Here is a 70,920-nt window from a genome sequence, read left to right as displayed (position 1 = left end):
TAAAATTTAACAAAAATAATTTATTCATTAATTTTTTACAAGTTATTTTACATGCCTCGTCCGATGGACTTAATTTCAACCTTAACATAAACTTTTATCAAACACCAACAAAATAAAAATAAAAAAAAAAATATTTTATGTCGAAGTAAACGGAGCCTTAATTTAATTTAAGAGTCATTTATTTTGTTTTAAGTACTAAATTGAATTGTTAAAAATGAAATTGTACCTCCTTAACTAAGTGGCCAATGGTCCAAGAAACGTGCCCTATATTTATGACTTTTTACTAGTAGCGGCAAACCGCCTTTCTACAAGCCCACCTGTTCTCTCACTAGGGAATAGCAAACCGCCTTAGCCCTCTGATTTTTCGCTCTCTTTTTTTCCTCTCTCTATCTATCCCTCTCTCTCTCTATCTTTCCTTCCTAATTAAGCCGGAAGCCGAACGCATCGTTTTCTCAGAATCTTTCACTCCCACGAATCCGAGTCTCTCAATCTCCAATCTCCAACAAACAATTTAGTCTCTCCGGTGAAGAACATACGTATTAGTTTCACAATCAGAATCGCAAATTCACGGTTTCGAGCTCTAAATGGCCTGAGATTTTCCATTGATCAGGTGAGTCAATCGTCGATCACTGATCTACCTACCAGCCTTTATCGTACCTTCCATCGATTGCATTTTCGTCTCTGTTTTGAATTTATCTTGTTTCCGTATTCATACATGTGTTGAGTCGATGGAATTGAGATTATCAGAAACCTGAATGGGATTGACGAGATTGATTTTTTTGGGTGAATGGACCTAGGTTTTTAATCACGAAACCCTAATTTTTCTCAGATTATCTCTTCTGGTGATGATTCTGTGTGTTTTGGATGTATTGACCGTGTTGAATTGACTTGAAGTCAACGTTAAGTCTTCTTGGTATTATCTGTAGTTTATATACAGGCATTTATATATAATATATGTCACATTATAGAGGACACATTTAAATGAAAAACACAGATTGGGATCAAATCATGAGCATGGTGCATGAATGACTGCATACATAATAGCTCCTTGAATTGTATTTGTTCCTATTTGTAAATTGATATTTCAATAGTGCATACATGCTAACCACCAAGCATTAGCTTGAGTGGTATCTCCTCCATATTCTTCACAAGTACTGAATGGGATGAAATGGGTGCTGAGTGTTTCTTACTTGTTACACACTATTTGTATGCATTCCTTTTGTAAGAGGCACCTGCACCTGCTACTTCATGTGCATAATAATCGTTACAATTTGTTTATTAAATCCAAATTTTACTCAATTTTCGAACCAGCACCTTTTACTACCAAGGATAAAATTGAATTTGATGACTTAATTTACCCGAAGATTTCTACTTTTGTAGACTAAAGATGATGATGGCGATGCCAGTGTTGTTTGCACAGCAAGGAGGGGTGAACCATTGCATTGATATTAAAACACAGACGAGCACAGATACCCCAACGGTTCGTTATACAAGAAAGAGAAAATCTGCAGAACTCAATGATAGTGTAAAACATATACTAGAAGGAGAAGAAGGAAAGAAAAATGGAGGGTCATCACCAAAGAACACCAAAACTTCAGTGAAAAAGAAAAGGTCGTGTAGAGATATTAAATGTTCATATGGTAGAACCTCAGAGAAGCATTGGAGTGCCTCAAACAAGAAAAGAACTGTAGAAGATGAATTTACTTCAGGAGAAAGGGAAAGTGATGAAAAGAAAGTGGGGCCATCAGACGGAAAAATAAGCTCAGTTAAGAAGACAATGTCAACTCAGGGAACTGAAAGATCACAAAGCATCAAACCTTCAGGAAAGCATAACTATCCCTCAAATAAGTACATAATTCTTGAAGATGAATCCTCAATGAGTGAAAAGGATGATAATTATGAGAAAAAAGAAGAGGAACTCAGGACATCATCTCCAAGAATAAAAAGTTCAATTAGAAAAAGAAGGGTGACTTCATATACCAAATGCTCTCATGGTAAAGGAGTTTCAAAGAAGCATCAGGGTGTCTTAAGAAAGAGAAGACTTCTTGTTGGATTTTCTTCTGATGAAGAAGAGGAATTTAAAGTCAATATTGCAGGTTCATTATCCAGTACTGGAATAAAAATTTCAACTGAAGAAAGCAAGGTAACACTAGAAGTCGAAGGCCCTGGTAAAAGAATTTCAGAAAGACAACGTGCTGCCTCAAACAAGAGAAGTGTCTTTGATAATGAATTTTATTATTGTGAGTGGGTAGATGATGAAGAAAATATGGATGAAATGGAAATAGAGTCGAGGAGCAGATGCAAAGGTTCAGATGCTGTGAAGATGAAAAGAAGTTTGGAGGACAACGGAGAGAAAATTAATGAATATAAGGATCTGTCTTGCTATCAATCATCTACTTCCTCCTCGAGTTCGAATGCTGTGAAGATGAAAAGAATTTTGGAGGGCAAAGGAGAGAAAATTAATGGCTATAAGGATACATCTTGCTATCATTCATCTACTTCTTCCTCGAGTTCAAATGCTTTGAAGATGAAGGGAAGTTGCAAAGGAGAGAAAATTAATGACTATAAGGATCTGTCTTGCAATCATTCATCTACTTCTTCCTCACCTTCCAATTCTTGTCAATTGGTTTCAGTTTCAAAAAGTGATCACAGATGCATAAAGAAGAATATGAAGGTCAAAATCCCCTCTTTGATTATTTGTCCAATATATGAATTATATCTTTCTTTTCCTTTATCTCTTTTGAAGTAAAGGATTTACTGGTTGACATTATATTATCGCCTTAAGCAGGAAAATGGAGAAGAGTGCTTAAAGTGTCATCAGTGCTGGAGAAATGATAGAAGAATTGTTGTTCCTTGCACCAAGTGCAAAAAACTACTATATTGTATCCAATGTATCAGGCAGTGGTAACTTTTCTACCTATACCCTGGTTTCCTTCTGACCCTTTTTTTTCGTTGGTTTTCTTTTGTTTTCCATACCGTTCCCTTTTTATGATATTCTTTTCTTTTCCTTGGGTAAATAGGTATCCTGACTTGTCAGAAGAAGAAATTGCAGACTTTTGCCCATTTTGCCGAGGAATTTGCAATTGCACCATGTGCTTGCACTCAAGTGGCATGCTTAAGGTTTGATTATATCTTCTCTAGCTATAGTTACGAGGCACTATATATATATATATATATATATATATAAATATATATGATAAGTACCTTAGAAACTCATGTTATAAAAAAGGGGAATTTTTAATCTTCAGATGTCTAAAAGGGATCTCACTGATCGCGAAAAGCTTCAGCATCTTCAGTATTTAATCAACTCGCTTCTTCCATTTCTAAAACAAATTCATGAAGAACAAACTCTCGAAACAGAAAAGGAGTCTGATATTAAAGGTATATGTCTCTCAAATTATAGGTATGAATTCTTGAAACTAATAAATTATATTATTCACTAACAATCTTTTGTTATAGGGGTGGTGTCGTCTCGAATTGAAATAAAAAGGACCATTTGCTGCGCTGATGAGCGTATCTATTGGTAAGTTTATTTATTTGCTTTGGAGTAATTGTGTGAGTTTATATATAATTCTGCTAGAACTTCTTCTTTTGCAATAGCTAGCTAGCTTCTTTTACAATTGCTTACTTCTTCTTTTAACCTTTCTTGCACCTGGAGCAGCAATCACTGTGCAACTTCAATCACTGACCTCCATCGAAGTTGCCCAAATTGCTCTTATGAGCTCTGTCTTAGTTGTTGCCGGGAGCTTCGCAAGGGAGACATTTCAAGAGGTGGCAACAGAGTTGGTTTCAAATATTTGAATAGAGGTTATGATTACATGCATGGAGGAGATCCTCTACCAGAATCTTGTCATCAGGAAACTTCTGAAGATCATAATGAGCTACTAACTGTATGGGTTGCTGAAGGTAATGGAAGTATCACTTGCCCTCCAAAAGAAATGGGTGGATGTGGTAGTTGTGATTTGGAGCTCAGGTGTATACTTCCAGAGGGCTGGATTTCAAATTTGGAAGCAAAAGCAGAACACATATTAAGGAACTATAAACATGACCGAACAATTTCCAGGCCCAATTTTCGCAAAAATGGCACTGGTATGTTACTTAAAGCAGCTTCTAGAAAAGACTCTGCTGACAACTACTTGTATTGGCCGACTTCCAAAGATGTCTTAGAGGAGGAAGGGTTCTTGCGCTTCCAAAACCATTGGGCCAAAGGTGAACCGGTGATTGTTCAACATGTTCTTGAGCAGACATCTGGTTTAAGCTGGGAGCCGATGGTGATTTGGCGTGCATTATGTGAAAACTTGGATTCAAGGATCAGTTCAAAAATGTCAGAAGTGAAGGCCATTGACTGTCTAGCGGGTTGCGAGGTAAACTCTTCCTGTGCTCCATTTTGATACCTCAAAATACATTTCAGTATTTGTAGCATGTTTTGGTTTTGGTTCCATTACACATTTAATAATTCTTGTTAGCAAAAATCCTAGTATCTTTTTTTCATTGGCAAGACACACATTCACACACCTACTTTGTTGTGAGACTCCTTTTATACTTTTACGACCCATTGTTACTCGCTAATTTTTCTTCTGATTTTATTTTGTTATATATTGCGCAGGTTGAGATCAATGCCCGTAGTTTTTTCAAAGGTTATACAGACGGCAGAAGATACGATAATTTCTGGCCTGAGATGCTCAAGCTAAAGGACTGGCCACCATCTGATAAGTTTGAGGATCTCTTGCCACGCCACGCTGATGAGTTTATTAGCGCATTACCTTTCCAGGAATACACAGATCCTAGGTCTGGTTTTCTTAATCTTGCTGTAAAGTTGCCTTCAGATGTTCTTAAACCTGACTTGGGTCCAAAGACATACATTGCGTACGGTACTGCAGAAGAACTTGGAAGGGGGGATTCTGTGACAAAGCTTCATTGCGATATGTCAGATGCGGTATGATTTTAAAAACTATCTAGTACTGTTGCACTTTGGGTAGTAATTAGTAATGAATTGGACCAGCCATTGTTCCTTCCTGATTTGATTTCATTGGTCCAAGTTCATTGTTAGTTCTAATACGAGGGGTTCTTTTTTGTGAAAATCGTCTCTTGATGTGTGAATGACCCGATGTTGGCTTCAAAGTTCAATTATAAACCAACTTCTTGGCAATGCACAAAACTTGGACAATTAAACAAAAATGTGACCATTTTTGTGTTTCCTTTTCTTTTTGTTAATTTGGAGTCCTCAAATATGTTGCATTTCATCTGTATTATGGACCAAATTTCACAAACAGGCGTGCTGGTTTTGTACATAATTCCTGCTTTTGTGTAGGGCTCTTGTTGCATCTTTTTGATATTGAAATCTTCAATATGTTCTCCCCCTTCTACTGGGAACTTATTTTCTTCCAAATTTTGGCTTGTTGCAGGTTAACATTTTGACACACACTGCTGAAGTTGTGTTGGATAAGGTGCAGCATTCTGCAATCAAAATCCTGAAACAGAAACATAGAGCACAAGATGAAAGAGAACGCGTAGATCGAGAGAAACTTGGTAGTGGCATCAATGAAAAAAGAGTAGATGAGCACGAAAGACATTTTACATTTCCTTGTTCTTCACCAGAAGGTGCAATTGAGGAAATGGGTGATGCACTATGGGACATTTTTCGAAGGGAAGACATACCCAAGTTACAAGAATATCTTACAAAGCACTCAAGTGAATTTCGACATACCTTTTGTTGTCCAATAGAACAGGTAGTTTTCTGACAAGTAAATTTTCAGTTCAGCTTATTCAAATGTATTATAGGATCTGAGAAAAATCATTGTTTTTATTAGGTGGTTCATCCAATTCATGACCAATCCTTTTACCTGACTTTGGATCACAAAAGGAAACTCAAGGAGGAATTTGGTTAGTTTTTAAAGATGCATTATTAATTTTTGTTACAAGAATAAAACAACAATTTATGAATTTTTTTATTTTTATTTTTTATGTTATAGGAATTGAACCATGGACTTTTGAGCAACGACTTGGAGAGGCAGTGTTCATTCCTGCTGGATGTCCACATCAAGTCAGAAATTTGAAGGTATTTTTTTTTTTATATTCAAGTCGAGAATGGCATTCATGAACATGGATTTAGATGCGCTCCATTAGTTATTAGTTTTTCTTATTAGTTTTCCTTTCCAAGTCATCATCTAACTAATATCAACATGTCACGGCATCACTTTTATTAGGATTTAATTGCATATAATAACCATAACATAACATAAATGATATTTATGCAGGTCATAACTGTTATTAACATATCACCTCATCACTAGGATTTAATTGTGTACATATAATAACCATAACATAACATAAATGATATTTATGCAGGTCATAACTGTTATTAAAATATCACCTCATCACTTTTGTTAGAATGCCTATGAAAAACGGCCGGTTCAGTTGTGTGAATCCGTACACCACCCGGTAAACCGGTGGGTACAAAATACAGTTCGAACTTGCCGGTATGCACAAAACTGACAAAACAATGGCGTGACCACATCATCGAGAAATTGCATTTCCCATGAACATTATATAGTTTTCTCACAACAATTATTGTTTACATTATATATAGTTTCTTATAAATTTTTTTGTTTTATCTATAAAACCAGTCATGCACCAAAGTCGCAGTAGACTTTGTTTCCCCTGAAAATGTACGAGAGTGCATGAAATTAACTGAAGAGTTCAGAAGGCTACCTAAAGACCACAAGGCCAGAGAAGACAAACTAGAGGTACAACATTACATGCTATTATTTAAAATCAGTTCTGAATATCAATTTCTATGTTTTGATATGGTCAAATAAATAAAAAATATTTTCAACATGGTCAAATAAATAAAAAATATTTTCTCATACAATTTTTATTTTTATTTTTTCACTTTGTGGAATGACAGATAAAGAAAATGATCATTCATGCAATTGACAAAGCAGTTACAGAAATTGAAGGCTCATATGCTCATTGACGATGCCTTTCTCAGAATCTGCAACAAATAATTCACATCAGTCTTGTATTTTTGTTGTTTTACTACTGTGGTCCTTGGATTTTTGTAATTAATGTATAAATGCCAGGGACATTTTGGTAAATCTAGAGCTAGCATTGGTACTTGGGTCTGCCTAAGCCGTTGGCCGATTGAGGATACATTTGGGAGATTTATAAAATATAAATGAAAGAGCCTTTTTTCAGAATCTGAAGCAAATTGTATTTTTGTTGTTTTACTACTGTGGTCCTTGGATTTTTGTAATTAATGTATAAACGCCAGTGACATTTTGGTAAATCTAGAGCTAGCATTGGTATTTGGGTCTGCCAGATAACATTGAGGATACATTTGGGAGATTTATATAATATTATTATATGGAAGAGCCTTCTGGATGAGCTTGTGATTCTAAAATGTGGGCGCGGCTGGAAACGAAACGACCCGCGCTGAGTAGTGCATGCTTGGCCGTACAGCAAGTGCTCAGCTCGAGCTTCCACCCTAGTGTAAAAATGCATCACATTTGACATGGTTGCGACACCCAAGTACATATGCAAAAAACATAAAACAAATTCAATAGTCCTGAAATTATGTAATAATTTTTCTACACACACGACACACCTACGCAAACACACTAATAGACATACACTAATAGACATAAATATTGATTTGCATATCTACTGAATAAGATAATTATACAACTTTAATTAATTATAATTAAATATTAATTTATAATTTAAAAGGATGTGTCAAATATAAAATTATTTTTAAATTATGGACATGGCCACATGTCGGACCAATGTCTTGGAGTGTTTGGGTGTACCAAAAAACAAAAATAATGATTACGACACTTACAGATTTCTTTACTGTTCAACTTTGATTCCAAAAATATGAAACTGTTTATAAATAATTCGATTCCGATTTAGCCGAATCAAATAATAAGATTAAACTATATTAAATTATACACACACACACACACACACACACACACACACACACACACACACACACACTATAATCTGAAGGCCAAAATATCCTATAACGGTCCAATACGAAGGGTGCCCTAGTGTTCATCTACAAAGCATGGACACTTTTATGAATGAGAAGTACCAGTGTCGTGTCCGAGTCGAACACCAACACTGAGTCGAACACCAACACTCGTCCGAATTGAACACCAACCACTGTCCATAAATAAAAATTATCGAACATCGACACTCTTCGAACACGTGTCCATAAATAAAAATTAAATTTTATTAGACCGGCTTCGCCAACACACTTTGTAACATTTCTAGTACAAGTCTACTAGGTAATCTTGAATATAATATAAACACTAAATGAAAATCAAATATTATTAAAAAAAAAAAAAAAAAAAAAAAAAAAAAACACAACACTACGACAAAGTAGTGAAATAATGGTATATATGATATAAAAGTCATTATAATAATAACATAATTTAATATTATAAAAACACTTACTATAAAAATTAGAAATTAATGAAAGTTTTATAATACTATTACTTAATAGATATATATAAATAAAAAATCATATTTATATATACTCGTAGTCGTATCAGTGCTGAACCGTGTCCATGCTACACAGCTGTTAATAAAGTGTCGATATTTGACATCATATGTAAAAATCCATCAACAAACTAAAATCCAACAAAGCAAATTTCATACAACTATAGAAGAATCACCCAACGAGTGCAATACTTACTAGACGATTTCTTTACGATTCGACTTCGGTTCCAAAGGTTCAACTTTGGTTCCAAAAATATAAAACTATTTATAAATAATTCAATTCCAATTTAGTTGAATCGAATAATAGAACAATAAGATTAAACTATATTGAATTACAGACACACACATACACACACTATAATCCAAAGGGTCCAAAATGTCCAATACGAAAGGTGTGTGCCCTAGTGTTCATCTACAAAGTATGGACACTTCTATGAATGAGAAGCACTCGTGTCGTGTTCGCATTGAAAAATAAAAATTCATATTTATATATAACCGTATTAGCGCTGAACGTGTCCATGCTACATAGTTGTTCATAAAGTGTCAAATATGTAAAAATCCATCAACAAACAAAAATGCAACAAATCAAATTTCATACAACTATAGAAGAATCACCCAATGATTACGACACTTACCAGACGATTTCTTTACAGTTCGACTTTGGTTCCAAAAATATGAAACTATTTATAAATAATTCGATTCCAATTTAGCCTGATCGAATAATAGAATAATAAGATTAAACTATGTTGAATTATATATATATATCTCTACTATAATCCGAAGGGTCCAAAATATCCTATAACGGTCCAATAGGAAGGGTGTGTGCCCTAGTGTTCATCTACAAAGCATGAACACTTCTACGAATGAGAAGTACTCGTGTTTTGTCCGAATCGAACACCAACACTCCTCGTCCGAATCGAACACCAACACTGTCCATAAATAAAAATTATGGAATAGACACTCCTCGGACACATGTCCATAAATACAAATTAAATTTTATTATTTTGGACACTTAGGCCTGCCGAAATTGCCGGACAAACACTTTGTCGACACACTTTGTAGCATTTCTAGCACAAATCTACCAGGTAATCTGGAATATAATATAAACACATAAATACATACATATGAATGCTAAGTGAAGAAAAAAAGTCATTATAATAATAACATAATTTAATATTATAAATACGCTTACTATAAAAATTAGAAATAAATTATAATTTTATAATGCTATTACTTAATATATATATATAAATAAAAATTCATATTTATATATAGCAGTATTAGCGCTGAACTGTGTCTATGCTACATAGCTGTTCATAAGGTGTCAAATATCACATATTTGACAGCATATGTAAAAAATCCATCAACAAACTAAAATCTAACAAAGCAAATTTCATACAACAATAGAAGAATCACCCTATGAAAAAAAATTCCCAAATTTTATAGAAGCAAGAGAGGTGGAAGAATAACCAAATTTTTTAGAGGCTGGAAGAGTTACCGGTAGGCATCGTTTGTGAGTTCCGATGTCGCCATCCTTCCATGCCAAGGCTAACGAACACAGAGGATGAGTGGCAAATGAGAGTACATTTTTTGCAAGAAAAGAATCAAATATTTATACATACATAGATTCATATACATACACACAAACAAACAAGACATATATAGATATAGAAAAATTTACAAACCTGCAGTCGTATTTCCTTCATCATCATAAACGCCATTAGGCATTCTTCTCCGTAAGGAGAGACAATCGAGATAAGTAAGACATGTAAGAGCCTACAACATACAAACGGAAAAAAAAAAAAAAAAAAAGGAATTAAGATTTGTATAAATAGAATATTTATAGGTATTAAAAACCAGACTATTATATTATATTATTATAGTTATATTGTATGAATAAAATATTAAACTAAAATAGTCTTGACATAATCCTAATATTTCTTATTGTAGAAATTCTGGTACCAAATTTGTAACGACCCGAACCTGGAGGTCCGAATCGTTAATTGGTTGGTCCTTACTCAAACCCGAGGTCGTTTAAAGGCATCAAAGTCCTATCTAATATCAATGCATAATAAATATAGGTCACATCTCTAACATTAGAGAAAACTCACAATTGCGGGTGGATAAGGCTATGTCGGCCGTCATTTCCTTCCCATGGCCTGAAAAATGTTAATAATAAAATGGGGTGATCCAACCGCTCAGGAAGTGTCTAAGACACACCTCGTACGACCCCGTGAATCCACATAAAGAATAGAGTGTAAGTGAACGGAATCATGCCTCATAGTATGAACAATTACATACTTAAGTTACTCGACTAAGTGTGCAATACATGCTAATGAAATGCCATGCAAAGTCGCTTCCCATTTTCACATTTTCCAAAACAATACCGTTTCACCTTTCAAACCATTAGTGCAATCCGACCCCAAGTTTTTTAACAATTAACTTTAAAAAAAATATATTTTATTCAAAGACTTGTTTTAAAGTATATTTGAGAGACATAAAGATATGAAGTCAATGAGTTTAGAGTATTTTGAAATTAAATCGGCTTTAGATGAACGAATCACCATCAAACTGTGAAACCAATAGAACCAAACCAAACCAAACCAAACCAAACTAAACCGCCCAATTCGGTTTTATAATGTAGTCGGCAAAAGTACAATTTTTAAGCATCCACATAAGTATGGAATTGTTCGGTAAACAATTCCATGTTTTTCGATTTGGGTTTCGATTTGGGGACCAAATCGGTTTTATAATGTAGTTGGCAAAAGTAAAATTTTTAAGCATCCACATAAGTAACAAAGAATCGGACCAACGGTAAACAATTCCATGTTTTTCGATTTGGGACCGGATTGAATGGTACAAAATCGGATCGGATCAAAGTGACGGTTCCATGACTTTTTGTGCACCCCTACCTTTTTCTTTCTTTTTTCTTTTTTCCTTGGGGAGGGGACTCGAATACGGTACACCCGCTTATGGAGGCGAACTAGGGGAGGGGAACTCAGCACACCTGTTCAAGGAGGCAAACTAGGGGGAAGGGGGACTCCAACACGGCACACTCACTCGGGTAGGCAAACCAAGTAAACTAGGGGAGGGGGGACTCTAACATGGCACACTCGCTCGGGTGGGCAAATCGAGCGAACTAGGGGGAAGAGGACTCCAACACGGCACAATCGCTCGGGTAGGCAAACTAGGGGGGGGGGGGGGGGGAGGGTAGGGAGACTCAAAACATGGCACGCCGAGCCGATGCTCGGGGGACAGGAACAAGTAGGTCACGGATAATGCAGGTGTGGTGTGATAGCCTAGTGATAAGGTGTTGGTGCTTGTGGCCATGGCCCAGGTTTATAGTGGTCCCATCCCATATATGTTAGTTGCTTTAACTTAAATAATAATAATAATAATAATTAATCTCATAAATCCAATAATTTAAAAGCAAGGCTAACACATTAATAAAACATAAAAAGAAAATTCAATAGAAAATTCTCAATAACAAGATAGAGCTTTAATAATAGCCCTCAAATCTAAATTTACTTTAATGAAAAATCAATAATTTTAGATTTATAGTGAAAGTACAGGTGTGTAAGATCAAATAAATGGAGCTCATTCATCATAAAAAAAATATATATATAAAAAATTAACCAATCAAACCTTACTTCAAGATAGAGCTTTAATAATAGTCCTTAATCTAAATTTACTTTGATGAAAAATCTATAATTTTAGATTTATAGTGGAAGTAAAGGGTGTGTAAGATCAAAAAAATGGAGATCATTCCTAATTAAAAAATAAAAATATAAAATTAACCAATATTCAAACCTCACTCCAAGTCTCCAAGGTCAATCACATACCTCACATCTTTTTCTTTGAGAAAAGAAAAGAACTTTATATGTTCTACATACTCCAACAAACCTACCAACAAGGACGAACTACTCATATTTACTCTACCAACCACACAGATCTAAACCTCTCTTCACAATATTTGAGAAAGAAATTGAAAGAAAAAATCTCTCTTTCACCACCAACTTTTCCTATCTCCGTTGATGGTTGACACCAACCAACAAAACAAACTTTAGATCCCTATGGATCTCTTTCCCTTGAGACCTCTCTCTCTAAAAAAAAAAAAAAAAAAAAAAAAAAATGGATTTACCTCAAGAGATTTGATGATGATCTACCCTAGCTACTGCTTCTTCTTCTCCATAGCTGCCCAACCTCCATCCCAAAGGAGTCACACACAAAAAGGAATTGTAAGAGAAGATACTTTTATAACCCCAGAAGCACATTAGGGCTTCAGAAGTGGGCAGGTGTAAAGTCAAAACTACCCTTCTTTCTTTTCCCCCAAGAAAAGTGTATCAAGATTCTGGAGTCCTATCTACACTAATTATTGTACTTGACAGCTAAGGTCAACCTAAAAGATTGCCTAATTTGTCTCAATTGAATCAGCAAGTTTCTGAGTTGTCAATTGGTTTGCAATTATCATATTCCATCTTTGCATCACAAATTTGATCAGATTTGAATCTTTCGAGCGGATCAGATCTGAGGGTTATAAAAAGGCCACGTTATCAAGTGATTCACATAACAAAACTACACACGGAAGAGACATTTGTCGACCACAAGAGAACCCTACCTCCTCTATCGTTCGCCATACCAAAGGTATTTTCTCTTTTCTCAAATCTATCTTCATTCGATATTTTAAGGTCACTAAGATTTTGGTTTGACTCAAATATTTTAAATCTGATGGTATATTTGGTGTTTCAAATACCCTAGATCAGGTTTGGGTTTTCTGAGTTATATTTTCTTTGACATTTTCTTCACTAAGCGAGAATCAAGAAGTAGAAGAACAAACATGTTGGGCACAGTGAAAGACTCGAGGTGGTGAGGATTTCTCCAACAAGTCGATTCGAAAAGGGTATGCTGCTGTCAAGCGAGTCGGGATTGTCAGATGTAGTTTCAGGAAAAATAGATAGAGATGCCGGAAGAGAGGATCCAAGTGACAACACCCATGTAACACCATTTACATCAAAGGTATAACACCACCACCTCCACCAAGGATCCTAGTCCCACTACTTTACCACATTTCAAAATAGAAGAATTTATTTCAAAAAGGTAATATTAGGTGTGAATTTTTTTTTATTTTATTTATTTATTTTTAATATATGAAGCAAACATACACTCTTGCTCGGCTCGAAACTCTCTCCACCTCTATCACACTTTTTTGTCTAGGTCTCAAATTCTCTAGTTCTCTTCTTTGAGGATGTAGAAGTTATCCCATTAATCAAGGGTGGAGCCACTTTTTTAAAAATTAAAATATTCGAATCTCCCCTTCGTTAGATTCAATGACTAATTATGTTGATGTCATACAATAAATTAAGTAAAATGTTCATAATACCATCCCTACCATGCCCATAATATTATTTTTAAAAAATAATAATATAATGTTCTTCGTTTCGTCCTCCACTGAAATTTGTAATGAAACCTTCTATAAACAATAGATTGAAAAAGGAAATTGGATTTGATAATCAAGTCTTCTTTTCTGATCTAGGTTAAGATCATCAAATCGAAAAGTTCAATCAAATTAAGAAGAAATTAGTTTCTCTTGTAATTCCTTGGGGGGTGGTGGTGACGTCAACACAGGTTGTGGTGGTGTCGGTGGTTATTCGTTTCTGTTGGTGGTGGTTGTGCGGCGATGGTGGTGGGGCCCGGGCGCGCTATTAGTTTACATCCATTAGATCGTAAGGGATTCAATGCCGACTTTGATGGGGATCAAATGGCTGTTCGTATACCCTTATCTTTGGAGGCTCAAGCGGAGGCCCGTTTACTTATGTTTTCTCAATCTTTTATCTCCCGCTATTGGGGATCCCATTTCCGTACCAACCCAAGATAGGCTGGTTATTGGTTTCTGTTGGTGGTGGTTGTGCGGTGATGGTGGTGGGGCCCTTAGGATATTTTTATTTTTAGGAAAAGTTGAATAAATTCTCAAACCACATGGAGCTTTGTGTAATTATGACAAATCATATGCAATCACAATTAATTTTTTTAATTTTCCGACCTAGAATCACAATTAATATCATAAATATGTACCATTAATAGAGATTTAAAAAAAATTTAGGGGCCAGCTTTAATTGAAAAGAATTATAATTATTTCTTTAATTTTTCTACCTAGAATCACAATTAATAGCTTAAATATCTACCATTAATAAAGATTTCAAAAAAAATTAGGGGGGGCCCGCTTGAATATTTTTACTATAATTAAGATGGCAAAAAAGGCAATCTTTTCAACCTCTGCTTGCTTTCTTGTTGCCAATAAATAAGTCAGAAGTCCGCGGGTTGAATCAAAGCCCTGGTAACCGAACCTCAAGTGTGTGCACTACCTTCGGATGTGCCATTTTGCCTCCCATCCGGCTCACTCCAAAGCAGCTCCCAAAAAAAAAAAAAAAAAAAACAAATAAATAAAAATAAAAATTAGGCTCTAACCATTGTGTATATGTTTTTGTGTAAATATGATATATCATAATAAATTTACACAAAAAATTTGGATTATTTATTTTTACCTAAAAAATATATCACTCAATAACAACCAATCAGTGTTATGCCTGTACCCCACATAATTTTTACAAACCTACTTAATATATGTTTGATTAATTAATGAAATGACCCCACATAATTTTTACAAACTTACTTAATATATGTTTCATTAATTAATGAAATGAGAAAGAGGGAGGGGAAAAGAAATATAATGATGTATGTGTATATTTTACACAAAAAAAATATATTTTAATAGAGATTTCAAAAGACATTGGGGGTCTGTCAGCCATTAATCTACTTCTCCCTTTTGATGGAAAGTTATACCATTGATGTGGAGCTCCTTTGGTGGCACCTGCTTAAGCCCCCGCTCCGAACAATCACCAATGCTTGAATAAAATCACAACCTGTAACATAGAGAAACAAAACTAGCCAAATCCAAACTAATAGCCAAAAAAGTCCATTCACTAACCCTTGAACAACAAGTATCATACACATGATCGTCCATGGTCATTATATACAACCAAAAGTTCTATATACAATCACAAAAAAGGTACAAAAAGTCTCTTTTTAATGAAAAGAGAGTCATAATTTAAAATGAAGAAATTACGGAAAACTTCTATAAGTAAGAAACATATTTGTTTGGTGATGCATGGTGAATATGATCATTTCATATGGCATGATTGTCCGTCGTAATAAATGACATTATGTTTGTTTGGCATGATTCCCAATCCGATGTGGGACAAAAGTGATGTATATTGGTTTGAGTGTTAGCATCACCTAATAATTAAGTTTTTGGCAAAGCATTAGACTTGTTACAATTGGTATCAGACTCAAACTTTGATCACACCAAGTGGAGCCCAAAGAGGTTGTATTTGGTAGACGAGTCAGGCGCCAAGCACCAGGCACAAAGAGGCTGTAGTTGGTATCAAAACCAACAGCGGGCTCAAAGAGGTTGTAGGCGGTAGACATAGGACTTCTGGGCAGGGGGACTTCAGGAGAATGAGGTTGTAGAGGGAAGACTTTTTAAGTATGATATGATTCCAATATGTATGATGGAATCAAATGGATTCCTTCTTCAAGCATTGGATTTCCTCAGGTTCAAAATCACGAGCAATTCCTATTTCAATTCCTGTTGCAGCTACACGCCCTTCCTCGGGCCTATATGGCATAACCGATCAATAGAAATATACCATTCACAATCTCATGCTAAAGAGTGTGGAGATACGAGTCCAAGGCATAATATTGAGAATGCTCATTGGATGAGTAATTCAATAAGAGAGCCTGGAATTGGAATAAGTTCAGTAGCGGATCAGAGACCTTCTTGACCTAACCCTAGGCACTCTAAGAGACTTCTATTTTGAGTCAAGAGATAGATAAATAGACACATCCATGACACTAAAGAAGTGATTGAGTTATTTATACCAAGCTACTTCCGGCTAGATCTAATCTCCTGCCCCTACGGAAAGAAAAAAGAATTTACTTACAAAAGAATTTAACGCTTTTTCTTGTATACTTTATTTTGACTGGGCTTAATAGTCCCATTTGCATGATCTCATTTAAAGATTTTTCTAATTTGATTTAGTGGACCTAATACAAGTTGAACTTGAGGAAAAAACTTATTTCTTTTGATTGCTAATATAATAATAATAATTAATTCTTTATAATTTTTATTTAAAATCCATTATTCTCTCTTTTAGACGTATAAGATGCAAATCTATTATTTTTCTCCTAACTTTAGAAATTTGGTTAATTTTCTATTTACACCCAATTTGGTGTCTATGGACGGGTCCATGGGTCACCCATGAAATGATGGAAGACAATTTCTTCAGATCTAACAACCGCCTATGGCATTGAATGGGACCATTTCTTTTAAGTGAAAAGTTAGTAATACTCTTATATTATATAATAATATATTATTTTGTATTTTATATTCCATTTGTTCCATAATATATATCCACTTTGAGAATTGTGGGTTACATTGTCCATTGAGTTGTCTCAAATTTGTTCTTCCTTTTGTACTCCTTTCTTCCCATAATGCTTGTCCACTTTGGTGCATGGGTTTGCACACATTCCAAATCTCGAACCAAAGTAATAAATGGTCCATAGTGTGTAATTTGCATAAACGTCAATGAGGTCTATAATTTTACCTTATATTATAGTTTATTTTTTAGGGAGGTCTGGCATGGAGGGGGAGAAGGAAGGATGAGGTGAGTCGAATCTAAGCTCCTACACAACAAAGGGGAATGCCTCTATCACCTTGGCTACTATTATAAGGAGGATTTATCTCACATCGGATCCCGATGGGGAAGTAAATGAGTTTATATGTGTTGGGTGCTAGCCCTACCCAACAGATTAACCTTGTGGGTCGGATCGCAAAACACCTAGTCCGTTACAATTGGTATCATAGTCAGATCCAATCATCAATCCAGTGCCATGCCAAATGCTGGCCGGCCCGGAGGAGTCCGGGTGAGCCCCTGTGTAGGTTGGGTGTATCCACATATATGACATTAGTGTAAAGGTGTATCCATGCCAATTAAGACCCAGAGGGGGCACATGCCTCCGACCTAAGCTCCACCAATTACAAATATAAGACAAATTTATTTGTATTTCTATATATTTAGGAAAATTTATACATAATGCCCCCCTAAATTTTTTAATTTCTAAAATTATCTCTTAAATTCCTTTAATTTCCTTATAAAGAAAGCTAATTTTTTCTTCTTCAATTAGGCTCTATTTTTTTTTTTTTTTTTTTCCTTTCAAACTTTTCTCATTTTTCTTTCCTTTTTTTTTTTTTTTTTTTTTTTCACCGCTTCTTAAAGTTTTTTTTTTTTTCCACTTGTATCATGTAGTTTGTTTGTCACAAGGCTTAAATTTTATAAAGTCAAATGCGTGTAATTCAAGGCAAAAACCTACAATTGTATTCAATTAAAATATTACCGAATAATTTTTTAATTTTTAATTTTGGTCAATTATTTATCTTTCTTGTAACACTAATTGATTACTATTACTATTATTATTATTATTATTATTATTATTATTATTATACACCGTGCCCCGAAATCTTGGCTCCGGGTGTATTTATATTCTAGGGGTGTGCAAAAAAGCTGTCAACCCGAAAAACCAAACCCGACCGGACCGGACCGAATCGAGCGATTTGGCTGGTTCCATAGCGATTCAGTTTGGTAACGGTTTTAAAATAATGTAACCATGAATTTTTGGTTTGGTCCCGGATTAGGGTCCTACAGGACCGGATGAGTCGAGACCAAACCGTTATAATGGTATACAAGTATATGTTATATTATTATTATTATTATTATTATACACACACACACATACACACACACCTATATACTACTTTTAACTTTGGAACGGATTTTGACACAACGATCAATTGGGAGCCATTCATTATTATCTGATATTTTTTTTATTTGCTTTTGCTTCTCCCAATGTTTTGATTTTTGAGTGTGTGCCAACATTCCTCCACTATCTCATTGTTTTTCTTTACTCATGCTGCCTCATTCACTTCTTAGTTCTCATCGCCGTGGTATTCAGTTGATCAATTTCTCTCAAGCAACCTTCGAAGTTCGGTCATCGCCGTCGATCTTTTATCGTTGCCATCGGTGACATCCTCTTTATCATACTTTCTCCCCTTCTCTCTCAGTTCCACTTCGCTTATCTCTAAATCTCACGGTGTGTTTGCGCCTCAAGCACAACCAACAACGATAGCAAATCAAGTTTCTTAGTTTTCAATCACGGATTTGTTATCTTTTTCAGTTTCAGCAAGATTCAACCTTATTTTAATTTCTAAGGTTTAACTTTTAGGTCTATTCCACCCATTCCCCCCCCCCCCCCCCCCCCCCCTTTCTTTCTGTCTCTCTATTTTAGTCTTGGATTCGGGAATGTGAATGCTTTTATTGATATTTTTGTTGTATATACAAATCAAAGAGAAAAAAAAAAAAAAAAGGAAATAAAATTCAACTAGAATCATGGAACCCAACCGAACAGTTTTTTCAGAATTTGGGCTAGTTGGTTTCATGGTTCAAATGGTTTGATTCGGTTTTAAATTTTAATCCTCAAAACTAGATCAAATTGGACCATGTGCACCTCTACTGTATTCTTATAAAGACGTACAATACTTACTTCCTACCCCATCAATAAAGATTTCCTTCTTCAACTAAGGTGGCTCAATAAAAAAGCGACATGTGTTTTAAAACTTAAAAGTGGATTGGATCCATCAGAAAGAATATAACCCATCTAAAATTACACAAGGTTCCCCACTCTATCTCTCAGACCCAACACCAAATCCTTCTCTCTATTCCCTCTGTGGCCCTCACCGTCGTCGCCGCCCTATCTTCATTCTCATTGAAGAAGATAATGTTATGTTCTTCATCCACCTCTTCTCTTATGTAATTGCTATATATTACCATATGTAATGATAACTCATGTTTCTCACATAAGATTATTCAACAATTCAAGCACATAGGAGATTTGCAGGTATGGTGCTAGCCTAGAGGTAAGACGTGTATTGTTTAGGGCCTTTGGCCCATGTTCGAAACCCACTAGCATCTTTCCTCTCTCTCTCTCTCTTTAACCTCTAACTTCAGCATCTTTCCCCTCTCCCTTTATCCTCCAACTTTCTAACCCCACAAGCCATTACCTCTAATTTCCATATCATTTTTAGTGCTTCCCATATTCAGAGGTAGGGAGACGTGAACCAAACTGAATAAACCTACGATGTTACATGGTGACAAAAATATTTATATATGTATGCATATATAAAACAAAATCTTGGTGCTTCACAAATTGATTTATGTTTCTATTGCCTAAATAAATAAATAAAAATAGAGCATGAATGTGTTTTACTTGTATGTTTATTTAATTGCTTACGTATAACTTGAGTAGAGTGTTAGGGGAAGAGAATTTGTATCTGGTTGCATGATTATTCTCTTGTGAAAATTGTACAAGGAATGAAACTTGTGTATTATTTTATTTTTTGAAAATAAATTGGTTGCGTGTGTACATGTATAATCGGTTGAAAAAGGAAGGAGTGAGAATCCTCGGTTGAAATAATTATTTTGAAATTTAGTTGGGGTCAGCGATCTGCCGGAGAATGATCAGAAATCCGTTATTGTGTGCGATATACATGTCAAGAATGATTTTATTAACTTTGGGTGTTAAGATTTATCATTATTAAGACTTATCAAAAAAAAAAAAAAAAAGATTTATCATTATTTAGAGTTGGATTATGTTTCGAGTATTGTTTTTATTGTTTCATAATTTAATATTAATTTTGCTTAGTCCCTGGCGCATGTATATAAATATTTCTCAAAATGCTTTGAAAATGTTAATAATGTATTTATTGTTCTATCTCAATCAAGGTCACTTTGAAGTCAGTAGAGTCTTTTAATGTATAAAGATTGAATCTTTGAAAGAAAATGATAGTTTTGAGTTAAACTTATTCGAGTTTCATTTGAAGTAACAAATAGTACGTGTTTGCTCCTTGCGCCTTGAAGCGTCATCTTGTCTCAAGACACAACCCATGGAAGAGGCCAATACTGATAGATTTTGCAGAAGGGGTCAGCTTGACTCCTGGGGTAATAGAACAGGTGGGTTAAGCATATATGGATTTAGAGCATGTTTCTTATTGGGCGGTTGTGCTCATTCTAATATTTTTCAGTTCTGAAAGAATTGGTTAATGAAGAATTTTCAAAAATCATCGATGTTTTGTTTGTTGCACAAGGAGCCTTAGAAGAGGTATTAAGAGAGTTTATTATTATAGGATAAAGATAAGTTTTTGTCTATTTTAAAATTTGAAGAGTTATAATATTGTTGAAATGGGACCTTTAATGAATGGTATAAGAGTTTATTTATTTCATTTTAATAAGTTTTATTTTCTTTTATCATGTTCTAAAAATTCGAGACTTGACAAGTTCCACCCAGTTTAAATTTTTGGGTGGAATCGCAAAGTACCTAACCCGTTACAATCATTCATCTCACTCCTTATATTATAAGAGACTCACTTGACCAAGATTTATTTGCGCATACAAGTCTTCTATAAATTGAAGACTTCTTCAATGAGAGCAAGGATCTCAGATACGATCAACGAGCTAGTGCTACTTTAAACTCGCGCAACTTATCTTTATTGTATTCATGATTTAATTTTCTTCACGCTCGTGTAGCTTTTATCTTTCCATGTAATTTTACCTTTAAATTTCCGCAGTGTAACTTTATCTTTATACCTGTCTTCCATGTAAATCTAATCAATGATATTTGTATCAATCGATTCTTCACAATATTCAAAATGAAATGAAGATTCATGCCTCTCCATCTCCATGTGTGCAATATGATTATCATTTCAACCTCCATATGAGTATCTCCCATCTACGTATGAGTACGACGATAAACCATATGTATGGTGAGATGCACCGTATACTCCACACTGTCTCCGTACCCATTTGAACTTGGCAAAGCCTGAGTTGCAACCCCACGGCAAAGACCTCCCTTACTTCCTCGCAATCGCTCGATCAACATGACACATTTAGGCTTCCGTTAATGGTCATGGTGACCAAAGGAATGTATTTGTCATACCTCGAGTCTAAATGAAGTACTCTGATGTCTACAAACCTGAAGGGTCGTAAAGTGTGCAGACATTTTTGTAAATTTTTTTTATTATGAAATAAGGATACAACTTGGACATGCCAATTACTAGAGCCACACTATGAATTTTTAGCCGCAATTGGATTAACTTGGTTGTTAGAATTGGACTTGGGTAGAGGTGGTTAGTATCAATTTAAGCAATTCGGGTCTAATTCTTTTTCTTTTTTTTTTTTTTTTTTTTTTTTTTTTTTTTTTTTTTTTTTTTTTCATAGGGTCTAATTCAAACTGCATCTAAAAAAATGTGTTTCGACCCTTTGCTGTTGTAAGTTTTACGTAACGGTGCTATAAATTTATGTATTGAAATTTAGAACATATGTGTGAAAAATAAATATAAATGTGTTAAAATTTCATTTTAACATCTAGTTTTAAAGTATTTAAATTGTGTTTCAACATATTTGTTTTATGTGTTGAAATTATATTAAAATATAAAATAAATGTGTTAAACAAAATTTAAATGCGTTAAAAAATGCAACAATATCGTTACACTAGAGAGTCTCTCTCTTAAAAAATTATGCTCAACTTAAATTTATATGATCTTATCATGTGAGAACTCAGGATATAACAAAGAAAAATGATAAATTGACATCTTCTACATTGAATTGGACTGGGGTCCATAACTTGATGGAGATCATGTGTGGATCACAATTGTAACGGGCTAGGTGCTTTATGTTCCGACCCATAAGACTCCTCTTACAATAATCCATACACACAGGTGATCAGACCGCATGAAATGGGCCGAATACAAAAGGGACACTCTGTTTTTACCGCCAACGGATCTTCTAACTACATATGCATAAATAGCTTCAAACCTCATGAACCACCACTTATCACTTCTCACTCCAATCCACAAAAACTCTCCCCTTAGCCAAACATGAACGCTCAGCTTCACACTCATCTGCAAATTCAATTGATTCCACAACCACCGTTACGCCGCCGCACATTTCTGTTCTCCGCCCAAAGACGACGGCAATCTCGAAGATACGCCACCGCCGGAGCATCTTTTGGTCTCGGAGTGTACTGTAGTTTAAGTAATAGCAGTGGTGGAGGCACTGTGCCTGAGGAATTGAACGAAGTCGACGAGCTGAAGAAGCAGCAGCCGAGGAGGGCGTACCCTTATCACGAAATTGAGCCTCGGTGGCAGCGTTATTGGGAGGAAAATCGCACTTTCCGGACACCTGATGATGTTGATACCTCGAAACCTAAGTTCTATGTTCTCGACATGTTCCCTTACCCCAGGTCTCTCCCTCTCTCTCATATGATGAATTCCGATTAAAATCGTGCCTGTTACAAATGCACTGATAGGTAGTTGTGCATTAGGTTAAATTATCATATTCGACTCTATACACTGGTTTTTTTATCACTATATTTATTTACACCATGTCTTGTGTAGCAAATTCAATGATTTCAAGTCTTATTTAAGCAACTTCATGTGTTATAAAATGTTAAAACTCTCCAAAAGCATCTCTTAGATTCATGATTCATCTCCTTTGCTCTAATCTATGGTCAATGTCGTCATTACCTGTGAATTCATCTCATATAGATACAGTGAAACTGCTCACTTTTAGGTTCTATCTTGGGTTCGAAATTTCACGATCTCACTACTGGGCGTTAGCTTGGATGGTATGATATCACCTCCTCCAAAAGGGAGGTTGAGTGTTCGAGCCCTGCTAGGGGCAATATTGTGGGTGTGTGCTTGTTTGAACTTTTCTAAAAAAAGAAAGAAAAAATTTCACAATCTCCACATTCAAGTAATTGCTTCCAGAGTTACTCTGTTTTGGTCTTACTTGTTTAAAACTTTTAGATTCTGTAATTTGATTAATAAAACTATCATGTTAGCAAACAACATAAACTAATACTATTTGATTTAACTCATCAAGTTTGGGTTCATCTTCTCCATACAACTCTTTGTGAAGACAGTTTTGGACCTTTTGGTTAAACCCAAATCAATCATGTATTTTCTCAAGGCCTTAAACACATTATTTTCGGCCTTACTCTTATTGATTGATGGATTAAATCAGTCTCCTATATTGGTACACTAGTTAGTCTACAGTCACTTCCCTGTCCTATTTGTACGCATATAAATTATTGTTCCATTACGCGTGATCTTGATCACTTCTATATATGCAATTGATATCCTTTTATTCTACAAAAACCCGTTGCATTACGGGATTTTACAATAGGCTTCTTTGAAGTTCATAATTTTTCCATGTGAAGATCTTTCTTCTCTCTCTACACTTCTTTGTCAATCACAAGTATTAAGTTAGGTTCATTTTATTTATTTATTTATTTATTTTGCTCGGCATACTCCATTTTATGCCATTATCTTATCTCACTGGCTTAAAATTTCACACTTTGGCTCATAAGTTTTATGCAAGCATCACATTCTGCAGGACATCAGGTTCTTATGTGGGTTTAATTTTCCCTCCTTTTATCATTTTAACTTTCTTCACACACATATTTTGACTTGATGGTCTCACTCTAAGAAATGGACAAACTTTCAGCATTTGGATTGTTTAATACGTTGAAAACATGTTCTTTTTTTATTTGCCTATGTCTAGTCTAATTTATGGAATTTTCCTGACTTGGCTTGTTGTGATGGAGATTTTGGTATCCTGTTTGATCATTGTTGCAGTGGAGCTGGCCTACATGTTGGCCATCCTCTTGGATATACTGCCACAGACATTCTGGCTAGATTGAAACGCATGCAGGGTTTCAATGTTTTGCACCCAATGGGATGGGATGCATTTGGATTACCAGCAGAGCAATATGCAATCCAGGTTTTCTTAGCAACTATATATGACTTGTACCTTTTTGCATTTCAAAGGTGATTGGTCCCTGTTGGTAATTTTCTAATTCGTGTTTGACAGACAGGAACCCACCCAAAATTTACAACACTGAGGAACATCAATCGCTTCCGCTCCCAGGTTGTTTACTCTCCTTTTCTTTTGGGTAATTTTATGAATTAAAATATATTTTAAAGTATTTATTTATTCATGTTTTGAGATTCATTCTGGTGTGCCCAAAGTTTGCTTAAAGTAAAATTGCTTGATTATACCTGACACCTCGATTAAAACAACTCATGGACTCTCGCTAATTGATCTCATTTTTTTAACTTGGCCAAAGATTAATTTGAAGTATACCTTGATCTGATGGTGAAGGCTACTGGGTTATGGCCTACTGACTTTATTAAAATGTTTCATGGTTAAGCAAATATGGATGATTAATTATGGTCAGTTCCTGTGCTTCAAAGCAAATTCTTTTGGGCAGAGTGTAGTAGGAGGAATGAACGTACAATTTCTTCATAAGGGTCTGTTGTTGCTCCATTGCAGGGGAACCCAATGTTTTTTCATATTTTTTTGTTCCTTTCATGCTTGCAGTCATTCAATTGATGCTTTTTCCACAAGGGATCTTCATAATTTATTTGTTTTTCAATGTTTAATCTTGGATGGTGCTAATTAGCTATTGATTTTTTGATTTTTTTTTTTTTTTAAATAAAAAACAAATATATAGATGCATGTTTATATATGTATATATATTGAAAGCCGCATTTGTCATTTTCTACTGATAAATCATCCCTTTTTTTCTCAAATTTTCTTCTTATTTTGTTTCACCCCATATCAGTATATGTTGAAGAATTAATAGTAGTGCACTGATCCTTTTGTGGAAAATGGTGTTCTTATAGGCTATGATACCTCTTGAAGTTGATTGTGTAATATTCACTAAACAATGACTCAATTGAGAGCCAAATCTTTAAAAAATTGAGTTGCAAAATATCATATCAAAAGCTACACAAATACTAAAATGTCCTAGACCATTATCCACAACAAGATTATTATCAAGAAAAATAATAATTATTAAGTGGACAAGCAAGGTTATTAATTATCAAGAAAAATAATAGGCTGAAATAAACACAAATGATAGCAACTAGCAAGTAAACAAGAAAGTAAGGTGAACAAGGTTTGAGAAAACCCTCAAGTAAAAAAGTGACAAACTTCTACCAGTTGGGTACTATTATAAAATGGTGGGTAGAAAACGTTCTCTCTAGGTGATTCAAGAAAACAAGATTAGTAAGAGAAGGAACTGACCCTCAGACATGCTTCATTAAAATCTAAGTTATAGGATTTGAAACTCTTTTGTGAAGGTGAAACCACTGAAATAATACGCCTTGTATGAACTAGAGTTTTGGATTAGGAGCTAATGATTCCTCCCATTTTCTTCTTCTTTTGTGAAGGTGCAACCACTGAAATAATTTCTTCTTTTTTTAATAATCATATTTTTTTTTTTGGGGGAGGGGGTTGTTAAGGCAAGGATGGTGATGATGTGTTTCTTTATTTTTTAAGATGGAAATGAAATTTGGAATTGGATCAAATTTCTGTCCTCTGCACCAATTAGTTAATTGTAAAGCTTTATAAACTCCCTCTAAGAACAACATCAGGCTATTCTACCCAAAAACAAGCGCTTCTTCCAAGCAAATTAACGAGGGCCTGCACTTGTCTCCATGTAGGAGTCATTCCTGATGCACACTGTAAAGGCATGGCGAACTGGCAATTTTTTTTTTTTTTCATGCTAATTATATTATATTACCATTTATGACAGTTTAGTCTTACCAATAGTGTGTTGCTCTTTTAATTCTACCAAATGACCCATAATTTTTCAATGTATTAACGCGTATATTGTTTTTCAGCTTAAATCATTAGGCTTCTCATATGACTGGGATCGTGAAATTTCTACTACAGAACCTGACTATTATAAGTGGACACAATGGATTTTTCTGCAGCTTTTAAAGAGAGGACTGGCATATCAGGTCCATAATTATTTCTAGTTCAGAGATATACTTTTTAAATTCGTGTCCTCCGAAAACTAGATTTCATGGTGTTCTAATACTTTATTCAGGCTGAAGTGCCGGTCAACTGGTGCCCTGCTCTTGGCACTGTCTTGGCAAATGAGGAGGTGGTGGATGGTGTAAGTGAGCGTGGGGGTCATCCAGTTATAAGAAAGGTATGTTAGGTTTATGTTCTTTTATGTGTTGTAAGCCCTTTGTCCAACATTTGAGATTTTTCTCTTATTTTTATCTGTTTTGGATGGTTTTATAATTTTACAGTATCATTGTTTATTACCAAGCAGCCAATGCGGCAATGGATGCTCAGGATAACTGCATATGCTGATCGTCTTCTTGAAGATTTAGATGATCTTGATTGGCCTGAAAGTGTAAAGGAGATGCAAAGGAACTGGATAGGGAGGTCAGAAGGGGCTGAGGTGGAATTTTGTGTTCTTGATGCTGATGGACAGGAAAGAGATGAAAAAATCAAAGTTTATACGACCAGGCCAGATACCATCTTTGGAGCAACGTATACATCTCGCACTTTGTTCATAATGTTCATTCCTATCGACAATGATTGAATATGTTCTTATTTTTTGCTCTTTCTTTGTAGTTATTTGGTCCTGGCACCTGAGCATTTCTTGTTGTCATCAATAGTATCCAAGGCCCAAAGCAAATGTGTATGTTCATCTGTTTCCTTTTACAATTTTGTCTCAGAGTTTTGTTAACCATGGGTTATTTGGAAGAGGACTAATCTTGAGCACAGGTGGAGGAATACAAAGAGCTTGCCTCTAGAAAGAGTGACCTTGAGAGGACTGAGCTTCAGAAGGAAAAAACGGGGGTCTTTAGTGGTTGTTATGCAAGAAATCCAGCTAATGGGGAGCCTATCCCGATATGGGTTGCAGATTATGTTTTGGGGAGGTTGGTTTGGATGTTTTCTTTCTTTAGTATATTCTTTTGACTTTTCTACTGGTTGACGGTGTGTCAGGCAAAGTTGTAACATCCACCTGCATGTGTTGTCTAGGATGTGAAGCGTGATTTAACCATTGGCCAGCTATGCAAAAATTTGAGTCACTAAACCTTTAAATTCTTGGAGATTTTTTAAAAACCTGACTGTAAAACATAAACTTTATTACACTGCAGCTATGGTACAGGGGCAATAATGGCTGTACCTGCACATGATACGCGTGACCATGAGTTTGCTTTGAAGTATGACATTCCAGTTTGTTGGGTGGTAACACCAGATGAAGAAAGTTCCAGTTATTCTGGAGAACCTTATTCGGGTGATGGAATTATTATAAATTCATCAAGTTCGACATTAGGGCTTGACATCAATGGCTTGCCTAGCAAAGAAGCTGCTTTGAAAGTCATTGAGTGGGTTGAGAAAACGGGTAATGGGAACAAAAAGGTAACTTTAGTGGTTCTTTATCTATATAAGATGCTTTTAAAGTTTATCTAATTCCCTTCCCCCCCCCCCCCCCAGGTAGTTGGGAAAGAGAGGAGGGGGATGTGGAGGAGGGCGAGGGCAATTTCGGGCCTTTTTTTTGCTTATACCATACAATATAATTTACGTCTTGTTAAACTTGTCTCTTCTCTTTCTTAGGTGAACTACAAGTTGAGGGATTGGCTTTTTGCTCGGCAACGTTATTGGGGGGAGCCCATTCCAGTCATTTTTTTGAACAACACCAGTGAGGGTGTTCCCCTCCCTGAATCTGAGCTGCCCCTTACCCTTCCTGAGTTGGATGATTTCACCCCTACCGGGACAGGGGAACCGCCGCTTTCCAAAGCAGAATCTTGGGTACATTTTGCCTCATTTTTTCTTGTCTATTTGTTATGTCTTTTGGTTGTTGCCCCATAATGCTGAATGTGTTACTTTAATCTTGGATATTTTTCCATTTTTTAGTTATGTAAAGATCAAATTGTCCCGGCATGACAATTACCTTGCCGGTGGTTGCTGGGAAGACATAGAGAACAAATGAAACTTTGGAGTCTTGTAACAGGTTGATGTTGGAGTATGCATTCTAGGGGTGGCAATTGGGTGGGTTTGGAATGGGTTAGTAACCCATTCTCAACCCATCAATAGTGTGTCATAAATGGGTAAGGGCTCAAATGGGCAGGTCAAAACAGGTTAACTCATTCCAACCCGTTTTTTTTTTTTTTTTTTTTTACTTTCCCACCATCCATGGCTAAAAAAATTATTAATAATTTGTTCTTACATTAATTTTTTGATTTCAAGCATTACAATATTTTTTTTTTTTTTTTTTCCTTTTTTCTTTTGGGAAAAGTCACTATACAACTTAATCAACAATATTAATTAATTTTTTGATTTCAAGATTTACAATTTTTTATTTTTAATTTATTTTGGGAAAAGTCACTATACAACCTACTCAACAATATTAATTATTTAAAAAAAGGAGTTTTGAGCAAGAGTTTTGATTAATTGTTGGTCATTTATTTTATACAATAAAACAAAATTTGAAGGTAGAGTGAAGAGAGAGAGGGTTATTACAAGGGGAAAAAGAAAAAAGAAGAAGAAAAGAACCAGCAAGGAGAGAGAATGCAAGAAAAAAAAGAAAAGAAAAGAAGCAGTGAGGTGAGAGAACGCAGGGAAAAAAAAAGAAAAGAAAAGAAGCAGGGAGGAGAGGGAAGAGAGAAGAGAGAGAAAGGGAAGAGAGAAACGGAGGAGAGAGCAAAAAAGGTGAAAAAAAATGTAAAAGATAAAAGAGAAGGAGAGAGGCAGAAAACGGAGGAGATGGAAGAGAGAGAAATGGAGGAGAAATAAAAGAGGGTTTTGTTTGAGTGGGTTAAGATGGGTACCCATTCTTAACCCATCATTGAATTGTATGGGTACCCACTTTTTACCCATTGTTATCCACTCATTTAAATTTGGGTGCCCAAATGATTTAATTTTAGTGGGCAGGTTTGGGCGGTTTAATGGGTTTGGGCTTAAATTGCCACCCCTAATGCATTCTAAGATACAGTTCTCCTTTTCCCATTTCTTAGGCTCTCTGCAATCATTTGGACCGTGAAGGAAAGTGACTATGGTTAAAAAATTCGGACTTTCAAACCCCCAAGTCACTTTTTTTTTTTGAGTGCAACAACTGCTCTAATTTTCATGCATTGATCCAGATAAATCATTGGCATTCAGGAAAAAAAAGAAAAATTATTGGCCAACTTTTGTTCTCTCTCCATTATAATATCCTCAACTTTAGACGGGCAGTACTTGGGCATCATGTTGTTTCTTTCTTTAGTAATTCCTACTGGTGTTCATTTTCTTTGCTCACCCCCCAATTATGCCACTAGTTATTTTTCTTAGTGTTCATATTTTACATTTAAAAGACTGGTTTTCAGGTCAAAACCACAGACCCTCTCTCTGGAAAACCTGCCAAACGTGAAACAAATACCATGCCACAATGGGCTGGTTCTTGCTGGTAATGTGGACTTCTCTCTCTCTCTTTTTTTTTTTTTTTTTTTTTAATTCCTTTTAAACATTTCAAAATTTTTATATTTTTCACTGTCTTATTACCCTCCCCTTCCAGAGACAGTTTAGAACTTTTTTAAGTGGTATAGGAGTTGAATAGAATGGAAACTTTATTGTAATACATGGAGGTGCTTTTAAAGGGATTTAGGGAATAAAGCATGATTTGAAAGGGGAAGGGAATAAAAAGAAAATAAATCATCGAATCTTTGCTGTCATGTAACTATAAAATTGCATCCAGTTGTTGTCCCCACATAACCACCACCTAGTTTGGTTGGGTGAAAAAGGATTGGGTATAAACAAGAGAAAGCTGATGGCCCTAGTTAATACTACATTTGCTTTTCTCAAATAAGTACTGATTAGTAGCTTTTTGGTTAGGGGCCATCGCTTGATGCATTGGTAAAACACCTGGGCTGTTGAGTGTGAAAACATGAGTTCGAATCCTTAGAGCAGCCCGTGGAAATAATTCCAACTGCCAGATCTTTATGACCCTTTATTAGCAGTATGCTACTTGTATAATTTGTATTTATGTTGTTCTTTGCATGAATATAAAACTGTGATTTCAGTAAAATGGTTACTTAAGCCTACATGTCCAAAATATTTTCTGGTTGAATTATTTCCACTGAACTCAGAAACAAGGAAAACATTCTAAACACATTGCCAATGTAAAACACTCTTATGCAGTTATGCTTGTTAGGTGGTTTTTGGGCAAGGTAAAGTCTTGATTCTGAATACATGAAATTTTCTTACTGTACGATGCACTTCACTTGGTTTTATTATGGTCTCTTTCAGTTCCTTCATTATTTGGGCTGAAATTGACTTTTCATAGTCTAAAGTATCCTCGCACGTATAGTTTTCTCATTAAGATTTGTATCTTGTTTCCCATCCTGTTGAACAATGTTGTTGGGCAACATGCACATGCAAACTTGTCCTCACATGTACACACACAAAAAAGAGAAAAAATAAGATTTGTCAAAACTAAATTTACTCAGAAGTATGAAGAATGGTATTTGAACTCCCAAGCTGGTACCTATCGTTTAAACAAAAAAGAAAAAAAAAATTATTAATTTTTTTTAGTAGAACAGAACTACTCTCCTCCTTAATTTAATGTTTTTAACAATAATTATGGCAAGCAGACAAAGAAGATTTATTCCTTTTTGAAGCTGGCATACCGTTTCAGTGGTGCTAGTATTAAGCAAGGTATTATTTTGAAAACCCTATCTGATGTCATTGTCATTTTAAGAATGGACATGACATGATTGGTTGTGTAGATTCATTAAGAGATGATATGGTCATAATTGAAAAGAGTGGTTATCATTGGCATTAATCGTGACTATTTAAGTTTCCTTGGCATTTTCTCTGGACTTTTACTATCAGCATCATGGAAAGAAGTTCAATTCATTTTCTATTATGTAGATGCGTCTGTTTTCAGCTAGTTACTGCCAAGATCAACCACTTGGTGCCATTGGCCTTATCTGTTGCACATTACTAAAACATTGAAGTTATCTGGTTGTATTTATGCGCCCTTCAAGTGTGCATAATTCTGAAGTCTTCTTTCTTACTTTGACACATGCATCACAATGTCCTCGTCTTTTATTTGTTCTTAATTCATGACTGTTATTTACTTTCTCCAACACTGCATCATCACAAATTAATGATTATTTGATGTCACATATAAACTCTTCCAATTATGCATTGATCATATACTCAACGGGAGATAACATGCCCTCCTTAGCTTCTGTTGTCAAATTGAATGGAAAAATCTCCTGATAGTTATCCATGGATAATGGAACTAGACAGGTGGTCACATGGGAGCTAATCTGCATGACATAGTTTTATTTTTCAATTGGAAGGTTCTAACACACTATTGACCGAACCACATTCAGACCTTTTTGCGTATGTTCTATGCAGATTTGAAGTTTTATACTTTTGTACTCATGTCCAGGTACTATTTAAGATTCATGGACCCCAAAAATTCTGATGCGTTGGTTGATAAAACGAAAGAAATGTAAGAGCAGCCTTTGCTAACACAAGATTTCCATATTACTTTTGTCTCTTCTCATATAATTATATTGTATTATCAGCAATATATGCTGCACTAAGTTTCTCATCTATTTCTTAGCAGTTTTACTCTCTTTATCTGCAGGTATTGGAGCCCAGTTGATGTATATGTTGGTGGTGCTGAACATGCTGTTCTTCACTTACTTTATTCTAGGTTTTGGCACAAGGTTTGTTCTTTATATTGCTCTGTTACTAAAGTTTAGGCTTGTTGCTGTTAGGTGGCATCACATTTTTTTTTTTGTTACAGGAGCATAGGCAAGTGCAGCTTTTTGTGGAAATGCTGCATCTATAATCTATATCATCTTTATCCATATTCTTATTTAGGAAAGAATTGTCAGGGTGTTTCCTATTAAAGGAGCTACTTAGGATTGTTTTGAGGCACCAGGTCTTAGGTCCGTCACATTGCTTGGCTAGCTTGAATCTCAGAGAAATTGTTTAGCCTAACACTTATAAGCCAAGCCAGGGGTGGAGATGCAGTTGTATATAGGCTTCTTGGAGAAGCCCTTGAGGCAGTACCTCACCTAAAAACGAGAATAAGGTTGCCTACAAACAAAAGCTGGCTAGGAAATTGGAGCATAATGCTGTCTACGGCCATTTTCTGACACTAAATTGATGTCTAGTACAGTAGTACTATTATTATTATTTTCTATGGTGCTCTTTTTGATCTAATTTTTGTCTCTCAGGTTCTTTATGATATTGGTGTCGTGTCAACCAAAGAACCCTTTAAATGCGTCATAAACCAGGGGATTATCCTCGGTGAAGTAAGTAAAGTTGCTTGGTTATGACAAAGTAATGCCACTATTACATGTTTTTAATGGTTTAAGTGGCAGGTTCAATATATGGCATGCAGAGATCCGGATGGGAATTTCATTTCTGCAGACTCTGTCGATGTGTTGGGTGAGCATCATCAAGAAATAATACCTGAGGAAAAGGTACACCCTCTTGCATGTATTACGTATTTCTTGTTGGGTCTTGATGCAGGCTACTAAATTTACTAGAGATGAGGCTTTTATTCTTGGCATTTCATCTTTTTGTTATTGTTGTTTCTTTTAAAAAATAGTGAATTCCCTTTATGTAGGTCATGAAATCTGGTGATTCCTATGTACTAAAAGATGATCCGAATATTCGTTTGATTGCCCGGGCTTACAAAATGAGTAAAAGCAGGGGAAATGTTATAAACCCTGATGACGTTGTTTCTGAGTATGGTGCAGATTCTCTTCGATTATATGAAATGTTCATGGGCCCATTTAGGTAGCCTTCTTTAATGTTAAATTTTTATTTTTTATTTATTTTTATAACTTGCCAGAAAAGAACGTTAAGTTCAGATCATGATGTCTTGAAACTTGTAAATTTAATGGCATTCTCTTTCTTTCATGACAATTTCCTTTTATATTTGAACTTTTAGAGACTCAAAATCTTGGAATACTAGTGGTATCGAAGGTGTTCATCGATTTTTGGGGAGAGCTTGGAGGTTGATAGTTGGCTCACCTCTACCTAATGGTACTTTTAGAGATGGATCAATGGCAATTGATGGTGAACCCTCTTTGGAACAACTTCGTTGTCTTCATAAATGCATTGCGAAGGTAATGTCTAAATTTTGTTTACATAGGTCCTCCTTTACCTCATTGATTTCACCTTTTTCTTGAGTTCTGCTTTTTAGGGTGTTTTGTTGTCAGAATACGATAGTGCATGCCTATCAATCTAGTCATTTTTGTAGCAATTTTCTTGCTCTTATTTTAAGATGTTGTTAGGAGGCCATGCAATCATATTGCCAAACCTTATTTTATTTATTTTGTGTCAAGTTTTGCACATCACTTGAAATAGGTCTAGGGTGGAGGTACAATTCCAGAAATTAGCTTTATCTGACCACTTCATCCTTTAGGCACAGGTGGCTAGTTTTACGGGAACACACCATTTTCACTGAAAAGAAAATTAGTTTTCCCTGAAAGAAGCTGCAATTATAGACTTGTTGATTATAGCAAATGAAGGAAATTTAACTACATAACAAACTAATAATAAACCTGAAGCATGTCCAATATTTTGATTGGATTTCTAATATTTTTAGGCTTTTGAAATCTATCTTCTAAATGCTAGGAAATTTCATCCAGAAAATTGGGCATGGTTACAGTCATAAAGGTGAAAGGCCTGTGTATTACGTCTTAATTCCACTCACAATTTTTTATATAAGCTCAGGCAAACAGTAGATTATGCATGGGTTTGAGGAAATCCAACGGGATAAGAGTTGAATTAGTGTACGTAAAACTTGAATGTAGAAAGTTACTAATTTGGGCATTGAATTGTTCTAGTAGTGTTACTTGAGAAAAGGGTCTTCACTTTTGGTAGTGGTGAGAGCTACTTAAAATTACTGTAATTTGCTCCTCCATTAAACACAATTCTTACTGCTTCCTTGATCATGGCGATACTCTGTTGCAATCTGTTTATTTTAAACGAGGAAATTCCATCTTTTACCATGACAAAGAAATTAAAAAAAAAAGTAAAGAAAATCGAAGCAAGATCTGAAGCTATACTATTTGGGTTTGTTAGGTCCATCCCAATTTTCTCTTCAACATCTCCATCTTTGAACTGTCCGTTTTAATTTTCATCTTCTGTAATATGACCCAATAACCTTCAATTTCCAAATCTTGATTTCTGCTTCAGTCATGGACTCGGAGAAAGTTCTGATTTCGTAAGCCAAAGTTTACTTGCAATGATGTCACCAGTAACCAATTTTCATTTTCTCCCTTTCTGGTCTTGCAGTCACAGCTCATGAAAATAGTGTTTTCTATTTAGGCATTGTTGGACCTTTTTTATTTAATCAAAATTTTATTTTTATCTCGTTGTATGAAGCAACCACGGGTGTTTTTCTCACCTTGTACATTTGTTGAAGCCTCAGGCTCTGATACCTCAAAACCATAGTGTTAGAATTGAATTGTTGCAGTCCATAGTTCAAATGTTTATTTATTTTTTAATCTAACTGTAATTCCTGGGTTACAATCCCTAATCACAGAGGTAAGGTCACTAATACTAAGTGCTTGATTGGGAACACAATGGGAGTTACTTCTCTACTCAATATTAATGAAAACAACTTCACCATTTCAAATTTTCATTCTTAAGAGAATTGCGCATTGTCATCATTGGCCTTAACATCTAAATAAATTATAACTTCTCATAACTAGTGGGAGAAAAAAATCAAATACGGTTACTATCACTCTTTTTCATGTTCTGTAATTCGAAATTCTGTATAGTAGGCATGGTCATGAGCTGTTTGTATGCATCCTTCTCTCTCTCTCTCAATAAATAAATAATGACCTATGTTTCACTGGTACTGGTTGGATGCTAATCTGATCTGGGTGTAGAGTGTTAGACTCGTCAAATTTTAAAATCACAGAATGTGATTTTATGAGTTGGGACACTTGATGTAACTTATATCAAAGAACTTCATTGGCTAAAATTAATTTTAGAAGTAGTTGAAGTTCTGCATCAGTTCATTTTTTAAATTGCATCACAAATGTATTCAGGACATGACTTCAAAAGCTTACAATGTTATTTACTTCCAAGCTCTTTATATTGGTTTGGTCAATGTGTATATCCTGTGTTAGATATAGTATTAATGTTTTTACAAAGAAAAGGCAAGGACTGTTTATGCAAGCACCCTTGAAGTATTGGGGTTCAACACGTTCCATTGCGGATGTGACATTCATTCTGATGTTACCCTATGAACCCTCAGATCAATGAGATGGTTTTTGATTTGTAGGTAACGGAAGAGATTGAGGGGACACGGTTCAACACTGGAATTTCTGCAATGATGGAGTTCATTAATGCAGCGTATAAGGTATTTCTAAGAATAATGAAGAATAAAATAGGAACATCTCTCTCTCTCTCTCTCTCTCTATATATATATATATATATATATATATATATATATATTTCCAAGTCTGTTGACTCTTTAAGAATTTGTATTTCTATGTTATTTATTGGCTTATCACCCTTGGTAGTTGATGTAGGTGGAAGATTACATGTGGAAAGTGATTCAGTAGCTTGTTTATCAATATTTGGTCAATAATAATTTGTATTTCTATGTTATTTAACTCTGGTGACTCTTGTTTGCATATTTTCTAATCCATTGTCTATATTTTCTTGTTTCTAGTGGGATAAACTTCCGAAGTCGATCGTTGAAGCATTCATTTTATTGCTTTCACCATATGCACCTCACATGGCCGAGGAGCTTTGGTTTCGCTTGGGACACTTAAATTCATTGGCTTATGAGCCTTTCCCAAAGGTATGGATTAGTATTTTCTTGAACATGGCATAATGTGTGGCTATTCCTTTTCATAATGCATTTAAGTTCTCACCATCCTCTATTTCTTCCTTCCCTTTTTCTTCTTTCCCTTGCTAAGGACAAAAGAAGGGAATGGGGAGTTCTGAAGAGTCTTAAAAAGAAAATGAACTTATTCCTTATTTTACATTCTGAGTTAAACAGTGTAGTGTTTCGAGTTCTCCAAAGATGGAATTGTAAAACCATTTCTGCCTGTTTAGTGGTTAATTCTGTATGATTCATGCTGTGGACATCTTTTCAAACAGCCATGCTGAAGCCAGCAACTATCTGAGACATCAGCTGGCTTAGTGCTATAGATCTTGCTGATGTCCTTGTATGGGGCCTGACAATTCATGCATGCCTGTTTATATTTTGTGGTTATGGGCAAAATCTGCCTTATTAGTGTTGTCAGGGTCTTATTTGTTATTACTTATATAATGTTGGGGCTTATGTGTAATTCCTGAAACTTATTATTATAAATATAATGTGGTGGAAGGATGAAAGTATTCTTTCATTCTTTCTCTCTTTCCCCTCTCTCTCTTTTTCTCTCATCCTTTATTTTTTATTTTTTATTTTTTTATTTTATTTTTTTCTTATACTTTACTCTTTGATTTGATTATCTCTTAAAGTCAACAATTAGTAGCTCTTTTCTGGACTGTTATGCTATGAATATTTAGATTTTTTCTTTTCCCCTTGAATATTAAGAGTTAAAGAAAACGACTTTTGAAATCATGGCTTAGAAGGCATATTTTAAACTTTTTTTTGAGAGGTAGTTCTACTTGGAAATTTGATAAGAGGAATCTATAGTTTTTCTTTTTATAGGTAGGATGCACGCATCCACTTTGTTCCAATCGGGCCTCAAATGCATAACCTCCTCTTTGTGAGGCTGAGGAGATATGGCTCAAACTAATGCTTGGTGATGGATTTATTGTTATTAACTGGAAACATATTAAAAGATAGAAATATAGTTTGCTTATTGCTTTTCATGAACTGCTAGGAAAATTAAGGGCTTGTTTCAATAACTTTGAAAATAGAAAACTGTTTTAAGAGAGTAAAAGACAAGACAGTTATCTGAAATGATATATATATATATATACGTGTGTGCGTGTGTGTGCGCGCGCGCGTGCGTGCGTGTGTTGTGTCTGCATATGTACACAATGTGTGTGTGTATATATATATATTTACTCAATTTGAAGAAACAGTTCCTTGAAAATTGACAAACAAATGAATTTTTCGAACTATACTCTGTTATTGGTTCTCTGAAACTTCCTTGGAAAACTAACGAAACAAGACCCTAAATTTTTCATTTGTTTCATTCTTGCAATTGGAACACATTTTGAAAGACTTTGATTTTTAGAATTACAGATAGAATGCAAGCATTTTGGTGAGTGTGTATCTATAAAATGATCAGTTGACTTTGTTATCCATGGCTTTGAATGTACAAAAGTTGGTGGTGTGACGAGGAGACATCAGCATAATCACCAAAAAAATAAAATGGAAATTTGTTCAGTTGACAAAAACCTTAAGATTATTTTTGTTAAAGAAGTATGAAGAAAAAATGAATAGACTTGTTTTATGGTGTCAACGATGTAGGCATACTCATTTTATATGCTATATGTATGACATAATACTAAAATTTCTGTTGGACATCCAAAATGGTCCGTGGACTCTTGAAATCACTGGATAACTACCATACTGGTTCTGGGGCTTTCTCTTGGTAACTATTTATCATCTTTGTTATAATTGCAGGCTAACCCTGCTTACTTGAAAGATTCCACTGTGGTCCTACCCGTTCAGATTAATGGGAAGACAAGGGGTACTATACAGGTTGAAGAAGCATGTACAGAGGAGGATGCTTTCAAACTGGCTTCACTCGATCAGAAACTCTCCAAGTATTTGGAAGGGAAAACTATCAAAAAGAGAATTTATGTCCCCGGTAAAATTTTGAACGTTATTTTGGATCCACAAAACGTCAAAGTGGGTCTCCGGTAGTACTGGGGAGGCAGTCCATTTTTATTGATATGAAGGATGAAGACAGAGCAGTGGTAATACAATGTACCATTTCATCTCCGCATCTGCACTGCAATTCAGTGGAATTCGAACACGAGAAGGAAATTGCGCTTGGGCACCATGTTTCTGTCAGAAACCTTTGTTTTGGTAGGTGTTTGCACGAAACAAACTTTCCTATCATTTTTTGCAATTATCTTTAATTATGCACAAATGTTGGCGTATTAGCGCTGACAATGCATTATCACAACCTAAGAAGGGCTCTATATTTTCAGGAGGGCTTGTTGTCTAATGAGAGGAATGGCAGCAGTTGTGGGTTTAGTTGGCATTGTTAATGCCAAAGGGGTGTGCCTTTGATGATCACATGCATAGTTTATTTCACTGTTTGTATAATTGTATGCTTAACTAAAAAGTCTTGTACATGCTGTATTATAATAATTTGGAAATGTGTTACTACGTGCACGATGATATGAGATTATTTGGTAATTCGGAGCTTTATTTTGGAAAATGTATTAATTTTTTTTTTTCTTTATGAGCTGGCCCGACCCGGTTCCTGCTAACTCTGGAGCTCCTATGAATAGGAATGGTAATCCTAGAGGACGATTCTGTGATGGGCTGTAGTTTGTTTGCAGTAAGCTCCTTTCTGAACTCTCCGAGATAATTCGGAGCTTTATTTTGGAAAATGTACTAATTTTCTTGTTTTTTGCAGTTTGAATAGTTCAGAAAGCTGAGATCGAGCTATACTCAGGTAGTATGTTTTCGAGTTGGCTTGGCTTAATTTGTGAGCTCGTAAAATAATTATTTTAATTTGTTAATTATGCTTTATTAACATTTATATATATTTATTTAAGTCTACTCTCTTCAATAAATGGGTTTGAAGGTTTTAAAAATTGTTTTATTGGTCTCTCTCCAATATCACGATTTAACTCATTAAGTTATGAGATTAGGTGTTGTCTTACCAATAATTTTGGTATGGAAGACCCTCTCAACCAACAAAGAATTAAAGTCAAATAGTCACAATCAAGTTTAAGTGCCAAATTGCCAATGGAGGTATAGAAAGTACGGTCCCTATTGTGGGCTATTTTATTTATTTAAGTTAGTTTGAATGTAATTGGCGTTTGGATCCTGTGAATTTTCTACGTCAAATCGCGTTTCAATATATTATTTCAAATTAAAAATAATTTGTTTAATTTAGATTTAAATGTGTTGAAAATTCGTACAACATAATGCAGTGCACTGCAGAAGATCGTGAAAACATAATTATGCTTAATTAGCAAGAAAAAAAGAAAAGTTTGTAATAATTAAAAAGGTAATGAAAAGAAAAAAATTTCACCCCTCACAAATGCTGCAAAGTGACACGCATCAAGAGGAATGTTTTGGACACTTGAGATTTGGGGTTATTTTCGTGTGGGTCATGGTCATGACAGTAAATGAATCTCACACACACACGCACACACTTTTAAGCTAATGATAGGCAGTTTTGACGTTTAAAAGTCTCTTAAATATGAATCCATTTACAGACAACATGGGTCATAATCTCAAAAAATGTGATTAAGAAAGTGGTAGAGTGAGATTAGGTTGAACACACACCAAACACTCTCCATCAACCTTCCCAAAAATTTCAACTCCTTCCATGTTCCCCCTCAACCTTTTTTGTTCCTTTACTCCAAATATCAACTCCTAGTCCTCACGTCTCTGTGTCTCACCAACTTTTTTCTTTATGACAGTTAACACCACTTTCCAATCTAGGCTCTTTCAACTTTGGGTCGGCCCACCCATTGACTGACCAACCCCACATGTAGTGTAGGAGTGGCAATACTTGCACATGCTAATACAACTCGATTTGAATTGATACACCATAATGATAATTAAATGTGTCGAATTCGTATTTAAATCGTTAATTTATTATATAATCTGATTAATATATTATGCTAAACATTTTTATATTAATAATAATTAGTTTAACTAAATATTTTGAATAAATATTTGGTATTAGTGTCAGAGACTTATTTATGAATCAATATTTTTTCTCCTATAATAATTGTATCACGGTTAAGGTTTATTGACGGGAATAATGTGGTGTTTGTACTCCTTGAGACAAAACATGACTGGGCATGGCCACCCTTGAAAGTCTCATACCACATCATCAAAACGACGACGTGTTGTTGCAGTTATCCATTCAATTACCAATTTACTATGTGCACTAGTATATAATTTACTATGTGCACTAGTATATAATTTATAATCAGAGTGCGTCTTCCTCATCCTTGAAGAAAGTAAAGGAAAAACAACAGAGTCCTCAGTTTCAATCTTCTTAAATGCTTGTCCGTGATTCGCTCCAGAACCGGCTCCCTCAATGTAGAATCCTCTTTCTCTCTCTAGATTTTCTCTATCTAGATTTTCTCGCTCTAAAAAGACAATTTATATCGGCTGAATTTGTTGTGGTTTTGAATTGCATTTGCAGGAGGAGGTGGAGGTTCGGTACAAGCAATCATGACGAAGAAGGCGTCACAGCTCTCCATTCGCCACCTGTTCTGGCTTGGCTGGAGGTTCGTGATCTCTCTTATGATCGGTCTCTGTATCTTGACTCTTCTCAGACGACAAAACGAGCTCGACTCTTCGGTGTCTCTCGGATCTCGTAGCATGTTAGATGATGACAGCTTCGAAGGAAACCCTAAAGTTGCGTTCATGTTCATTGCGAGGCGAAACCTGCCTCTCGATTTTCTCTGGGGAAGCTTCTTTGAGGTTTAGTGACATTTTCTTGGATTTTCTGGTGAACTTTCCTAAGAAAATAACCAACTAACGAAATTTGGAGGTTTTTAGTGACGTTTTGAAGTAATTGGACTTTGTAGAATGCTGATGTGACCAATTTCTCGATATATATTCATTCGGAGCCTGGTTTTGTGTTCGACGAAACGACGACGAGGTCGCCCTTCTTTTATGATCGCCAATTGATCAATAGCATTAAGGTGATGGCTTGTTTTTATGTACTGGGTGAAAGAAATTTCACATCAAAAATTGAAATTTTTGTTTATTATTGAGTTGTGGTTTGTAATTGGTAAAAGTCTTTGTTGAGTTGAGTTTTCAATTATGGCATGTTTGGTTGCTGAGTAAATATAGGAAAGGAAAAGGATATACAATATAGAATTTAGTGATTTATGTGTTTTTTTTTTTTCTCTCTTCCTGTTTTGAATTGATAGTTGAGTTGCTGTTCTCGTTCAACTTTAATCGATTTGGTTGGTATGTTGCAGGTTGGATGGGGTGAATCAAGTATGATTCAAGCTGAGAGGTTGTTACTCAAAGCAGCTCTCGAGGATCCAGCAAACCGGAGATTTGTTCTTTTATCGGACAGGTTGGTATTGTTACCACTGGAATAACTTAATTTGTTCTTCTACTATAGGCCTGGCTATGATTATTTGTTTGCATGACATTTCTATACTATTCAATGCATCACATGGTTCTATCAAATTAAATGAATAACTTAATTTTTCTTTTACTAGAGGCCTGGCTATGATTATTTGTTTTCATGACATTTCTATCTCATTCAATGCATCACATGGTTCTATCCCATTCAATGAATTATGGAGTACTTATTAATGTGTTCTTCTACTATAGGTGTGACTTTGATTATCTGTTTGCATGACATTTGTATCCTATTCAATGCATTCACACGGTTCTATCCATTCAATGCATCATATGGTTAAATTCAATGAATACTTCAGGCCTGGACTTTTGAAAGACAAATTTGAGGTTTTCATAATATGAATAGCTTTATTCTTGCATATTCAATTAGTATTTTTTTGGGTAAATTATCCTCAAACCCTCTGGTTTATTTTATTTATTTATTTATTTTTTTTATTTTTATTTTTATTTTTTGAAATTATACCTATATAAAACTTGTTGAAAAATTATGGTCAACCGCCCTTGAGGTTTTGCAAAATGGCTCCGATTATCATGGCTATCAATTAACCATTAGGCTAGTCAAATGATAAATTTTAGGGTTAATTACACTCACCCCCCTTGAAGTTTGCCTTATTGATAGGCAGATGAAACTTGGCTTATTTTTGAACACTCATACCTCCTGTTAGAAGTTTAATCCAAACAGGCCCTTAAAAGGTGAGAAAAGACAAAATTGCCGTTCAATATTTTAATTAATTTTAATTGTAAAATATCATAAATTTTAAAAGACTAAAACACCCTTGAATTTACAACACTATCTGGAAATTCAACCAATCTCTTTCAAAACCTTGTGCACAAGCATCTCTAGATCTTGGGGCGCTAACTTCTCATTGTGGGAGTTCGACGACGAATGGTGGCCGGGAAAAGTCTCGATGATATTCTCCATCACCGATTTAACAACTGATTCTAGCTCACAGCCGTGATCGGGCATCGTGATTACCGTAACCAATTTTTGATCTAGTACACCTCACTGTGTCAGTAATCGAACCTTTCAAAGCACTTACAGTGAGGTGTATATGACGATGTGGGTTTGCCAAATCCAGGACCAACTAGAACCTAAACCCAAACAGCACTCACTGCTCTCAAATCCACTCTTCCACAGGTGGCGGGGGTTGGTGGCGGATGAAGTGGTGGTGGGGGTTTGATGGTGAAGTGGATGTCCCAAATCCAGGAACAACAACCCAAACCTAAATCACTTAATTTTCTTGCACCCAATATTCAATTCCACTAATTTTCTCGCACCCAATATTCAATTCCACTGGGAATGTGAAAGTAATTAAATAATCGTATGTAAATAGTGTGAAATTGATGTAAGTTCATATCCGAATGTATGTAAAAAAATAATTTTGGGTCCCGTGAATATGCTCGTCTCTATATCTATATGTAAATGTATATGAATGGAGTTGAAGACCCAAATTAAAGATCCCAAAAAAATAAAATATATGAATGGATATTTAGGTGATTGAATTTTCTCTGATATATATATATATATCTATCCGGATATATATGGGCTATGTGTGTGTCTATATATATATATATATGCAACGCCGTTGCATTCATATATTTGTATACCTTGACAAACAAATGAAAAAAGAATGTGTCTGTGATGACCCTGTGGGCGGATGCGAGAGACATTGTCAGGCTACCACACTGGCGAGTTACGGGTGCACAGTCCCACATCGCCTGGGTGGAAAGATGAAGTGCTTATATGTAAGTGTCTCATTTCCAATTGGTATGAGGTCTTTTGGGTTGAAGCCCAAGAGCAAATCCTTGCGGGCTCAGGCCCAAAGCGGACAATATCATACCATGTGGTGGAGTGGGTCGTTACAAATGGTATTAGAGCCTGACCCAGCCGGTAGTGTGCCGACGGGGACGTCGGGCCTCCAAGGGGGGTGGATTGTGATGACCCTGTGAGCGAGTGTGCCGTAGGCGGGTGCGAGAGATACTGTCAGGCTACCATACTAGCGAGTTACAGGTGCACAGTCCCACATCGCCAGGGTAGAGGAAAGGTAAAGTACTTATATGTAAATGTGTCATCTCCAATTGGTATGAGGCTTTTTGGGGTGAAGCCCAAGAGCAAATCCGTGCGGGTTCAGGCCCAAAGCAGACAATATCATACCATGTGGTGGAGTGGGTCGTTACAGTGTCAATATATATGAACGTGCATATAGAGTGTAAGGGTTCCGATATGTGAATTTGTTGGTGGAGGACAAAGAATTTGAGGAGGCTGTTGGGTTCACTAGTGTAGAGAGAAACACCAATTAAATCAAAGACACTAATGAATTTATTTCATAAAAGCAAACAAAGATACCTTTAGTTTTTTATTGTTTTGTTTCTGAAAATGGAAAGAGAGAGAGCGTAACAATGGTGGATTGTGATTGTGGTGGCGGCAACAATGGTTGTAGAGGTGGATATAGAGAGAGGAAGAGAAATTGGGTGGGTAGTTGTGGGGAAAGAGAGAGAGAGAGGGTTAATTTGGTCCAATGAAATAGGTGAAAGGTTAATAATGTCAAGTTACCATGGGTCAGATGTGGCAGATGACTATTGGGATGTCTTTGTTAAGTTTGTCAAAGTTGAGAAGGTGTCATTGTTAAAAAAGGGCTAACTTTCATCTAATTGTCAATAGAGGAAACCTCAGGGGGTGGGAGTGTAATTAACCCTAAATTTTAAATTCTGAAAATACCCTTATATGAAGCAAAATGACGTAAATGACCCTACTAACTCTATTAAATTACGATTTAACAAAATCAAACACACACACACACAAACACACTCACATATCTATTATACATATATATACTACATTCCGCCACCGCCCCCTCTCTTCGGCACCGTCACCGCCACCCCTCTATCCCCTGCCTTCTCTCTCTCCACCACTGCTGCCTGCTCCCCACTCTCTCTTTCTCCACCACCTCCACTATTGCTTCCACTCTCTCTCTATCTCTTTCTCTCTCTCCACTGCTGGCACCACCAAATCAATATAAAAATACCACTGCTGCTTCACCCGTCACCACCACTCTCCCCTTGTCGACACTGCTGCGTCCCAGTAAAAGCATGGCCTCTCTCACACTTTCAACAACATCGCTAAATACTTGCCGCCACCCTCTCCTCACTTGCCGCCACTACCTCCCCTCTTGCCATCGCCATTACCTCCCTCTCCCATCTTTCCATTTCACCCCTCTCTATGTCATGCACCTCCATCCCTTTGCCATCAAACCCACCAAAATCCACCATTGTTGTGTATCCAAGACCCTTTGTGAGCCGGCGGTATTTTCCTCCAATGGCGAAGTCTTGCGTGTTGCTTGGTGTTGTCATGAAAGAGGGGCACAATGAAAGGACAGAGAGTGGAGAGTGATGGAGGAAATGGAGGGGAGAGAATCAAGTAGGTGGTGGCGGTGAGTTGTAAGCATGTAACTGATGAGTCTGATTTCCTTGTTATTTTGTAAACTAATGAAGGCTTAGGAAAAGACTGATTCCAAAACGAGAGAGAGAGAGAGAGAGGGAGAAAGAGAGGTGGCAGTAAGTGTTGCTGGTTGTGGCGGTGGGTGCTCCTGGAGGATATATATATATATATATATCTGTGTATATATTTGTATGAACTTTATAATATATGACCTTTATAAGTTTGTGCGTGTATATATAGAATATGTAATATATGTATATTAAATTTTAATTTTTAGTAATTCTCTTTGCTTACATCAATAGTGAGTTAATCAAATATAATTATTAAAAGTGAGGGCATTTTTGTACTCTCATAATAGGCGTTAACGGTGTTAATGGTCCTAACTCTGATAGACTGATTACCTCTTGTCAAAGTGATTTTTCAAAAAGTTTTATCTGATGGTAAATTCGATAAATCTCAGGTGGACCAAGGGTATTTTACCCTATTGTTTATATTATTTAATTCTATTCCTTATGTGCCTACTATAATCTATTAGAGCATGGGATATCATGGATGACGGAGCATTACTTTGATCTGTTCATACTCGTTAAACATTAATTTGCAACCTGTGATATAGGTATACTTCTTTTACCATGAAATAAAGATAGAAATAATGAAAGCTGGTTATTGTTACCATGTTGATTTACTTCCAAAAGTAGGGCGTGTCATATATCATATGTGTGGAAGAAGAGAAGTAGAGGGTGGAGATATATATACCACCAGAAAGATTGAACTATTATTTAATGCATTTATTGGTCTTAAGCTTCCTTTAGTTCAAACGAGCTGTTAGGAGTTATGTCTGCTCATTGAAGGTCCAAAAAATTCACGCAGATCCAAAAGCTAAAGCGAATGCTAATTGGTGCTTGACTTGAGTTTTATGGATATATATATTACCACATGTGCTATTTTATTTTCTGCAGGAAATGATAATGACTCCATTTCAGGGTAGCAGTCATATATTACAAGTATCATCAACAGTGCACTGCAACTTTCTTTTTGATATTTTCTATTTGACCTATGATTAACCTTTAGTGATTTTCATCCACTAATTTTTCTTTCATTTCCACATGGATCTTGGACATTTTATGATCATTTAAGATTTCCAAACTTAGGTTTTTTGTTTTTGTTTTTTTCAACTCAAGAAATATCCCAATAATTTATAATTAGCTAATAAATCCAATTTTGTGATTTTGATCTATATATGGCTGTATCTTTTAGTTGAATCACTTGCCATATCTTTTTTCTCACTCTGGTTGATTCTTGTTTGTGTGTAGCTGTGTTCCTTTGTACAATTTTAGCCATATATACAACTATCTGATGGCTTCTCCGAGGAGTTTTGTGGACAGGTGGGTAGATTCCTTTCGTGTTTTTTAATTAACTAATTAATTATTTATTTATAATTTTTAAATAATTTGGGCAGAACTGATCTTCTGTATATAATCCTTATTAATGATTGAAATTGTAAGTTGTGAATCTGAGAACCTGTTTGTGTTCTAGCTTTCTTGATAAAAAGGAAGGCCGCTACAATCCAAAGATGTCACATGTTATACCAATGAACAAATGGCGAAAAGGGTCACAGGTGATACATCTCTGCTTTTGATTTAAATTCATCATTGTGTTTCACCTATAAACTTAATAGAGCTTTCTAAAGGTCGACTACATTATCATGGCCATTTAAAAGAGCGATGAAGGAAAAAAAAAATGGCATTTAAAGCTTCTTAATTTTCCAATTTAAGTTTTTAATTTCTCTTACAAGCCATTTGGAAGGTGTAACTTGATATATTTAAGAGACAAAGGAGCCATCACTGAAAGTGACAGTAAAAACAATGAAGTGACTTTGTCAAATCAGAATGAGTATGATCCTGTACCATCGTTTGGAGTGGTGGGTCAATTTTGTGTTGGGTTGTTTCAAGAAATCATAATTTATGTAGTTGATGGCTATAACAACATTTTGGAATGGTTGTGAATACTTCCATCATATATTGTAGAGTACTATTATATATATATATATATATATATATATATATATATATATATATATGCTTCAATTAGTTTCTTTATGCTATATACATTGTGGACCTGTCTGCCCTAGCAAAGCTCTCTCCAAGTTACTTAATTAAAAAGAAAAAACAAAAAAACAAAAAAAAAAAAAATAATAAAAATAGAAAAGAAAAACTTCTCGGATTTAGTTCAATTTGGAGCCTGAGGTAGTTCCTTCCTCGACTAGTGTATTCTCTAGTCCAATGAGACATTTTTGTAGCTTAAATAATGTAGACTACGGTATGGAAACATGGACATGCTGTCCTCTTCACCAACAAGATGAAGACCATGTCCTATCTTAAAATTGTAACCACAAGAGAGTTGTTCCTTTGAAAAGTGACCTCAAGTTTGGTAAACACATTTTAAAAGGCAATGGGATCCTCATTCTATGTTTGAGATTGTTGTTCTGGAAAATTATTATTAGTCTTAAGGAATGCATGAGTCATAATTCATATTTTCACTTTTACTGTATCACTATCATAATTGTGGTTGATCAGAGAAAATTTATCATCACAGAGGATAAGATATCTATTTTCTGTGGTCTAACTTGAAGTAATTTCAGTGGATCGCTTTAATACGGAGTCACGCGGGAGTGGTTGTAAATGACGAGGTCATCTTTCCTGTCTTCAAGAAGTTCTGCAAGGTATATTAGGAGACATTTTTTTTTTAATTTTATATATATATATATATATATATATATATATTTTGTAACTTTCTTGATATGCATTGGTATTTATAATTTAATCTTGTGTCGGCTAACACATCTTTTATAAATAAAAGCAATTATTTGCGTGAAATTTTTAATCTGGAGGGATGGTCATCTAAATGCGTATTATGGTTCTCTCTTTGCAGAGACGCCCACCCCTAGATGTGAGTAAGGGAAAGAGGAATGTTGTAAGTGATCTTTACTTCCTATTAACAACTCAAAAACAATTGATCGGTGCATAAACTTTCAACAATTTATTCTTTCAAGTGGATGTTTAAGTATTGATGGCCAACTTGTTGCTCCCAAAGCTTACAAGTAGTTTCTTTCTGTAGTATTTGGGGCTACTGCTACTCTTTTGTCCTGGAACGTATTTTAATTGGAGATTTCTGACACTTACATTTGGAATTGCTGATAATGGCACAAATTTGATGGCCAATATTGTGTGTATGTTGCGTGTTTGTTTTAAATTATTATTATTATTAGTTTTATTTTTTACCTCTGGGGTACCATGTTTGAAGTGCGAGAGAAATAGAAATTTCCAGATAGAACCTCACAAGGTCATGCATGCGTTTCATGTTTACATACTCAAGATTATGCATAAAATATATGCCTATGGCAAAAGTAGCTCTGGGAGCCTGTCCTCGAATAATTCAATTTACACCTCTGGGAGAATTGAAAGGCGTATTCACGTTTCTTCCTTGCTTTAGCTTTGTTTACATTTTGATGCCCTTTTTTCTTGATAATCTACCTGAGTTTCGAGGGAATTTCTGTAATAGAAACCTTTTGTCTAATTATGGTCCTTCCGATCTTCATTTAGAAGATGGGTCAAGAATGAGTTCCCCCATGAATGAGGAAAAACTCAAATACTCATGTAATCCTCATCTTCAGAAAAATGTGTACTTTCATTTTTTCTTGCCCTCTTCTGCTTTCATTTAAACTGTTATACTCTAGGGGGAGTATGTCCCTAATTTTGCACTTCTTGTTTCTTAATCTTCTACTAAGACCTTTTGATGTGCCCTTAAAAAATTAAATGATGTGTTCCCATTATCAAAAGAAAAAGAAGAATCAATGGTATGAGAAACTTTGACATTCTACTAACTTGTTTCATGTTATTCTTGAAATTGCCATTTGTCGTTGTTCTCTAATTATGGCAACCCAACAAGCCTTCTTCTTTCAGATGAATTATCTATTGTGATTATTGCCTGAATATTTAATGCAGAAACTTCAGAAGCAGCACAACTGTATCCCTGATGAACACTATGTGCAGACATTACTTGCGGTAAGCAATAGATATATGTTTATTATATCTTTTCGCATCACTATTCTTTGGATATGTGTTTCTTTTCTATAAGGTCACTTTATGATCTTTCTCTTTCTCTTTTTATTTTTTCATTTATAATTTATGTTGCCCTAGGAATCACATTTGCTTTCTGTTTTTTGCTGTTTGGTTAGATGAGTGATCTTGAAGGTGAACTTGAACGAAGAACAGTGACATACACATTATGGAACCAGTCTGCGACAAATATGGAAAGGAAAGGCTGGCATCCTATTACATTTAGCTATGCAAATTCAAGCCCTCAACAAATCAAAAAAGTAAAGGTGATAATTCCGCAGTCTCACCTGTTACTTGATGATAAACGTATATTGCAGGTGGATCATTTGGATGGGATAAGCCTGATATCTGTTTTCCTTGTACATATATTATCCATCTTACTGATAGAAAAGTTATTTGATTTATTTATCTGGTTTTTGATGCGCAAGCAATTGTCTTTTTGACTGGTGCATTTTGGGTCCTGTTGTGCACCATGTGATCCATCTGGTTGCGAATGCTCTTAAAACCCTCCAGTTCTTGTATGGCATAGTTTTGTCTTTAGTCCACCGTTGGATATTAAGTACTTATGAATGCCTTCAAGTGAGTCCCTTATCCAACCCTTCCACATTTATTATGCCGGCAATCAAATTTGAACATCACTGTTTCAGAATTGTAGAGGGCAAGCTGTACTGGTGGATCTTAGAATTTTGACTCCCATTAATCTATATTGATGTATATTTTTTTCAAACTTCAGGGACTTTTGTTTTCGATTAGGTGTAATTAAGCCGACGTTGAGGGAAGTAAAGGCACTTGTAATCATCAATATAGAACCTAGGATTGTATCCCTGGCCACAAACTATGTAGGTTGCCTCGAATCTGAATATTTAATTAGGTATTATCCTCCTGCCTCAGAGCCATTAGTGCCCTTCTTTACAAATGATCTATTTTTCTGCTTTCTGAATAGGAAATCCTATTGTAAAACCACCTCAGGAACTCAGTACGATCCATACCTTTTCTTTTCTTTCCTCTATACACACACGCCCGCGCATATATATGTAGTTAATTTTGTCATGTCATTCTGGTGCCTATCCACAAAGAAAAAAAAAAGGGATATCATTCTGGTAAACCAAGTTCTTTTTCCTCTTCAACCAGGTTTTCACCTTCTTTTCTTGACAAGTTTTTGGTTAATTAAACAGGACATCAACCACGTATACTATGAGACCGAGTACCGGACAGAATGGTGCAGTAATAATTCTACGTTTGTGCCTTGTTTTCTATTTGCGAGGAAGTTCGCTCAAGGAGCTGCCATGCGTCTTTTGAGTCAAGGAGTGGTTGGTTCCTTTGATACCTTTGCATTATTAGAAAAACCACCGTGATTTTTTTTTTCTCAATGCTTCAATACTGGGCACTTTAGCAGCAGATCTAACCCCGGCGATCTACCCATCTCAGAATATAATTGGGGCAGCAGAATGGGATGCCCATAAAAAGTTTTGCTGAAATGTTACACCACAGAAGGGAAAGATTTTGATAGCACTCAACCTACAAAATGTATAACTTGCTTTTAACCTCAGTTTAAAAAAAGTAGTTTGGAAAAGAAATTGTGAGAAGTTGTAGCCCATCTAGGAGTTCATAAATTTTTGTTGATATAATTGTATTATTGTAGCAGTTTAATCCATTACATTGGTTGAAGAAGTGTTATTGCCAGTGCCTTTCATATTTAAGAGTGCTAGTTCTCTGTGCTATATGATTGTTGGAAATACAAAAAGCAGATCGTTGATCCTGTAAGGGTTGGTTTTTTTTTTTTTTTTTGACCAGGACTTGATGTTATATAATTAACATTTTACCAAACTACCGATTTGACCACCAAGGACTTGATACGTAGTGAGCCGCTTAATGCACTTTGTAAAGAGTAGGTTTTTTTTTATTTTTTTATTTTTTAAATGGTGCCTGGTGGTACTGCAATTATTACGGATTATTGGTTGACCAATCAGTGAATGACATGTAAGCAAATGTATCAGTTGTATTTATCTTTTTCACTTGCATGTCATCCATTGATTGGCTTGGGGCGATGGTCTCGGGACCAATGCTGATAGTTCCTCACCAATTTCATTGTATGATTATTTTTTCATTTGGCGGAATATTTCCAACGACACGACATGTTCCGCTCAATCAATATCGATCATATATTTAATGTCAAAAAAGATTGAAAATGCTTAACCGGGTCCAAAAACCCAATGTTTGGCAAGAGATACTGAAACTAGACTCTCTATTAAAGGGAAGTTAAAGACATTTAATAATCCATGTGACCTCAACCCACTTTTCTTATTACTTCAACTTCCACATCTAGATTTTCCGCATCTAAATTTTAGATGTGGACATTGCTTCAGTGATAACGATAGTTAATGTAGAGAACCACCAAGCAACCGTCATGAATGATAACTAAAAAATAGGAGTCTTGTTTGCAAACAGACCCTTTTATTCACCCACTAATCAACAAATCTCACAACAATAATGGTACATACACGCACATGTAACTATATGTATGTATGCATATACATACACGTAATAACGTTTGACATAAATATTCAGAGATCTGAGTTTACTCTGTTACATTGCCTCCTCACCTCACCATTCTTTCCAGTAAGAACATTGGTGACAGAGAGTTTTATAAACGCGGAGGAGAAAACTTGGAAGAAGTAATTCTGATCAGCCGCGAATTTTCCGACAATGGGTGCAGTGCGAGGGTCTCTGGAAATGTTGGAATCAATGACAAACAAGCCTCTGCCCATCAGAACATCTGTGTAGTACTGGTTATCAAATGTAAATGGGGTTATGTCATTGGGCACCAATGCAAGGTTTGTTAGAGGAAATGGATTGGGGCAGTTGAATCTTAATTGAGCTCCAAACCTGAAGTCCATCCAGTCATCTGGTTTTGGATCATACAATCTTTCCACAATGTTTAGGCAGTGTCCAACACCAAGTGTGTGTGCACCTGCAAGATCACATTTAATATTGTCACACACCATATGATATACATAGTTTCAAGGGACAGTAGCTCCTAACTATGGTCACCATAATAACTTCTAGTTTGTCTAACTTTGTAATCATTGTTTTTCAGGAAAAAAAAAAAAAAAACCCACTATTTTGAAGAACATGGGTAGGATAGACTGGCATGTTTTTGTTCCCTTTTGTGCTTTTCATTTTTTCTCTACATAAATGGCTTTTACAGGGTCATAACAGTTCCAAATTTTACGGAAACCATCACAGCTCCAAAAATTTTACACTTTTTACTCCGAATGGAACAAGTGAATAATTTGGCATATCATATTCATATAAATGTCATTGCGATTTCAGCAAGGTTTGCATGAAATGAAGTTAATTATTTAGGCAAATGTGATGAATTCCGGCCTCTCAAAGAGGGTTGTTATTGGGTCCTCTACCCGTTAGGGTGGACGGGTAGACAGGAGGGTCCTTCCGGTGAGGGAGAATGTCACATGGGTCTTGTCTCACATCGGATGGGGAGAGAGATTAGGGGAGTTTTTTGGTCAAATGGCAAGCATCCTGCATGTTACCCCATTTATAATTTGAATAACTGACAATGGCTCTTTGGCATTGGCAAGAGTCTATTTGCATTTTTCTACCTGAAAAAAAAGGAGTCTAATTGCATTCATTTTTCATTTAAGTGACTTCTACCGAACACCCAATTTTCTGTCAAAATAAAGAACTTTACCTAACATTGAGACGGATTCTTCAAGGTTCATTCCTTTGGTCGTGAATATATTGAAAAAATCATCAATGCTTATACCGGGTGTAGGAAGACGAATATCAGCCTGTCGGTGACTACAGGTTGTGGAGTCTTTTCTGCCAAAAGGGATATGAATGCGAGGTCCTCCCGAGAAGGATACAGATTCCTTGGCTGCTAAAGCAATGATATCTGCACAAGATACCTGTCCCGGACACACCATTTCTACGACAGATTTTATTCTGTCTATCATTTCTCGCTTATTGATCCCAAAGTTTTTGGAAGAAATTGCTTCAGACGTCTTGCCAATTTCATCAAAGTCAAGCAGGATTGATGCATCACATCCCTGTATCATAACAATGTAAATCCATTACGGAACAAAGTTAAAGCATGTGCAGGTAAACATGCATGCATAGGGACCAGTAAATGAGGCTGCAATAATCAAAACAGTTGGCTCAGCTCAATCGTGAGTGTGAGTCAGGCCCAACTTTCAATTGTTTGAGCTTGGTTCCAACACTGCTTGTCAAGCTCAAGGTCAACTCAAGCTGGAGCTAGCGATCAAGATTAATAAAGAAAAAACATTTATTATAAATCCAAGCAAATCCTAATAAACAAATCATTCACGTTCATGAGTAACAACGAGTTTGCTCACAAATATCTGTTAACGAACATGTTTGTTTAGGTGAGTGGTTTTTTGGGGTTGGACCGTTTAATTATCTATAGAGCTCAAAAATATTGTTCGAGTTGGGTTAATTTACTTTGACAAAAATGAACCAAACTTATATCGAGATGAGTTTAAATTGTTCATGAAAAGCTAACCAGTTCATACGTAACCCTACCAGTACTAAAAAGTGACCTACAGCTCAGGAGGAAAATAAATTACATGCATTACCTCAAATTCATAATGCATGCAATGTATTTGGCTAGATTCATTAATAGCAAATGGGTGAGCAAATGTAATATATATGAACCAAGAAACTGGTTGTTGGGTTGTCAGGTAGGATTAAATGGAAGTCTGCAGGGTATGTAAAAGTAGAAGAAGAAAGGAAAGAAAACTAAACCTGAACTTGGCAATCATGGAACAGAAGCCTTAGAAAGGAAGCCGGAGCTGTTGCATCATTCATAAAAATACTTGTCAGTTCTTGCCTCACTATGTTTTCAACATCTGGACATGTAGTCTCATAGTAATGAAAGGAAAGTCTAGCTTCATTCAATCCTATGAAGACACCCATCACCAATGCTGCAAACAGACATAACACAGAACAATTCTCCATCACTGTGTGTGTGTGTGTCACTGTGTGTGCATGTTTTTGTGCAGCAGAAGAGTGGAGTGTGGATATATATTGGTTGCATGAGAATTTAAGCATATTTAAAATGTAACTGAGTTGAAATGAACTAGCCTAAGCATTATTTGCATTGGGTCCACGGCCATGATCTATCAGTAGCTAAGTTAATCTTATTTATTACAACATATTGACACGTGGCTTTTGAGATACGACTTTTTCCTCCTCTTAAAGGAAGGAATTGATGAAGAGGGATAGGCATATGCAAGTTTCTGAACTCTCTCTCTCAAGCAATTGTGCTTGAGAACTTTTGATGGTTGAGAATGTGGGCCTTAAGTACAGGTCAACATATTTGAATTGGGAGACACCTAACTATAAGTTGTACAATCTTATCGGCTTCTCTGGTCCGAAAAAACAAAAAAAGGCAAAAAAAAAGAAAAAAGAAATATTATCCATACATATTGGATGAGGCCTATGATTTAGTAAAATAAACAAATGACACATAGTTGATCTGAATTCAAGTTAAGATCATGCCCTAAACATTGGCCTATTTTGACTGCTAATTTGGCTATTTGTTTGTAAACTGCTAGAGAATTATGTGTATGTGTGTGTGAAATCCAGATATATACATACATACATATATGTATATATAAATATGATTATATATATTTCATGAAACTATCACAAGAGATACAAGTCATAGCCCTTACTCACCTTCCACCCAACAAAACAAGGGATAACAGGTCAGCTGGTTGTTGGCAATTGGTTTTTCGTTGTAATGCACAAGTGGTGTGACAATTCTAAAGTGCATTGATATTCATATGGATACATGTGGTAGTTCAAAGTATTAAGTATTAACACATTGATAGTACATTACTGTGTAGAAGCAACTGCCGTTTTTATTAAAGGTGTTGGTGTGCTATGATTAAACATTACTGGTGTCAGAGATGGTGGTGCTATAATTATCTATGCATGAGCCATGAGCTAATTAAATTTAGCATTTTATTTGCAAAAGGAGATTCACTGCTGATCACAATTAATACATGAAACCTACTTCAGCAAAATTAAGACTTCTACTTCAGAAACATCAAGAGTTCTGTACTTGATTTTATAGTTGTGAAGCAGACTGGGAAGTTTCGGAAGGAATTGTCAATTTACTCAGACAACCTAGCCAAACTACCAAGGACTTGGTGGAGATTCAATTTTCATACTTGATCACAAGAATCAGAACAACAAAGAAATAAACTGGGTGGCCTAGAAATTTAATCAGATAAAAAATTACTACTATTATTGGGAGATGAAGATGAGAAAGTAATAGCAATACAATCTCACTGAAACAAGTCCTTACCAATTCTTTGTTTCCTCCACCTGCAACTGCAATTAAAAATTGGCATAATTCCATCCACGAGTGTAACGTGGATACATGTTGCCATCTGATGTTGTGTCAAAACTGTAAATATTTTTAATTTGGGATTCTACTCCCTGCAAAGTTTAAATGAGAATTATCGGACCTTCTATCAGTCCTTTCTGGTGAGTCCTGAGCTTCCAAATTGCATTAATTGCAGAACTGCGTTCTATCAGTCCTTCCTACCGCGTTCTCATGCTGCATTGGCAGTTTTCCTTGCCTCTTCACGGGTTCCCATCTCTGAGTTGCAAATGCCATCTTTTGGGTCTCTGATAAAGCCATGTCAGCACGCTGCTTGTTTTCCAGAATTTCAGTTTTTGCAACTTCAATTCCCATAGCTAACAAAACTGTAGAACTTTCCTCTAATTCTTTGTCCATGCTTCATACAATCTGAAGAAATTAAGATGGGAATTACCTACAAAAAGAAAAAGAACAGGAACAAAATGAATGCCACAATCAAAGAAATTGAGTGCACATGTTAAGATTTATACTTCTCAAGAAGCTAAATAGCATCATTACCAGAGTTACCATTCCCTAATTGCTCCCAAATTAAGTTTTCATACACTTCTGACATAACAAAACAGGGAACTTATGTTCCACTTGCTTAGAATTTTCAGTCTCCCAATCTGGAGATGAGATCCCTTTTTGAGTATTCCAATAACATTGCCTATGAGTTTGGGAATATCCTTATGAATAAGCCAAAAGGTTTCCTTTACCAACAGCATTTTATCAGAGCTAGTGGCTTTTTTTCAAATCCTCTATCTGAAGTTTATCCTTGCAACTGTAGCTTGCTTGCAGGGTTTGGGGTTAAGACTCCATAAATTTCACGACTTTAACAATTTTTTTTGCATTCATGAAGCAATACGGTAACTCCAAAGATTGCTGTAATTGGCTCCATCCACTACATAGTTCAATAAAAAATCTGACCAGGAAATTTTCTTCAGCCATGTTTTAACCTCAGCATGTGGAAGATTGCCGCATGATGTGCAAAACTTCTGCACGAGGTTTCCAGACTAGCAAGCTTCACAGGTAGCGAGAAGTATCCCAGACACACTGACTGTATAGATTCCAGGAACATTCACCTCAGGAACAATATGCCTCTTTCATCAGTAGTCTCCTCCAAAGCAGTAGAGATTTCTTTTTAATCCATTTAACCTGAGCATATGGATTCTTTTTTTGTGAGAATCAGCTCTTCTTTTCAGCATTATATAATGTGAAATTGGCTGATTATGGAGTTTATACCAAAATTCTTTGTTTCTTTGCTCAACAATTTCAACACAAACAATATGTCGTCATATTGAGGATGTGAACTCTGATCCATGAAAAATGTTGTAATTGTCCCATGTAGTTCAATAAAACTCCAACCAGGGAGCTTTTTCAGTCCAAGAGACCTCATCTGGATCCATGCCTCACCCACACTATCCCATCTGGCCATTGAAGCGTAGCTGTGTGCCAGTTGCAAGTAGTTTCCTGCATCCACAGGCTTCAACATGCAAATATCTCTGGCAATAATGTCCCCAAGTTTCACGTTACCACTGGCCCGACAAGCATCAAGGAGTATGCCCAAAACATCCACTGCCGGTTCTGGGAACATCCTCTTGTAGAAGTCATATGCATCTTCTACCCTACCTGCTCGACTGAAAAGGTCAACAATACAAGCACGGTGCTCAAGTTTTGGTTCAATGCCAAAATCCTTGGTCATAGAATGGAACAAACTCAAACCCTGGTTGACCAACCCGTTATGGCTACAGGCAGAGAGAACAGATAGTAAAATGACGTGGTTTGGTTCAAGCCCGGTGTGCAAAAATTCAAAGTACATTTCCAAAGCAATCTGCCCTTTGCCATGACTACCATATCCAGCAATTATTGTGCTCCATGAGATCAGATCATACTGTGACATCCTGTCAAAACACTTTCTAGCAGTGTCCAAGTCTCCACATTTAGAGTACATATCAACCAAAGCTGTGTCAATCAAGATGCATGGTCTAAGGCAGCTCCTAGTGACAAAATTGTGAATCCACTTCCCCTGCTGGAGTGCCCCTATGGAGGCACAAGCTTGAAGAAGCGAGACAACAGTAATTGAATCTGGTTTTTGAAGGCTTGTCATCATTTTATTAAATAAATAAAAGGCCTTAAATAAATGGCCATTCTGTGCATACCCAGAAACAACTGCATTCCATGAAACTACGTCTCTTTCTTCCATCATATCAAAAGCAGCACAACTTTGATCCAAGTGACCACACTTTGCATACATGGTGACAAGAGCGTTTTGGGTAGGAATGTCCACAGCCATTCGCTGTCGTAAGATGTAGCCATGAATTGACGATCCCAGAAAGAAAGAGCCCAATTGAGCACAAGCTGAAAGCACGCTAGCTATGGTGGCGGTAGATGGCATCACTCTTGAAATTAACATCCATCGAAACACTGTCAATGCCTTGTCTGCACATTCATTCTGCGCAAGACCTGAGATCATTGCCGTCCATAAGATCACATCTTTAACTAGAGTGCGTTCAAATATCCGGTATGCATCATCTAAGTTTCCACATTTTAAATACATTACTATAAGAGAAGTTTCAACATGTGAATCCAAATCAAATCCAGAAGTTAATATCTGCCCATGCACCAACTTTCCCATTTCAAGATTACTCTCTCTTGCACTTGCAGACACCAATGACCCAAATGTTTGCTGATCAGGCTCCATTCTTTCAACTCTCATTCTATGTAAAAGCTGCAATATTTCTCTACCATCCCCAACCTGTGCGTAACCTGAAATCAAAGAATTCCATGAAACAATATCTCTTGTATCCATCAATTCAAATAAGTCCCTTGCATCCTCAATCCTTCCGCATTTACAGTACACATTCAACACAGAATTCACCAAAGCGGTGTTAAACCCGAAACCATACTGTATTGTTAAAGCATGCAAACATTGCACTTGGGTATCCTCCGAAACTCCATAGAGCAAGCTTAACATGGTAACTGAACTAGGTTGAGTTCCTTCATGTCGCATCCGATTAACCATCCAAAAGGCTGTATTGATGTCACCTACTCTTGAATAACAGCCGATCACAGCAGTCCACGGAACAATATTTCTTTCAGACATCATCTCAAACACCTGACGAGCATGATGGGTGTGCCCGAATTTGGCATAGAAGTCGATTAGAGAAGAAGCTATATATGCATCGGAAGAGTACCCATAAACGATGATGTGTTGATGAAAACAAAGGCCGTGAGAGTGCAGGTTTAAGGAAGTACAAGCTTTGAGGACACTAGGGAATGTGTAGGCGTCCGGAGGGGTATTGTGTTTGAACATGGAGGAGTAGGATTGGAGGACGTCGGAGTGTGCGCCTTCCGACGATAGGCGGTTGATTATAGCATTGAATGACTTTGTTGTGGTGGTGATTATAGGCTCAGGTGGTGGTACTCGTGGTTTTGGAGTGGTGAAGAAGTGAGGTTTGAGCTTGTTCATAGCTCAGTCGCTCATTTTTCAGATAATTGAGTTGGGAAGTTTTGCAGATGACGAAACTTGCAAATTTCAGATAGTAATGGAAATTTACCGACCACAACTAAAATTGTTGCTCAATGGACTTGTGTTTATATATAAAAAAAAGGCGTCTTCGAAGCAAATATGAAGCATGTATGTTTTTTAAGTGTCATATTTTGGTCTTCGATGTAAACGTAAATATATTTTATAAATGTCATATGCTGTATCTTGTACATATAAATATATTGCTAGGTTGTTTGTCTGGGACTCGAATAACCTGTCATTTGAAAAGGAGAAAATATCACTTGATCTAACATTGTTACAAATTAAATAACTGAACTTATCAATACAATGAAAAAGTCAGGCATCTGATTACTACAAACAAACCCTTCCTGGACTTGAATTTATTCCGTTGAATATGAGCTTAGAATTTGTAGTAATTAAAATGCTCAAATCAATTGGTCATGTTCATCAATAATTCTGTATCGACTTATCCTTTCCACTGATTTATATGAACTGAATTAACAATGTGTAAATATGACATTCGCAAACACATCTGCTCACATATCTCAATATAAATATCTGTAGTTTACAAAATCGCCTTAATGAAACGACTCAGATGAAATGTGTAGATCCATAGAGATCTATTGAACAATGTCGAATAGGGATTAATCATGCTGATAAGCTATGTAAACAGATTGACTGAGATCCAACTATCAAACGGCATAAAATCTGAGTGGGCCTTCCTACAATAAACTCGGTGAAGAAATTTGAAGGATCACTGTGTTGATTCTTCAGCCGACATTTGAGTCTGCTAGTTGGATTGCTTCTTCGGATACTCCCTCGCTCCAAAAATAGTAGATCCAATTCTTACATTAGTACTGCCCATTTCAATCTGCAGCAACCAGCAATCTCATTTTATTAGGTTTATAATCTTTTCGTTAAAGCTCCACACTGGATAATATCGCAACATGTATATATATTTAACACGAAAATGAAAATTGAAGGCTTTGCAAATATTTTGCACAGGATGCAACTTTTGTGTACTGTATCTCTTGCATCCAGTCAATCTGATAGTTTATAACAGCGGAATGCTAGTTCTTTTATATAGGTTGGCTTCCGCAATAAAACAGTACGCCAGCTAAAATGGCCTTCTTTTAGTATGAGAAATTCAAAGTATATGTAAGCATAACTAGCCACATATACCGATCTACCTTTGTTTTCCACCGTCAAGGTTTCAAGACTGGTAGCAAGTGGAAAGAAAAAAATAACTAGTCCACATAAAATATTGGGGTTGCCAAGAAATTTCTGTTCCATTTTAAGAGTCGGTATTGTGAAACTTTGGCCTACAGATTCATCATTATAATGGAAATTTGTGGTTATTTTTTCTTAAATAAAACCACTGCAACACAAGCAATGGGACTTTACTGGAAAAATGTGGTTATTTATTCTTAAATAAAATAACTGCAACATAAGTAGTAGGAATTTACTTACAGCTAACTCGAAGTCACCAGACATACCCATTGATAGCTCGCATTGCTCTTCTGCTATTCCAAGTGCCTTGCAAACCTCGCTTCTACAGTTTGCTAATGTCTGACACCAACAAACTACAGGCATCAGGATATTTTAGGAGCACCAAAAGTTGAATGAAAATAATAAACAGAAATGAGAATACATGACCTTGAAGTTTTCTGGAGTTGAAGTATAATCCAGCATCCCTATTGTCATTAGGCCACAAAACTGAAGGTTTGGGCAGCCTAAACTAACATGCTTCACAAGTTCCACACACCCAGACGGATCAACTCCAGATTTTGCTGAAACAAGTACAAAGACGAATATTATTCCTTCTTAACATATTCTTAGTGTTTAGTTGTTAACAAGTTAAATTATTGAGGGAATTTTTTCAAAAGAGATCAAAGGTCCTAATACATAGGCCACATGCTCCAGTTACTCACATTCTTCTCCACTGGTATTTACTTGGACCAAAACCTTTAAAGGTTTTCTTCCAATGTTTGCGACTGCACGCTCAAGATGATTTGCGATCTACAGAAAACAATGCAAAGGATTGAGAAATGAGTGAATTTTGATAAAGTACTCTTAACCCATTCAAGCACCTTTTTCACTAATACCACATTGCCAGCAGATAACAGTGAAAGAACTTTCAGAAATGGAATAGTCAATGCATCACAAGCATTGCCGAGGCATCATGCCAATTGCATCAGTACCAAATTACCTAACAAATGTTTTAGGCTCCATATGTGAAGTTGTAGATGGCACTGACTTGCAGCCTCAAGGATGTATTAGATGCAAAGTTATTCACTCAAATGGTGACAGATATAAGTTGTCTGGCTCTATGGATCCTTGAGCACTTTATTTGTAAGTGCAAAGCACTTGGAAGTGGGGAGAACTCACAACTAGATGTTTTTACCAAGAAAAACATACATGGCGGACTCCACACAGTTTTCGGTCAACCACCTCAGCAAACAATTTGAATCATTCCAACCACCACAACACAATTCAAATCATTCCACGAAACACAACAAACAATCATTCACTAAACTCATGTTCGTCTAATAGTATGAGAGAAGCAGTGAGAGGCCATAGATGAGAGAGATTGGCGGTTCAAAGTTCAGCACATGAGGTTCTGGACTGGAATACTTGTATCAGTTGGCATAATAACCTAAAACAGAATTTGATCTGCTCAATTTTGTTTTTTTGATAAACTATTTGATCCATAATATATAAGAAATTTTATATGATTCAGAATCCTTTGGTTATCGTACTTTTAACCATACTGATTTATAGAGTGAAAGTCAGTAACTGTTGGTTTCTGTCCCATTGGTTACATCAATTGTTGCATAAATGATATAACTAGGCAAAATGATAATTTAATATGAATAAAAAATTTGCTGACAATATGGGACATTATTTCAGCACCTAGCATTTGGGAAAAAAAAAAAAAAAACCTGACACATGACCTTACGCTACATTTTGCATTTTCTAAGGAAAATGAGACATTGTAATTTCTCTGCTTTGTATTACATGTTATTTTTCTGTTATTTTTATTTTTATTTTTATTTTTGGATAAGTTATTATATGATATTTTCTTTATAGTGAGAGTGGATAAATTCAAAATTTAAGATTAAAACATGCAATTTTCTAACTTTTGCATTTTTTACATGCATCAATAATTTGTGCGGAGTAGTGAATATAAGGGTGTACTGCCTAGGCCATGTCTCACTTTGGCCGTGCCTCACCTAGGCTCTCCCAAGATGCCTTGAATATGGACAAAGGTAAAAAGCCATTTTATTGTAAGTTTACCCACTGTTTTTACCTTACTCTTCTTACTTTCCCTGCCATATCTTGTGGGCTAAGTGAGTAGACGGCAGCTGGCCAGCTGCCATTAAAGAGGTTTGCTCACATGCAAATCTCATAGACAACAACTTTTTTATTTTAAACAAAGGGGTCATCTAGGGCAGCACCAAAGATTATGACAGCCAAATACACTGCCACAATTTTCCAGAAGTTTTTTTCCCCTGGTAAGTAAGATGATTTTACAAAGAAGAAACTACGTGCCAAAAAGTAAGTACTTCACAAATTCTTAAAGCAACAAAAATTCTTCCTGATATAAAAAAAAACATTAAGTGCATACTGCAAAAAATTGACCTCACTTGAGAAATACAAAATTTGGAATTTTCGACCAAGGATAACTGATATTCTAGTTGCTTTTTACCTTCTCATCATCTACAGTCTCCACCATGGCTAGGTTCGGCACACCAGCTGTACAATAAAAAATATATATATCAACCCCCTTTCAAGTAAAAATAAAAAATAAAAAACTATGTAAAAGTAGAAGTTAGAAAAAGTTGGTCAATAGAGAAAAAAAAAAAAAGGTTACATTGGAATGAAGAGAACAGCAGTAGAGTAGCTAAGTTAGTACAAACATGAATAAGAACAGAACAAATGTGTGAGTTATCCAATAATAAAAATGACTATTAAAAACACAAAAATGAATTGGAAAAAGAACTGTGCAAATGATCTTATAGAGTGTAGAGTATAGAAGAAATTTAAACAATGAGAAAAAAAAAAAATAAAATAAAAAAAATAAAGAGATATGATATTTTGAAAAATTAGAAAAGAAACACACACAGAACATATCCAAGTAAAGAATTTTTTTTTTTCCCCCCTTACAATGGCCTCAATGTACAGAAAGGACCTACTCCTTAAGATGGTCGATGATATCTTTTCACTTCTGGACAGAGAATGATTTCCAAATCCAATCAGTCATACAAAGCATGAGATCCAATTTGTGCTCAACACATACATAAAGAACTGAATATCATTATCATTTCAATTGCTGAAAACAGAAGGATTCATTCCTTCCCCAGCCTAACTTTCTTGGATTTATATCAGACCCACACCTTATATAACTCCTCCAAGTATAATCCAAATATCAAAGCATGTGGGCTCAGATATTGAGGTCAATGGTCGGCCTAGGCCATTAATACTGCCTTTCACTCACTTAGAAGGTACTAACATTTTCTTAAGCTAAATCAGTAGTATAGTTCCAAATAAGTGAATGCAAATCTACAAATCCAGAAACTACATAAAATGAACTGCTACTTGCATTATAATTTCAATTTCCTTGTTATCTTACATCAACACTCAGAAGATTCCTACTTTGCCCACAGCACATATACAATGAGAACATACACAGTGAGAATGAAAGAGATGTTCTACATACTCAGAAGAGGCTTTACTTTATTGCTCTGCAAATTCCCAATAAAATGCCATTCAATATCTTACATCAACACTCAGAAGATTCCTACTTTGCCCACAGCACATATACAATGAGAATATACACAATGAGAATGAGAGAGATGTTCTACATACTCAGAAGAGGCTTTACTTTATTGCTCTGCAAATTCCCAATAAAATGCCATTCGATATCGTCCGGAAGCTGCAAATTTTTGAACAATTACCAAAGTTAAAGACATTACCTCAAATACAAACTAATCATTTTTCACAAACAAGAAAAGTTAACAGCGGAATTGGCTGCTGAGAAATTACAACAGGAAAGAAATCAACCCATTTGACAATAAAATTTTCTGACCTTACGATAAGCATTCAACTTAATTTGATTGAGATCAATTTTTTCTTACTTAAATTTAGATAAGAACCAAATAGCATAAAGAATTAATTTTTCTCGGCAACCAAACAGAGGGTAAGTGAACTAATCACAGAGAAAAAAAAAAAAAAGACCTGAGGGGCTTTCTCGATGATCTCTTGAACGTAATTCTCTCCGAAATAGCGGTGCCCAACGTCGTAGACTTGGCGGATGAGAGAGACCGGTTTGGTTTTGCTAACAGCGACGACTCTAATCTGGTCGGAGGGACGGCCGGACCTCTGGGCGGCTTGTTGGACTCGTTGGAAGACCGAGCGGAGCGCCGTCGCGGCGACGCCGTCAATGGCGGAGGCGGCCATCGTAGACTGCTCTACTGACTCTTCTCCCTCTATTTTATCTATCTTCGTTTCTAGTTCGTTCATCACTTTTTGTTTACGGCTCCAGATGTGAAATGTTGTTTTGTTCCCACAGTTTGCGGCTTTGTTTTCCATTTACCAATTTATAACAATTTATAACAATTAAATGTACCCACCCGAATTGATTTATTTATTTTTCACTTTTTTTTGTTTTTTTACTATAAAACATAAGTCACGCAATACTTGTTGAAGTATTGTGTGTCGTGTCGTGTCGCTTTTATATTTCGTGTTTCCGTTTAAAATTTTTTTGCTTATAACTTAGGCTATGTTTGGTGGATAAGAATATAATAGAATGTAGCTTGGAATAGAATAAGAATGAAAATAGAATGAGAACGAGAATAGAATGGAATGAAATTCGCATTCTATTGTTTGGCATGATAAAGTGAATCGTTATGGAATGGAATGATTATCATTCTATTGTTTGGTTAACATTACTTTTTAATAAAATCAATCTAAATAATATTCTCACAATGAATTATGGAATGTTATAACTATTGAAAAAAAAAACAAAAAAAAACTTAAAATAAAATAAAATATTATTTTTGACTCCAGAATTGTTAATTTTTATTTTATATCATCATTACTCCATATATAAATGTTCGAAAAGAGAAAGATGGAGAAATCAAACAAATTTCGGCACGAAGATACAAAAAAAAAAAAAAAAAAAAAAAAAAAAAAAAAAAAAAAAAGTAATATACTAAGAAGATAAAGAGATTAACACCTGCAATTTGGTTGAAGATCCTGCAAGTTTTTGTCAATGGCAGCACTAAATATATTCAGAAGAGAGAGAAAGTGACAGACCTTTACCACGTCTAATAAAGAAGTTGAAAAATGAAATGTGAAATATTTTTTTTGTGCATGCTAAAGATTTTTGCCTTATTAAAATGTGATTGTAATGTCTGTGTCTATATATATTGTGTGCATAGGTGTATATATTTGTGTGTGTGTGGTATAATTTAAATCAAAAAGAAAAGTCCAAGGGTGGTGGTGGGACCGACCACCCACTCACCTTTAATGGTCTAGAGACCATTTTGCTTTCTCATTTTTTTTCTTCCTCTCTCCTGTAGCCTCTCTCTCTCTCTAGTTTTCTTATTTTTCTTTTCTTCTTGTAAACCAATCTTTAGAGCTTGGTAACTTTCTCAATTCTTGGCGGATAAAGGTGTCGTTTGAGGCAAAACTTTGGTACAAATTTGAGGTAGGGGCTCTTAATCCACAAGTTTCTTACTCCTATGTGAATTACATCTTCTAATTTGATGCTAGACATGTTTACTTATGCTAGTTGTAGTTTAAAGAAATTATAGCATGTGTATATGGTTATGTGAGAACTTGTTTTAAATGTTTTATGTGGAAATTCTTGCTTATGTGATAATTTATATATGTTCGTTGTGCTAGATGCATTGTTGTACAAGAGCATGTTAAAATCCCTTGAAAAATTATTGCAAAATTATGTCTTGCTTACTTAAATAGAGTTGAATGTGAAATGATGATTAAATTCATGGTATTGATGCACTCATGCACTTACATTGGGCATGAAACGGGAATAAGGAGTTTGAAATGAAAAATGGAATTTTGGGAAAAATGATTTGATGAAACAGTTTTGAAAAACCCGGTCGCCGCGGGGATACCAAAGGGTCGGAGTGTTAATATACCTTAGAGGGGACTAGGGAGTCGCCCTAGCGTAGTTGAGCTAGCTGGACCCCATAATGACACCGCAGGGGTACCAAGGGTCAGGGACACTAGCCAATCATCATCTCGTGTCGCTGCGGGGTCACCAAAGGGCGGGTTATATTAACAGTTTGAAAGTGATGTTTGAGAACAGAAAATGGGGAGTGACATTGGCATACATTTGCATTTCATGGCATCGTGTGGGTTGTTGGAATGGTGTATTATTTCCCGACATTGTATGATCCCCATTTCCTATTGGCCTATTCTTTATATGGATTCACAAGGACACAAGAAAAGTGTCTTAAGTGTCACCTACTGAGTGTATAGCTCACCCCATCATATTCTAAATTTTTTTCAGGAAATGGGAAAGAAGTGGCGGATGACTTTCCACTACAGGCCTAATTTAGTTTAGAAGACTTCTTTTTGCTATTTTTGTATTACGTCCCATATTTTTTTGGTAAAAGCTTAGTTTGTTATATTTGGTATAGAGATTTGTGAACTCTTGTTATTGTAACTATATTTTGGGACTGTAAATATGATATTTGGATGATATAGTATGTGGTTGTACCACCATAGAGTGTATTATATGATATTTGTGTTGGGACAGGTTTAAAATTCTTTTAAACAGGTTGTGGTAGGCCCATTTTTTAGGGGAGGTCATGCCGAATATATTTTTTTTAAATGGTAACAGTTTAGGGTCGTTACAAATTTGGTATCAGAGTGATGGTTCGAATACCATTAGGACGACGGGTAGAGGCTTACCTAGGGTTGTCTGGGAAGTCATTTGCATTGTTATTTCCTTATTTGCAAAAGTGTTTTGCTATGTGAAAAAACATGCTTAACTGCTTACTTGCTTACGTGCTTATGTGCTTATATTAATGTGTTCATTGCATAGTATTACATGCTAAATGTTTGTACAGTATCTTTTTGCATTGGGTTGTTCACGGTTGAACCTTAGTGTTATCATTATTGAATTGTTTCCTTTGTTTTATAGAACGATGTCACGGCGTGAGGAAATCAGGGAAGTTGGCCCTAAACCGACTAGGGGTGATATTGGCGAGAGCTCCAGCTCCAATTCGGAGGAGCTATATGATGAGGACACACTTCTTAAGGACTTGATTCCCCCGAGAGTTGTCCCCACAAAGAGGGATAATGTTGAAGCACCCGTAGAAGTAGGTGAAGGTTCTGTGGCACTGGAGTTGAATCGTTTGTTGCAAAATGCCGTGAGGGCAACGATTGCTGCTCAGTCGCAGTCGGCACCACAACCTACAGTTCAAGTTGAGGAGACGCCAGCTCAGAAGCGTCTCAAGATCATTAAGGGGTTTTTTCAGCTGATGCCGGTTATGTTTGAAGGCGGTGCGGATCCAATGGCAGCAAATGACTACCTGGATCAAGTTGAGACTCAACTAATTTCAATGGATGTGACGGAGGATCATTTGAAGATCATCCTCGCTACTTATAAGTTTGCTAAGGATGCCAAACTATGGTGGAAGTCGGTTACGAGCCGGTACAAGGTGGAGGAGATGAGTTGGGATAAGTTCAAGAAATTGTTTTATGAAAGTATTTGTCGATTTCTAAAAGATGGGAGCTAAAGGACCAGTTTCATAATCTTATCCAGGGCAATATGTCGGTGGCGGAATATGACTCGAAAGTTTGTTTTCAGTCTTAATGATCGAATGAGACCGTTGATCACAGCATAGTTCATTAAAGTTTATTCTGAAGCAATGGAAAGGGCTTTAATGCTGGAGCTTGACATTAAAGATAAGGATGCGAGAAGAGAGCAGTGGAAGCAAAAGAGGGGTGCAGGGCCATCTTCAGAAGGATCTTCTTGGAAAAAGAATAGGGGCGGTCCATCTCAGTTTCAGGGGCAGCAGTCTGCACAATCCGCTCCTACCACTCCTTTGCCAGCTGGGTCTGATAGGAGTGGAGTCGTTTGTTTTCAGTGCCAGCAGCCTGGACATTACAAGTCCAAATGTCCTATGAACTCGACCACAGTTTATGCGTCATCGAGAGCTTGTTATGGGTATGGCCAATAGGGCCATCTGATCCGGGATTGTCCTACTCGAGGAGCAGGCACCGGTAGTGGCAGAGGGTCATAGCAGAGGCCGTCACAATCGGCTACAATTCAGTCAGGTTTCAGACCACCGCCACCACTACAGCCTACCGTGTCTTCTCAGGGTTCACGACCAGCAAGGAGGGATACTCCTACTGTGTCGGCACAACAGTCTGGTGTTCAGATTAGTAGTTCACAGGCATAGGCGCCGCAGGGACGTGTCTTTGCACTTGCACCGACTGATGCATCTCCTGGATCTTCAGTTCTTCGAGGTATATTTCCAGTGTTTGGTTATTGGGCCCATATTTTGTTTAACTCTGGTGCATCTCATTCCTTTATATCATCATCATTTGCACTTGCATCGGGGTTAGAGGTCAGTTTCATGGATCGGGCATTGTATGTTGATACGCCAGTTGGGGTTTCAGTGTCTTTGAGCCGAGTTGTGAGGGATTGTTCCATTGTGATAGCTAGACGGACTTTTGTGTTTGACCTTATCCTCCTGGAGATGACTAGCTTTGATTTCATTCTCGGGATGGATTGGTTAGCTTCCTTTCATGCCACGATCGACTGTTTTAGAGGGAGAGTCACAGTTTGCACTTTTGAGGGATACTGTTTCTTTTTCGTGGAAAATCGGAGTGATTCCCACATTTTTATGGAGTTCGTGGACGGAGTTGTGGTGATTATTTCTTGGCTAGTCTTCTAACCGAAGAAGATGATGTTGTGAAAGAGGGTTACCCTATAGTTGTTCGTGATTTTCTGGATGTGTTTTTGGAGGATTTAACAGAGTTGCCTCCACACCGAGAAGTGGAGTTCTCTATTGAGTTAATGCCAGGTACCGCGCCGATTTCTATGGCACCGTATCGTATGACACCAGTTGAATTGGAAGAATTAAAAAGGCAGCTTGATGATTTGAGGATGAAAGGTTTCATCCGACCGAGTGTGTCACCATGGGGCGCACCGGTCTTGTTTGCTAAGAAGAAAGATGGTTCTTTGAGGTTGTGCATTGATTACCGGAAGTTGAATCATGCCACCATCAAGAATAAGTACCATTTGCCAATAATAGATGATTTGTTTGATCAGTTGAGAAGAGCCAGTTGTTTTTCAAAGATTGACTTGAGGTCAGGCTATTATCAGCTGTGGGTCAGGGATGAGGATATCTTAAAGACGGCGTTTCGCACTCGGTATGGACATTATGAGTTCCTTATTATGCCATTTGGCTTGACTAATGCTCCAACGGCATTCATGGACTTGATGAACCGCGTCTTTTACGATTACTTGGACCAGTTTGTGGTAGTTTTCGTGGATGACATTCTCATGTATTCACGATATTAGGAGGAGCATGAGGTCCATTTGAGTATTGTTTTACAGATTTTGTGTGATACCCCCGAATTTCCGAATGCGGGTTGGCCAGGCCCACGCCCGAATACCCCAAGATATCAAAACAAATTGATAATAAACGAACACAGAGTACAAAAGAATAAAGAAGAATAAATAAAATGCTGACAAGAAACTAAAATGATAATCTAATAATAAACCTCATAATATATTTCCATTAATTAATAAACTCTTCTGATACAACTTATCCTCCAAAATACAACTCGGGAATCCATACTGTGTGGACCCCTAGAAAATCCAAACTAAACAAATGACAATAATCTAAAACAGGAAACTGAATCATAAAGGAACTCCTATGTAGCATCGGAAGAATGAAGTAGACTGATCCCCGCTCAGCACGAACAACCTCTACTCGTGACGAACACCTGAAAAATAATGGTGGGTCAGGCCCACAAACAAGTTCTACTCTACTACAGTCCAAGCAGAGATCCGATACACGTATACATTCTAGTCAATCCAACAGTAACTAGTAGTTCGTATATATATATATACACACTAAAGGAACCTCACTAGACTATAGGGTTGTCTCAACCTGAATAGTAGGCAACATGCAAAACGCACATATAGTGGGCATGAGTACCTAGACCTACCAGGGTACACAACTACACTATATCTAGCTACACATCCCTGGCGATATACGCGCCCTAACCATTGATCCTGAGACTCAAACTCATACCATAGCACCATACTTATATATATAAAATCTAGTAACCATCCTATCCAATATAAATTAATCCTCCATAAGTCATTCAACTTGTTCAGCTGACCTGACTTGAATATAAGTAAGACTTAACATTTTAGTTAATCCATTCCCTTATATAATAAATTAATCCTCCATAAGTCATTCAACTTGTTCAGCTGACCTGACTTAAATATAAGTAGGACTTAACATTTTAGTTAATCCATTCCCTTATATAAAATAGGTAGGACTTAACTGATAAGTTAATCCATCCCTAGAATGCCACCGTCCTATACCGGTGCATTAAACCACATAATTCAATAATTGATGTAACAATTAAGGAAAAACATCAAACA

General features: G+C 36.0%; 6 protein-coding genes across 7 annotated transcripts; 3 read left to right on the top strand and 3 right to left on the bottom strand.

Moving 5' to 3' along the window:
* The first annotated feature begins 311 nt into the window (after nt 1-311).
* Nucleotides 312-7,199, top strand: LOC132308498 (lysine-specific demethylase JMJ26-like). The gene is made up of 13 exons (XM_059806593.1): nt 312-610; nt 1,381-2,674; nt 2,789-2,904; nt 3,021-3,120; nt 3,249-3,381; nt 3,460-3,523; nt 3,662-4,364; nt 4,607-4,936; nt 5,406-5,729; nt 5,811-5,883; nt 5,973-6,058; nt 6,627-6,746; nt 6,908-7,199. Exons 2-13 carry the CDS (start codon nt 1,388-1,390, stop codon nt 6,974-6,976), a joined length of 3,405 nt encoding a protein of 1,134 aa, XP_059662576.1. The 5' UTR covers nt 312-610; nt 1,381-1,387; the 3' UTR covers nt 6,977-7,199.
* A 15,294-nt stretch (nt 7,200-22,493) lies between these two features.
* LOC132308484 (leucine--tRNA ligase, chloroplastic/mitochondrial) lies at nt 22,494-38,969 on the top strand. Of its 2 annotated transcripts, none has more exons than XM_059806576.1 (21): nt 22,494-22,914; nt 24,311-24,455; nt 24,546-24,602; nt 26,363-26,482; nt 26,572-26,676; nt 26,803-27,026; nt 27,111-27,177; nt 27,264-27,418; nt 27,641-27,905; nt 28,101-28,295; nt 29,849-29,928; nt 31,921-31,983; nt 32,122-32,203; nt 32,720-32,797; nt 32,867-32,968; nt 33,115-33,287; nt 33,442-33,619; nt 35,791-35,868; nt 36,184-36,315; nt 38,101-38,508; nt 38,634-38,969. In XM_059806576.1, exons 1-20 carry the CDS (start codon nt 22,550-22,552, stop codon nt 38,341-38,343), a joined length of 2,907 nt encoding a protein of 968 aa, XP_059662559.1. In that variant the 5' UTR covers nt 22,494-22,549; the 3' UTR covers nt 38,344-38,508; nt 38,634-38,969. The 2 variants fall into 2 exon arrangements, with proteins under 2 accessions (XP_059662559.1, XP_059662567.1); XM_059806584.1 differs by having other exon boundaries at nt 22,774-22,914; nt 24,550-24,602.
* Nucleotides 38,970-40,592: 1,623 nt separating this feature from the next.
* LOC132308475 (glycosyltransferase BC10-like) lies at nt 40,593-51,038 on the top strand. Its single transcript, XM_059806563.1, has 11 exons — nt 40,593-40,716; nt 40,823-41,103; nt 41,211-41,327; nt 41,610-41,710; nt 46,534-46,605; nt 46,757-46,838; nt 47,862-47,942; nt 48,152-48,193; nt 49,225-49,284; nt 49,458-49,604; nt 50,514-51,038. The coding sequence occupies exons 2-11, from the start codon at nt 40,852-40,854 to the stop codon at nt 50,691-50,693; spliced, it is 1,134 nt and encodes a 377-aa protein (XP_059662546.1). The 5' UTR covers nt 40,593-40,716; nt 40,823-40,851; the 3' UTR covers nt 50,694-51,038.
* Nucleotides 51,039-51,902: 864 nt separating this feature from the next.
* Nucleotides 51,903-56,125, bottom strand: LOC132278425 (peroxidase 29-like). The gene is made up of 4 exons (XM_059780215.1): nt 55,906-56,125; nt 54,121-54,299; nt 53,048-53,405; nt 51,903-52,309 (listed from the first exon to the last, which is right to left on the bottom strand). The coding sequence occupies exons 1-4, from the start codon at nt 56,123-56,125 to the stop codon at nt 51,903-51,905; spliced, it is 1,164 nt and encodes a 387-aa protein (XP_059636198.1).
* LOC132308465 (pentatricopeptide repeat-containing protein At4g04370) lies at nt 53,387-59,425 on the bottom strand. Its single transcript, XM_059806552.1, has 4 exons — nt 56,267-59,425; nt 55,854-56,162; nt 54,121-54,167; nt 53,387-53,405 (listed from the first exon to the last, which is right to left on the bottom strand). The coding sequence occupies exon 1, from the start codon at nt 59,214-59,216 to the stop codon at nt 56,952-56,954; it is 2,265 nt and encodes a 754-aa protein (XP_059662535.1). The 5' UTR covers nt 59,217-59,425; the 3' UTR covers nt 53,387-53,405; nt 54,121-54,167; nt 55,854-56,162; nt 56,267-56,951.
* Nucleotides 59,426-59,769: 344 nt separating this feature from the next.
* Nucleotides 59,770-64,904, bottom strand: LOC132308455 (uncharacterized). The gene is made up of 7 exons (XM_059806542.1): nt 64,494-64,904; nt 64,125-64,191; nt 62,965-63,011; nt 61,187-61,274; nt 60,912-61,045; nt 60,726-60,824; nt 59,770-60,126 (listed from the first exon to the last, which is right to left on the bottom strand). Exons 1-7 carry the CDS (start codon nt 64,845-64,847, stop codon nt 60,046-60,048), a joined length of 870 nt encoding a protein of 289 aa, XP_059662525.1. The 5' UTR covers nt 64,848-64,904; the 3' UTR covers nt 59,770-60,045.
* Between the last annotated feature and the right edge of the window lie 6,016 nt (nt 64,905-70,920).

Source organism: Cornus florida, unplaced genomic scaffold (genome assembly GCF_030987335.1).
Source record: "Cornus florida cultivar Cherokee Brave unplaced genomic scaffold, ASM3098733v1 CherokeeBrave_3.0.0_Hap2_Chr01, whole genome shotgun sequence".
NCBI lineage: Eukaryota > Viridiplantae > Streptophyta > Magnoliopsida > Cornales > Cornaceae > Cornus > Cornus florida.
The sequence above is the reverse complement of the archived record's forward strand: the minus strand, read 5'-3'. Positions and strand labels throughout refer to the sequence as shown.

What these genes read in the sequence shown, in the direction of transcription:
- LOC132308465 (XM_059806552.1), bottom strand. Translation starts at nt 59,216, where the DNA reads ATGAACAAGCTCAAACCTCACTTCTTCACCACTCCAAAACCACGAGTA.
- LOC132308475 (XM_059806563.1), top strand. Translation starts at nt 40,852, where the DNA reads ATGACGAAGAAGGCGTCACAGCTCTCCATTCGCCACCTGTTCTGGCTT. An exon ending in TTTGTTCTTTTATCGGACAG is followed by an intron (nt 41,711 to 46,533) that starts GTTGGTATTGTT and finishes GTTTGTGTGTAG; the next exon opens with CTGTGTTCCTTTGTACAATT. An exon ending in GTAAGGGAAAGAGGAATGTT is followed by an intron (nt 48,194 to 49,224) that starts GTAAGTGATCTT and finishes TATTTAATGCAG; the next exon opens with AAACTTCAGAAGCAGCACAA.
- LOC132308498 (XM_059806593.1), top strand. Translation starts at nt 1,388, where the DNA reads ATGATGATGGCGATGCCAGTGTTGTTTGCACAGCAAGGAGGGGTGAAC. An exon ending in ATCAAGTCAGAAATTTGAAG is followed by an intron (nt 6,059 to 6,626) that starts GTATTTTTTTTT and finishes CTATAAAACCAG; the next exon opens with TCATGCACCAAAGTCGCAGT. An exon ending in CCAGAGAAGACAAACTAGAG is followed by an intron (nt 6,747 to 6,907) that starts GTACAACATTAC and finishes GTGGAATGACAG; the next exon opens with ATAAAGAAAATGATCATTCA.
- LOC132308455 (XM_059806542.1), bottom strand. Translation starts at nt 64,847, where the DNA reads ATGGAAAACAAAGCCGCAAACTGTGGGAACAAAACAACATTTCACATC. An exon ending in TAAAGTAAAGCCTCTTCTGA is followed by an intron (nt 63,012 to 64,124) that starts GTATGTAGAACA and finishes TTTATTGTACAG; the next exon opens with CTGGTGTGCCGAACCTAGCC. An exon ending in AGACTGTAGATGATGAGAAG is followed by an intron (nt 61,275 to 62,964) that starts GTAAAAAGCAAC and finishes TGTTTTCTGTAG; the next exon opens with ATCGCAAATCATCTTGAGCG.
- LOC132308484 (XM_059806576.1), top strand. Translation starts at nt 22,550, where the DNA reads ATGAACGCTCAGCTTCACACTCATCTGCAAATTCAATTGATTCCACAA. An exon ending in GTTGATAAAACGAAAGAAAT is followed by an intron (nt 31,984 to 32,121) that starts GTAAGAGCAGCC and finishes CTTTATCTGCAG; the next exon opens with GTATTGGAGCCCAGTTGATG. An exon ending in TCATTAATGCAGCGTATAAG is followed by an intron (nt 35,869 to 36,183) that starts GTATTTCTAAGA and finishes TCTTGTTTCTAG; the next exon opens with TGGGATAAACTTCCGAAGTC.
- LOC132278425 (XM_059780215.1), bottom strand. Translation starts at nt 56,125, where the DNA reads ATGGACAAAGAATTAGAGGAAAGTTCTACAGTTTTGTTAGCTATGGGA. An exon ending in TCCATGATTGCCAAGTTCAG is followed by an intron (nt 53,406 to 54,120) that starts GTTTAGTTTTCT and finishes GTTATGATACAG; the next exon opens with GGATGTGATGCATCAATCCT. An exon ending in AGAATCCGTCTCAATGTTAG is followed by an intron (nt 52,310 to 53,047) that starts GTAAAGTTCTTT and finishes GTGATCTTGCAG; the next exon opens with GTGCACACACACTTGGTGTT.